General features: G+C 39.2%; 1 pseudogene; it reads left to right on the top strand.

Annotated features, from left to right (window-relative positions):
* The first annotated feature begins 4866 nt into the window (after window positions 1-4866).
* Window positions 4867-15239, top strand: LOC147462780 (uncharacterized; annotated as a pseudogene).
* Window positions 15240-60948: the final 45709 nt, after the last annotated feature.

Genomic DNA, 60948 nt, shown 5'->3' with positions numbered 1-60948 from the left:
ACCTATCATCCTCTCACGCCCTATGAAATTGAGATGACCAGAGAAAGGCAGGATCAACTTGAGCAGGAGGCCATTTATAGACTTATCCGGAAGGACAATGCTGGCACTGGGACTTCTGAGACACCAACACGAACGAAGGGCAATCTAGGAAGTGGGTTCAATGGAAGGACACTAGGTAGTTCCATCTCAGAATCAGACGATGGATTTTTCTAGCCGATCTCAGAATCAGACGATGGATTTTTCCAATAAGGCGATGGAATTTCTTTGGCTGTGTACCCTCGGAATTAAAATTATAGGGTGCACCGAAGGCATGCCCCGACCGACCCCGAAAAGAAGTACGCGTTACACCGACACACGGGCAACACACCATTCGCCGGCATCACGCAATCACGATGCCATTTTTAGTAATTTGTAGTTTATGTTCATCATTTCTTCAGTTTTCACCTAAGCCTTGTAAAATTCCCAATTTGAAAATTCCCTCTCTCTAGGTGATGGTCACAAAGGCCCACGTAGAGATTCTCATTTCTTTAATATCCTCCCAAAACAAAGCAAGGGTCAACCACACCGGGACCACCACTTGCTTTGTCTCCCCGATTAGCTTACCCTAATCACACCAGGATTACCATAATCCAAGCAACCAACACCTATCAATTGGCACTGAGAGGTCACTATTGGGGGGGGGGGGGGGGGTGCAGTTCATGAGAGGTCAGCACTTGGTAGAGTGTAGTGGGAAGAGTTGACACTATTGGCATCACGGGAGGGGGCTTGTGTGTTTGTTTGCCTTGGGAATTGCACCATGCGAAGGGAGCCACGTCCACCACTCGACTCCAATGGTTGATGCACACACGTATACACGCTCTTGGTAGCAAGCTTCACAATCATTGAGTCGTCTTAGAGAACGCACCAAGTAGTTTTCACCATTCTTTCTCCCTACCTCTCTATCACCACAGTGTGCCGCCTCGCTGAAAGGGAGTTCATTGTAAATACTGCAGAAATTATTCACCCTCACACCCCCGAGGGTTTTCATCATTTGTCAATCTCTGTGTGTGTGTGTGTGTGTGTGTGTGTGTGTGTGTGTGTGTGTGTTCATATCATAGTGGTCTCCGTCCTAGCCGCTCAAAGATAGGTGGTGCCCCCTGTTCGCTTTACTGTGATAGGCTCGAGGCGTGCCATTCGGCCCCCGGCGTTTTTAGAGGCTGTCGGGGTTCTCTTTTCTCCCGTCAATGCCTTTGGTAAGGATATTGGAAGACGTAGTAATGACTAAATTTTTTGAATATACAATCTGCATGTTGTCCAATTTTCTTTTTATAGCGGTCGTACATATGATAACAAGTAGTATCATGATAGGGATGACATTACTCTCTTTCTCTCACACACATCACTTATAACTTGGTTTCCATATCGTCTAATATTTTTGTTATTCTTGGTTTTCTCACTTTGAGACTTGCAGGAAAAAGTCTACATAAATTGACATAGACTAGTTGGGATATGGTTTTTTGGAAATGATTGTCACTACCTGGGTTGCCTACAACCTCATGTACTAAGAGTCTCAGTAGTGACAATGGCATTGAATGGTTTTTTTTAAACATAATGAGCAGATACTAAGAAATGGTTGCCAAAATCTCTATACGTTGATTTGCATACATAGACTAGTGTATATATGGCTATTAACCATTTGATAAATGGATGAAAGCTGATATCTTGTATTTCAAGAAACAATGCCCATCATATATCACTTGAGAATAATGTAGCTTCATTTCAGGGCTACCATACCCAACTTTATTAGCTGGACACTACTTTATCTGGTGTTCATGGCTACCAGGATCGTATGCATAGCCGTAACATACTAACCTTGCGATACATACATAATGTATATCTCATACATTTGAGATGATTATTTAGTGTTTTTAAACTGTTAATTGTACACTTTGGCTGTATTGTAGTCTCAAATTGAGATTCAATGGTAGATAAAACTTCAACAATTTGGGACTTTAATAGTGATATATATGGGAATCAAGTTTGATAGATTTGATTTAATGTTAATTGCCCTATTGTTGACTAGAATTCCAATAACAATAACTTTACATAAACTTTGTCTAGAAACAAAGCTCTTATACTTCTATCTTTTTATGTAGGAACTCACTTTTGATGAAGGTAAGTATATAGTGGTGAATTCACAATTTAAAAGTGCTTTTTGATGCTATAATTTACTTTGAAAATTATCCAAAGATTGTTAAAAGAGCCTTAATCCTCAAGTGGGGGTCTCGAATGAGATGGCATTAGATTGGACTTTTGAGAATTGATCCAATTTACAAAGGAGGTGTTGTCCGATTGTTTCTGTAAATAAATGATAAAAACATTATCGTAAATAAATGGCTCATTTTCTAAACATAATATTTGATTTATGTTTTGTTAGTTTTTGTTGTAACTTTTGACACAGATAACAAGGGGAGGTAGTCATTGACACCTGTCTTCCCAAGTAATGCCTGTTCTTACGAGCTTGTGTTTCTTGGATGGTGATATGTAAGAGGTTTCCTCCTTGGGATTACGGCGACAACTGCAACAATTACAGATGATCACCCATTCTCTAGTTATTTGTATAATGTATTGATAGCCCTTGTATATGCTTCTTTGATAATTTAATATAGTGACAAATAACACTATATATGTCAAAGTCTAGTCTATGTGTCAATGGTAGTCTTATCTCTGTCAATTTTGAAGAATACTTCTTATCTAATGTAGACATAGTTCTTGACTATTATATACACTTTGTCTGGTTTTGAGTACCATCGTGTGGTTCAATAGTTTTTGAAATTAAACTATTGTTAGATAATCATTATTAAACACACACACACACACACACACACACACACACACACACACACACACACACACACACACACACACACACACACACACACACACACACACTTGTTTCTAGCGAGCCTTTGGTCGGGCTAGTGCCATACAATGGGCCTAGACTAGTCATATATTTGCTTACTTGACCCACGTAATTCAAGAGGATGGGTTGGGGCCACAGATCCTTATATGGTCAAGCACATATAGCATACATATCTTTTTTTAAAACTATACAGATCAACTATGCAGTTATCTGGAAGCTGTTTTTGTATCATTGATTATGTCACAAGATACTAAGATAATATGTAGGGTTGTTGAAGGATATTGGACGAGTTCCATATAGAAACACTAGAAACTATTGAACACAAATCAATTCAGTGATGATGAACAACAAGTAAGAGATTCTCTCTTACTCAATATTTGACAAAGTATACCTTATTACATGAATTTTTCTATAAGTGATTATGCTTATATATTGGCCCTTGTGGCACCACTTTATTAAATAGTAACCTTTCTACATATGATGAATACCTCTTTGAACACTTCATACTCTTTACTTAGAAATTTTTGTCACTTCAAAAGGTAGCAATCTGATGGCTCCTTTATACGGATTATACCAAAAATTCATAACTCCTAAACTTACATTGATTCATACAATCAAAAATCTAGTAGGGGATAGGTCCACTTGGTGGCCTATCCTCCACCAAGTGGACCTTTCCTCAGGGATGGGCGAGGGCCACACACACACACACACACACACACACACACACAAATATGTGCACACCTCTGCTCATACTTAGTATCATAAGCTCAATGATGGTTTGTTTTAATCTAGCAGAATTGCTCAATGATAATGCTTCCTTTAAAAGTTTAGCTATGTCCCCAATGGCTTGATCATTTCTACCTAAAAATCGACACACACATAGAGACATACTGGTAGCTGGTGACTTACAAAATGTGGTGTATCTCTAAATTGGATCTAGTCAGATATTTTGATGCCGAGTACATGACCTACCCACCCTACCTACACATGCTTTAAATGATGCCCCAATAGCCTGCTTCATACCTAACCATGTGTGGGTATGTTATGACTCATTAAATACCAGTTAGACATTTGAAAAAATAGAAAAATCCCATTTTCCCCAACATAAAAAATGCCACTATATTTTTTCTCTCTCTCGCTCGTATGAACTTTGGTTGTAGTCTGTAACTATTTGCAACACATCCTTGAAGATGGCATGAACTTGCCTCGACACGCACTTCTCAGGGTATGTATTGTCCCTCCTCCCTCCCTTCGGCTTCATGTACAAATAGATCTAGCTCTCTCTTACAGAAAACAGGCTTGCAAAACCCTAGAACCTCTAAAGAGAATACACTAAAGGTTTGCTTAACTGGAGATGGGGCAGGTAGTAGACTTGAATTATAAATCTTTGAATCAATGCACATAATGTGGATGCTCATAATGAAGTCTACAAAGGCATACATGTGCGCTTCAAGGACGACCCCTCTATTTTTAGAATCGGGGTTCTTTTATAGGAACTCACTGTAATTCTCTGCGTACCCACTAGCCCTTTCGGGTCCTGTTCTTTCCTGCAAGCAGACTTGCACGTGCACACGTGCACACACACACACACACACACACACACACACACACACACACACACACACACACACACACACACACACACACACACACACACACACACACACACACACACACACACACACACACACACACACACACACACACACACACACACACACACACACACACACACACACACACACAAAACACACACACCAGGGCATTGTGGAGGCTTGTAAAACCTCTCTCTGCACACACAGGGCTTGCACATGAGACCTCTCTCTACGCAGATAGGCATCTTTCGGATGCTCACTTGCACAACGAGCATTCTCTGTGCTCGGTACTTCCGCCCTCATGGCATGCTAAGTATGTTCACACACACACACACACACACACACACACACACACACACACACACACACACACACACACACACACACACACACACACACACACACACACACACACACACACACACACACACACACACACACACACACACACACACACACAAAAAACACACACACCAGGGCATTGTGGAGGCTTGTAAAACCTCTCTCTGCACACACAGGGCTTGCACATGAGACCTCTCTCTACGCAGATAGGCATCTTTCGGATGCTCACTTGCACAACGAGCATTCTCTGTGCTCGGTACTTCCGCCCTCATGGCATGCTAAGTATGTTCACACACACACACACACACACACACACACACACACACACACACACACACACACACACACACACACACACACACACACACACACACACACACACACACACACACACACACACACACACAGAGTCACACACAATGTCTATGCATTAGACATGATAATCAGTATTTATTGTCACTCTTCTCATTTGGAGGAATGGAGGTGGACTAAATAGACCTTGGTCGAAAGACGACATCATTTGTCATCTCATCGATGAGATCACTCACAAGCTCGGACTAGAAAGATCCTATAAGGTTGCTCTTCTTGCACACTTGGAATTACAGAAGCTTTGGATTCATCCGCCAACCCTCATCACAAACCTATGAAGCTTGTGTAACGGAAAACAATGCAATACAGGTAGGTACATCTGCACCTACTTAGTACTTTTTGGATTTTCATATGTAGTATATTTGATGTACTCTTTTGGAATTAAATATTGGTAAACTTAACAAATCCAATAAATTGAAAGGAATTTAAGAAAGCATACTCACCATATGCATGCAAACTTTTGAGAGATCATCATGACTGCACATATTGATACTTAGGACCCTATATCAGATGGTTGCTGTCGGACTTTGCAGTGTAGATGGCTATACAAATAATGATGTTTTCTAATTATTTTCTCTTATATGTTAAAGATTGAGCAGTATGGCTAATACATGTCAGGAGCATGGTGCTGGTCGATTATATAATAGCATATGAAATGCTAGCTTTTGCAAACATCAATAGACTGAGAAGCTACAAACGAAATACTGTTGAAATTTGAGCAATATGGATGATACATGTCAGGAGCCTGGTGTTGGTCGAAAATCTAATTGTTTGATGGCACCTAACTTTATTCTTTGACTTGCTGAACTTCTAGCTGCTGCCGTTTTGGCCTTACTAGCATTTCGCGATGAAAATACTCTGGATTGTAGGTATTCCTTGTGGATTTTTACTTTAGTATGAGAATAAACATCGTCTGGTTTTTGGGTTGAGCATAAACATATTTTTAGCTCTGGTATTCTCTTAACTGCTTACATGCTAACTGCAAAATGAGACTCAAACATCTACCTATCAACATGGCTCTCGTAGACTAGGTTTTGGGATCCTTTAAGCATACACATAGTAGACATATAGCTTCCATTGGGTGACCCCCATGGATTGCAGCTCGACACTCAAATTTGGATTACATAGAGTGGGTTAATTTTGATTTTTCACTTACTAGCTAGAGGTATTATTGATCTTTCGAGCTCAATATATTTAGTATAGATATACTTATGCCTTTGGTAAGGATCTTGGAAGAAGTGGTAATGATTGGATTTTTTGAAAATACAATTTGTATATAAATATCATGTTGGCCAACTTAAACATCCGCCTAGAAAAATGGTCCTATAGACATATACTTTTATCTTTGTATACAGAAACTCAGTTTTGATGAAGGTAAGTATATAGTGGTGAATTCACAATTGAAAAGTACCTTTTGATGCCATATTTTCTTAGTGGATAGATGCATAATTTTTGAAACAAATGTTTACTTTGAAATTAGTTCAATGAACGTTAAAAGAGCCTTAATCCTCAAGTGGGGATCTCGTATGAGATGGCAGTAGACTGAAATTTTGAGAATTGATCCAATTTACAAAGGAGATGTTGTCCGATTTTTTTTGGAATTTAATGATATAAACATTATCATAAATAAATTGCTCATTCTTTAAACTTAATATCTAATCTATGTCACTGATGTTAGTTTTTGTTGTAATTTTTGACACCAATAACAAGGGGAGGGAGTTGTTGACACGTGTCTTCTCAAGTAATGCCAGTTCTGACGTGCTTGTGTTTCTTGTATGGTGACAGGTAGGAAATTCGTTTTCCTTGGGATTAGAATGACAACTGCAGCAATAACAGAAGATCAACCACCATTTGGTTATTGTTATTAGTGATAGATAACCTTTGTATATGTTTTTTTTTATAATAACATGTAATACACTATAAAATATGTCGGCCACTCTCAGTAAAAGACCACTTAAAAATTTGTTCGATAGGTTGCTGGCCCACGTGCTCTCTGTTAACGATGACCACTTATAATTGCTAGTTGTACCTAATCTCTACCAAATATATACCACACCCACACCCACACCCACACCCACACTTGCTTATTTAATATAGAGCTATTATCCCTATTTGGCCCTTCTCCACTCACGACTGTTCTCTCACTCTTCGAGCTGATAGTGTGAGCGATTTTTCTAACTACACTATGCCTGCATATCGGACGTCCTTCGGTGAACCCTTTGCTTGTCTATACATCCTGAGGCTGACCACCCTTCCTGATGGATTGCAATACACCCACAAAGTCTATATGAGGTATGTAGATCAAACTACCATCTCCTTCTGTCGCCAACATCTACATACACACACTTGCATAATGTATCCCTTTTCTATACTGCCATTTTCTTTGACATGCACTGGCACATGCTGTTTCACCCTACTCAATTATCCACAACCCCTCTAGATCACCTACAAGTCATGGCTGCCATCAAACCCTGAGTAAACGGCTGAAACACACACACACACACACACACACACACACACACACACACACACACACACACACACACACACACACACACACACACACACACACACACACACACACACACACACACACACACACACACACACACACACACACACACACACACACACACACACACACACACACACACACACACACACACACAAGAGAGAGAGAGTTAATGTCAAAACAGAACACACACTTTAATTTCTACTTGTGCATGAATTTCCAACATTTTATACATACACACACACACACACACTGTGGTACTATAAATACTTTAGTTATTTTTTTCTAACCTTCTATATACCCCTACCCCCCCCCCCCCCCCCCCCCCCCCCCCCCCCCCCCATCCCCCTCTTAAGCACTCATAGGATACTGACTCATAACATGCCACTTATGGCCTATGGGACTATGCCCTTGCATAAGAATTCTCTCCTAGAATAATGGGCATGAGTGAAAACGCCGGGCTCTCATTACAAATGGTAGGCGGCCTGCGCATCCTGGCTATGGATCTCCCCTTGTAAGGCTTTCTGTGCATCACTTGATGACGCTACACAGCAGGGCGGCTTGTCTCTCTCATCGATCACGCTCAGGAATATGAAGTCCAACCTCTATAAATAAGGTGAGGGTGCACCTTGCCCCTCACTTAGCCTGTGTGTATTTTTTGTTGTTCTGACTAAAGGTGGTGTAAGGTTTGCTTCACTGTTCGAGCTATGGAGCTCACTGCTGAAAATACTTAGGTTTTTTTCTAGGCCTTTTTACCTCACGCCTGTGCTTGACAAAAAATTCTTTGAACTTTGGTTATCTGTTGCTTCTAGTAGTAAAACAGTTGGTTGGTACTGCTTGCAGTAGCTTTCATAGCATAGCGTTGAACTGTATAAACAATCATTTTCTTAGGGGGTTCTACTTTACTAGTTTGTTTTGGCAGTACTCTACGTAGACTGGTTTTTTTGACAGAAAATCGTTGTAGCCCTTAGATATTGTAGCAAGGCATTTTTTGATTGCTAAAAAGCACACCTAATTGGACTTATTAGAAGTATTGGGGGGGATTTACTATCGACTGGTCTTTTTGGAAAAAACTGTGCATCATGGGTTATCTTGGCTTGGCTCAAGCCGCTACAGGTCTTGACATTTACTAACCTAACCAAGGTTTTGTTCAAAAAAGAGAGGGCTTTGTTTAGCCGATATAGGCTTTCTTTGGGCTGTGTTTTATCCGACACAAGTATTTTTTTGCAGGCCTAATAGTAACCGGACATTACAATTTTTTGTATGATGAGTAATCACTTGGGATAAAAAAGGTAAGTATATAGCTAATGCATTTTTAGCTTTGGCCTGAAGCTAAGGCTGGTGATTTATAACCGCACTGGATGTGAATCGAACCTTGGGTTTTCTAAAAGCTTGTTTTTTTGGTGATGAATTTCTGTCAGACACCTGCACGGACACGTCTGGATTTTCTGTTTTATGAAATATGGCAACACTTGGACTTCTGCATAATACCTTCCCTCATGATTTCATATGAGGAAAAGGTGTTGGGGTTATCTTAACCCATGTAGCACCCATGACGGTGGAAACTTGAAAGTATCTTGGCTAAAATAGGGATGAACACTGTCGAACTGTTTGGGTTGCTAAGGACTTAATGAGAAACTTGAAGTCTTGAAGGTAAGTATATGGGGATTACTCTCATGAGGCTTTTGCGTAAAAAACTGGCCTTTTGTCTCATGACATAAAGTTCCACTTGAGAAAAATAAGTTTTTTTGATACTCTATTTTGATTGGTAAGTATATGGTTGCCACTGTTAGTTTAAGCATAGCCACCGAGCTATGGAGAAATCTTGGGAGGTTGAAGGTAAGTATATGGCTGGTACGCTCAAGCTTGGCATAAATACCGAGATATGGCTCGAGAAATGAGGTCCCACTTGGTAAAAATGGAGTTTTATGATACTCTATTGGTTAGTAAGTATATGGTTGCTACTATGAGCTCAAGCATAGCTACCAAGCTATGGCCTAACAAGTAAACCTCACTATTCTTTAAAATTTTCTAAAGAAAACTCTTGGTTCTTGGTGGACTTCACCACTCAGATTAGAAGGTAGATTGTACCACTGATTTTGGAAGGAATATGTAAAGACTACTTAAACATACAAAATCTAATAACCTAGCTTGTCTAAAGTAATTAAATTCTGTAAGATGGACATGGATAACAATTGATATGGTCCATTGATACCTGTAAAACACATCCAAGGATAACTGAATGGTTGTCTTGTTTATATGGATGCATGTAAGGACTCTATCTTATCTTGGAGGGTTTTCTTTTCTTTGTCAAGCAACATTACTGTGATGAAATACCCAATGAGGAACAGGGAAGTTCTTTTACTACCAACCTTACTGAAAGAGGATCTATTTCCTACAATCATTGTACCTAAATAATTTTGATACTGAGTTATTTTTGTACATATCAGTTCATTGTTCCTTGGCCAACTGTGTTTTGAATGTAAAAATTAAATTATGTCTTATTAGTTAAGATTTAAACAGCTACACACACATCGTATACTTAAGGTTTCTTCTCTTCAGGGAAATCGGGATGCTGGCCTAGGAAATTATTGTAGGAATGGAGCTCTAAATTGGACCCACAGTCTGTAAATCCTTCATTGGTAGACTGGTGCTAGGTGGCCCCTTTTAGACTCTTTTCTAGTTCCCTACTCACGGCTACCATAGTCTTAGACTTTGCCGGTTGAAGGTTTGCGGGACCAAAAAGACTTTACAATATAGACACTTTGCTAATTTTTATGTCACCTCTGTTTCAGGACTGCTCACATTATAGGATGACAGCTCTCATGAGTACTAATCACAACCCTGAGAATCATGCAAAGATTCTTGATCAGATTAAGCTCTACCTTAAAGACCATACACCAAAGGATGCCTTAGCTGCTAGAACTAGACCTTTCTTTGCTAGGAAAGACAAATTATGTATCACATACTATGGCAAGAAAAATTAAACCTGACCTCATTGTTTTTGCAGACTCTTGCTTTATCTCAAGGATTGGAACTTACCTCGGAGCCCCTCTCTATGGCCTCCTCTTTGGTCCTCAGATGTATTAGCAGTTTGGATGCTTCATAGCTTATTCATGATTCAGCTCTTGTTTCAGACAAAAAACTATTTGTCTTGCATATGTTGTCATTTAATGACTGGGTAAAAATTCTGGCTACATTGGACAAAGACCCCCTAGAAGGTGTTAATCTGCTATCCCAATATATTGCCCAACTTCCTGTCCTTGCTTCACAATACCAGCAAGAGCTTGCCTTGTTCTCCTCATCTGGAGCTGAGTTGTCAAACTTCGTTAGAAAACTCTGTGGTCTTAACCCCTCGTTTGTCTGCACCCCAAATACCCTCTCCATCCCTCCAACTGGTGGCATTTTCTGTCGAGATAGTGCAGCACTAGAAGCAGTAAAAGAGTTTCAAAATAATCTTTGCTCTCTCAATGATGTTAACCTCCTTGAGATGGTACCAAAAATCTCAAAAGTCTTTCCTGTCTTACCAATAAGACAAATAGAAATTGAATCTCTCGGAGTGGACCATCAACTATGGGTTCTACCAAACAAAGCCTTCCTGGCTCCTATTCTTAGTGAAACCTGGGTATACTCGGCCAACCTTCCCGCCTCAACAGTGGAAGATTGTAAACTCAAGATTCTTAAAGGTGGGCAATTCTTGGACAAGGGAGAACTGATTAAAGCCCCCTTTAACCTTCATCTTATCGACCACTCCAAATGCCCCTCAAATGCTGGATTGTACATACGTACTAAGGGTAGCATGGAATTTGCGAAAAGTAACGCAGATTTCTATACAGAGTCCATTTGGAATATCCACCCCTATGTGAAATGTGCCTGCAGGTTTCTTGACCCCAAAGCTACCTGTGAGTCAAGCATCACGTGGTTTGATCATGCAATATGGTATATCCTCAACCATTTGGATCTGTTATTCCCAGAGAAACCAGTCGACTTTCATCTATCCCTCATCTGCTCATGGCTGGGTGGACAGGCTAAGCAGATTGTGATTGCACAAATTGCCTTTAATATCTTTCGTGGTCTTATGCATGATATTCTGAAAGAACTTAAAGCTGACGAGCCCGGTCTATACCTCACCACTTATGCTAACTTCAAAGGGGTCAAATTCATCACTAATTTGCTTAAACCTTGTATTGAAGATGATGATTCTCCTGCTCTGGAAAGAGCTAACTCTTTGGCGTGTCCCAACTCTTTCACCTCGTTTTTTACACCTAGCTCCTCATCTAATCGAGGAAAATCTCGTAGCTTACAAGAGGGAGAGGTAGATTCCCTGCAATCAGAAACTTCCCTAAAATCTAACCCCTGAATATATTGCAATTCTCTACAAACCCATGTGGAAGAAAAGTTCTCACTAAAGATGATTCGAATTGTGGTGCTATCTACATACACTGTCTGTTTCACAACATATTTCTCGATTGGATCTTACCAAAAAGTCTTTTTTGTGAGTGCTTTGACTTATTTTTTGGGAATCATAAACTGCTTGACAATATTCTCATAGGATGGAAATACCATCATCCTATAAAAGGATTAGTTTTAAATAATGACTTTCTTAGACAAGAAACAATCCCTTACTGTACATGCATCCAATTTGGCTCATTCTGCAGGTATTTTGAAGGATTTGGTAACCATGTCTGTACTCAGGACCTCAACATTATCGATAATGTCACAATACGTAAGTTACTGGCCAAAGGACTCAATCACATACCCAACTATCCAAAAAACCCTTACCTTTCCCTATCAGCTTTACTTAGCTGCCTCACTGACCTTGTCAGTGCTCTCCGACTGGAGATGACAGTCCTACTGGACTAAAAGGAATTAGTGAAGGAATGCTTCCTTCACAAAATTTCTCTACTTCCTAGAAAGTGGCTTTCTTCTGATAATTCTTGGCTTACACCTCAACTAGCATTTGGTTTCAACTAATCTCAGATAAATGGCTTGTGGTTGGGCTTGATAAAAGCTCCAACTATCCTACTATTATGTGGAAATACCTTGCTTGGAAAGTAGCTCGGGATCGAGTATCAGGAAAAGAAATTTGTCATACCAACAAAACGCCGCAAGATATCTCTAACAAGATCTCTAAACATTTAGGACAGCTTGGTTACTCTATTAGTAACACCAGGTTACAAGTACTATTTCATACATATAAACTCCACAAACATAAATTCAGATGGATATCTGATGCCTGTAACTGTATCTTCACAGATATCACCAAAGATATTACTCTTTGCCTTGATATTATTCTCACAGAATTAGAACTCATTTATGTAGAGAAGCAGAAAATCTGCAAGGATTTCCTAAATATCAAATACAATCCCTTATGGCTGACAAAAAATGCTACAAAAGTCACACTCAAACTTCCTCAACATATCTTCCACATCTTTACAGCAGCTGATATTACACAATGCTACGAAAACATCCCACTTAGTGGGGATCTTGTCCTTAAGACTGTTTTAGCCAAGGTTATTAATTTTGCCTTTACCAATGCTAAAAAAAGAAAGCATCATTTTATCTCCCTAGCCAAGAAACCTAGATGGATTCAAGCATCTCACTCCATACACCCTCTACACTTCAATGAAACAAAACTTTGCTCCTATATTTTTTGGTTGTTGAATAACTGCACTATTATTGCAAGTGGTTGCTGCTTAAATCAATGCCTTGGCATCCCTATGGGCTCCTCTTGCTCACCACTTATGTGTAGCATTTACCTGGCTTTTTTTGAGTACAAATGGTGTCTTAAGAACATGGAAGCTAACCATAAAAAACTTCCACTATTCAATCATACTTTTAGATATATGGATGACCTGCTTAGTATTAACAACATAATGTTTTCTATTGAGATCGATCAAATATACCCCCACTGCCTAAGAATTGAGCCTACTTCCATCCCAAAAAATTCGACTCTTGGGAACTTTTGCAAATCAGCCCAATTTCTTAACCTTTCAATACCCCTTCACTCCCCATGTACAGGTGGATATGACCTTAGATTTATCTGGAGAAAGGATCTTCTTAAGCTGCCTCACATAGAATTCATCAAGAGAAATAGAAATAGGCCATACGAAGCCTCTATCTGCTCTTGTATTGGCCTTCTTTACTTAATCTGCTACTCTTCATCTACACCCTCCATGGCTTGGGAAGAAATTTCTGTACTAATTAAAAAATACAGCCATACGGATTTAATCACAAATCAGATCCATAACAACATCATTCAAGCTCTCATTCGGCATAATTGGCCTGGACTATTATTCCAAAAAGAGAGTCTTATCTCTCTCATAAGGTAGTAGGCCCATACACAATGGGCCTACTACCGACAAATTGTGTGTGGCGCCTGGGTTAGGGCGGGTACACACACACACACACACACACACACACACACACACACACACACACACACACACACACACACACACACACACACACACACACACACACACACACACACACACACACACACACACACAATGGTACTATAAATACTTTAGTTCTTTTTTTTCCAACCTTCTATATAAAATCCCCCCCCCCCCCCCCCCCCCCCCCCCCCCCCCCCCCTCCCCCCCCTTCTTAAGAACTCATAGGATACTGACTCATAACATGCCACTTATGGCCTATGGGACTATGCCCTTGCATAACAATTCTCTTCTAGAATAATGGGCGTGAGTGAAAACGCTGGGCTCTCATTACAAATGGTAGGCGGCCTGCACATCCTGGCTATGGATCTCCCCTTGTAAGGCTTTCTGTGCATCACTTGATGACGCTACACAGCAGGGCGGCTTGTCTCTCTCATCGATCACGCTCAGGAATATGAAGTCCAACCTCTATAAATAAGGTGAGGGTGCACCTTGCCCCTCACTTAGCCTGTGTGTATTTTTTGTTGTTCTGACTAAAGGTGGTGTAAGGTTTGCTTCACTGTTCGAGCTATGGAGCTCACTGCTGAAAATACTCAGGTTTTTTTCTAGGCCTTTTTACTTCACGCTTGTGCTTGAGAAAAAATTCTTTGAACTTTGGTTATCTGTTGCTTCTAGTAGTAAAACAATTGGTTGGTACTGATTGCAGTAGCTCTCACAGCATAGAGTTGAACTGTATAAACAATCATTTTCTTAGGGGGTTCTACTTTACTAGTTTGTTTTCTTACTAGACTGGTTTTTTTGACAGAAAATCGCTGTAGCCCTTAGATATTGCAGCAAGGCATTTTTTGATTGCTAAAAAGCACACCTAATTGGACTTATTAGAAGGATTGGGGGGATTTACTGTCGACCGGTATTTTTAGAAATAACTGTGCATCATGGGTTCCTTGGCTCAAGCCATTGCACGTCTTGACGTTTACCGACCTAACTAAGGTTTTGTTCAAAAAAGAGAGGGCTCTGTTTAGCTGATATAGGCTTTCTTTGGGCTCTGCTTTAGCCGACACTGGTCTTTTTTTGCAGGCCTAACAGTAACTGGACATTACAATTTTTTGTATGATGACTAATCACTTGGGATAAAAAAGGTAAGTATATAGCTAATGCATTTTTAGCTTTGTCTTGAAGCTAAGGATGGTGATTTATAACCGTACTGGATGTGAATGGAACCTTGGGTTTTCTAAAAGTTTTTGTTTTGGTGATGAATTTCTCTCCGCCCGACACTTTCATGGATACGTCTGGCTTTTCTGTTTTATGAAATATGGCAACACTTGGACTTCTGCATAATACCTTCCCTCATGATTTCATATGAGGAAAAGGTGTTGGGGTTATCTTAACCCATGTAGCACCCATGACGGTGGAAACTTGAAAGTATCTTGGCTAAAATAGGGCTGAACACTGCCGAACTGTATGGGTTGCTAAGGACTTAATGAGAAACTTAAAGTCTTGAAGGTAAGTATATGGGGATTACTCTCAGATTTTGCGTAAAAAGTTGGCCTTTTGGCTCATGACATAAAGTTCCACTTGTTCAAAAAAGAGAGGGCTCTGTTTAGCCGATATAGGCTTTCTTTGGGCTCTGCTTTAGCCGACACTGGTCTTTTTTTGCAGGCCTAACAGTAACCGGACATAACAATTTTTTGTATGATGACTAATCACTTGGGATAAAAAAGGTAAGTATATAGCTAATGCATTTTTAGCTTTGTCCTGAAGATAAGGATGGTGATTTATAACCGTACTGGATGTGAATGGAACCTTGGGTTTTCTAAAAGTTGTTTTTTTGGTGATGAATTTCTCTCTGCCCGACACTTTCACGGATACGTCTGGCTTTTCTGTTTTATGAAATATGGCAACACTTGGACTTCTGCATAATACCTTCCCTCATGATTTCATATGAGGAAAAGGTGTTGGGGTTATCTTAACCCATGTAGCACCCATGACGGTGGAAACTTGAAAGTATCTTGGCTAAAATAGGGCTGAACACAGCCGAACTGTATGGGTTGCTAAGGACTTAATGAGAAACTTAAAGTCTTGAAGGTAAGTATATGGGGATTACTCTCAGCTTTTGTGTAAAAAACTAGCCTTTTGGCTCATGACATAAAGTTCCACTTGTTCAAAAAAGAGAGGGCTTTGTTTAGCCGATACAGGCTTTCTTTGGGCTGTGTTTTATCTGACACAAGTCTTTTTTTGCAGGCCTAATAGTAACCGGATATTACAAGTTTTTGTATGATGACTAATCACTTGGGATAAAAAAGGTAAGTATATAGCTAATGCATTTTTAGCTTTGGCCTGAAGCTAAGGCTGGTGATTTATAACCGCACTGGATGTGAATGGAACCTTGGGTTTTCGAAAAGCTTGTTTTTTTGGTGATGAATTTCTGTCCGACACCTGCACGGACACGTCTGGCTTTTCTGTTTTATGAAATATGGCAACACTTGGACTTCTTCATAATACCTTCCCTCATGATTTCATATGAGGAAAAGGTGTTGGGGTTATCTTAACCCATGTAGCACCCATGACGGTGGAAACTTGAAAGTATCTTGGCTAAAATAGGGATGAACAATGCTGAACTGTATGGGTTGCTAAGGACTTAATGAGAAACTTGAAGTCTTGAAGGTAAGTATATGGGGATTACTCTCATGAGGCTTTTGCGTAAAAAACTGGCCTTTTGGCTCATGACATAAAGTTCCACTTGAGAAAAATAAGTTTTTTTGATACTCTATTTTGATTGGTAAGTATATGGTTGCTACTGTTAGTTTAAGCATAGCCACCGAGCTATGGAGAAATCTTGGGAGGTTGAAGGTAAGTATATGGCTGGTACACTCAAGCTTGGCATAAATACCGAGATATGGCTCGAGAAATGAGGTCCCACTTGGTAAAAATGGAGTTTTATGATACTCTATTGGTTAGTAAGTATATGGTTGCTACTATGAGCTCAAGCATAGCTACCAAGCTATGGCCTAACAAGTAAACCTCACTATTCTTTAAAATTTTCTAAAGAAAACTCTTGGTTCTTGGTGGACTTCACCACTCAGATTAGAAGGTAGATTGTACCACTGATTTTGGAAGGAATATGTAAAGACTGCTAAAACATACAAAATCTAATAACCTAGCTTGTCTAAAGTAATTAAATTCTGTAAGATGGACATGGATAACAATTGATATGGTCCATTGATACCTGTAAAACACATCCAAGGCTAACTGAATGGTTGTCTTGTTTATATGGATGCATGTAAGGACTCTATCTTATCTTGGAGGGTTTTCTTTTCTTTGTCAAGCAACATTACTGTGATGAAATACCCAATGAGGAACGGGGAAGTTCTTTTACTACCAACCTTACTGAAAGAGGATCTCTTTCCTACAATCATTGTACTTAAATAAATCTGATATTGAGTTATTTTTGTACATATCAGTTCATTGTTCCTTGGCCAACTGCCTTTTGAATGTAAAAATTCAATTATTTCTTATTAGTTAAGATTTAAACAGCTACACATACATACACAAGTAACATGGTCTGCTTAATCAATTATCACTTGCTATTTGAAGGCTGTGGTCGTCATCTGATCATCCAAGGAATACACAAAACCTCCAAGAAAGTATTTGCAACAACAGAAGACAATACCTTGTCACGAGATCAACTGTTGTCGGAGACTAATCAAAATTCTGAGTAGGTGCTTTTGCACCTACTCAGAATATTGTTTTGAATGTTTTGAGAGTGATCTTGATTATAATGCCTTTGCAATAAACTTGGATCTTATGAGTTCATTTTTTCATAAGCATTCCGATTGGTAAATCTGTTCAGTATGTACACATACATCCTAACCATTATATCACACCTGGCAATTTCTTTTGTACGCATGTAACATTGGGCTCTTAACTTGTTACATACATATAGCTTGCATTGGGATACCCCCATGTATTACAACTTGACACTTAGATCTAGTTTACATAGATTGGGTTAATTTTGTTCTTTCACTTACTAGCTTGAGGTATTATTGATCTTTTGAGCTCAATCAATTATATTGAGATGCTTATGCCTCTGGTAAGGATATTGGAAGACCTGATAGTGACTGATTTTTTTGAAAATACAATCTACGTACTGCCCAATTTTCTTTATTATAGCGGTCGTACATATGATAACAAGTAGTATCATAACAAGGATGGCATTACTCTCTTTCTCTCACACACATGACTTATAACCTGGTTTCCATATCGTCCAATATTTTTTTTATTCTTGGTTTTCTCACTTTGAGACTTGGAGGAAAATGTCTACATAAATTGACATAGTCTAGTTGGGATATGGTTTTTTGAAAATGATTGTCACTACTACCTGGGTTGCCTACAACCTCATGTAAGGGTCTCAACAGTGAGGGCATTGACTGGTTTCTTTTAACATAATGAGCAAATACTAAGAAATGGTTTCCAAAATCTCTATACATTAATTTTTGTACATAGACTGTGTATATATGGCTATTAACCATTTGATAAATGGATGAAAGCTGGTATCTTGTATTTCAACGAATAATGCCCATCATATTTGACTTGAGGATAATTAGCTTCATTTCAGGGCTACCATACCCAAATTTATTAGCTGGACACTACTTTATCTGGTGTTCATGGCTACCAGGATCATATGCATAGCCGTAACATACTAACCTTGTGATCTCATACTTTTGAGATGATTATTCAGTGTCTTTAAACTGTTAAATTGTACACAAATTCACAATTTAAAAGTGCTTTTTGATGCTATAATTTACTTTGAAAATTATCCAAAGATTGTTAAAAGAGCCTTAATCCTCAAGTGGGGGTCTCAAATGAGATGGCATTAGATTGGACTTTTGAGAATTGATCCAATTTACAAAGGAGGTGTTGTCCGATTGTTTCTGTAAATAAATGATAAAAACATTATCGTAAATAAATGGCTCATTTTCTAAACATAATATTTGATTTATGTTTTGTTAGTTTTTGTTGTAACTTTTGACACAGATAACAAGGGGAGGTAGTCGTTGACACCTGTCTTCCCAAGTAATGCCTGTTCTTACGAGCTTGTGTTTCTTGGATGGTGACATGTAAGAGGTTTCCTCCTTGGGATTACGGCGACAACTGCAACAATTACAGATGATCACCCATTCTCTAGTTATTTGTATAATGTATTGATAGCCCTTGTATATGCTTCTTTGATAATTTAATATAGTGACAAATAACACTATATATGTCAAAGTCTAGTCTATGTGTCAATGGTAGTCTTATCTCTGTCAATTCTGAAGAATACTTCTTATCTAATGTAGACATAGTTCTTGACTATTATATACACTTTGTCTGGTTTCTAGTCCCATTGTGTGGTTCAATAGTTTGTGAAAACAAACTATTGTTAGATAATCATTATTAAACACACACACACACTGTGTCACAACAGCTGACCATAACTACACACACACACACACACACACACACACACACACACACACACACACACACACACACACACACACACACACACACTTGGTCACGACTTCTGACCTGGATAGTATCTATGGGGCTCGGTTAATGTTCTAAATCGCCATTTCTGGCCACAATATGACCTCCAAACACTCGAATCTTTTTCTGAGTTGTGGCTGTAAGGGATTTTTACCTTATGTTTTACATGCTAAATTACTGCCTTGGGGCTGTGGTTGCTCTAGGATCTCATATGGAGGGGGTTTGTAGGATACACTCTGAATCACTGTCTGAGCTCAAGAGATTAAATTGAGCTGTTGCCTGATAAGGTAGCACCCTGTGCTGTACAAATGCTTGATTTGGATCACATTGGTTGATAGAGCTAGTTACCATAAAGCTAACACCTTCCCAACATCTTATTTTGGCTACCCTATGGGTACCATCCCCTAATCTACCTCCTACCAGTTTTAGTTTTTAGCTAAAAACCTACTCTTTGGCTTCTCAAAAACCGGGGTGGCTTTTAACATCACTATTTTTTACTTTAGGACGTCTTCATGCTGTCGCGACAGTCATATTGAGTCACTACCCCGCACAGATTATCTCGCATAACAAAAGATTGCCTGCCTTGGCTTCTCTACCGCCCACTCATGGATGGAATCCTACCGGATTACCTCTTACTTTCATCAAATGCTAGGTGGTCGCGGCACCACCACTAATGAGTATCTGTCGGAGTGCATCCCTGCCTCCTCCACTATAAAAGGTGAGGGTTTTTTCCCCTCACTTAGGCTTGGTCTTCCTTAGCTTCTTGGAAAATTGATTGGCATGGTGACTGCTCACAGGTTTCAATAATCTCATGCTCTGATAGCTGAATATAAAACAAGTTTTTTAACCTTTTTTGGTCTTTTGGGATTCTTTTGTCTTTTCACATTAGCAAAGGATCATTTTTTTGGATGCTTGACTGGTACTGACTGCATAAAAGATGACATCAAATCTAGTGATGGTGCTGGTTATGCATAAACTCTGGTGATGGTATTGGTTTGGGCTTCTTTTACTAACTGATCCTCTGCTAAAAACCTGGTGATGGTGTTGGTTATGTATAAACTCTGGTGGTGGTGCCAAGGATGACATGTTGTTTTACTTTGACATAGTGAAAGAATATGATTAATTTTTTGCTGGCTTCCTGTCCTGTTCACTGAATGAAGGAATCTGTAAAGATTCTTTTCCCACTAACTGGTAAACTTTACTGGCTGGTTATTGGCCACCAGCTGGTTTTTTGGTCTCAAATTTTTGGTATAAATCTGGTTTTTTCTAAACATAATCATACTCTCTTGGGAACGATTGGGAATAGCTAGATTTGGCTCTGGTGCTGACTTACAATTCTACTTAGATTTCTGGCTTAAAAATGGCCTCCTACAATACACAGAAGGATCTGTACAGATGGGGCTTTCTTTATGCATAGCATTGATTACTTACTCTAGGTCTTTGATTGCTTGGCATAAAAATGACATCAGTTTGGTAAGGGAATTACAAAATAGTACACTAGTTTTGGCTGGCATTTTCTAGGTACAATTATATTCACATCAGTATGGGATGATGTTTGGTGTTGATGAGGGAATATTAAGGCTGAAAGCTGGTAAGTTGCTCGTTATACATGCTTTTTTTGAGTAATAGAAAGAGGGTTATACTTCCATTCTGAGATAGCTGCAGTTGGTGATGTTACATTCAAAAAAAAGGGGGGGAGCTTTTAATTAGTCTAATCTAGCTGGCTATACACAGTCTCTACATTAATCTTTGGTATGATTGAATAATAGCAAGGTCTGGTTTTCTTCATTTAACAGAGCTTGGCTGATTCAACTGACCCTTACAAATGGGGTCTTCTTCTTGTTGCTTGATACCGACTTCATACATTAACTCTAAATTCTCTAGTGTGCTATAATATAGCATCTAACTTATCCTGGCTAAATACCTAGTGATGGTGCTGTTTTTTAATGCCATTTTCTGGTTCAGATTGGTTCACATCAGTAACTGGTCATACTTGCAAGTTACTCAGGCTTAATCTAAAGGAACACTGCATAGGGTACACTGGTTTTTTATATGTCATTTTCTGGTTCAGGTTGGTTCACATCAGTATATGAGGATTTTTTTCTTCTCTTTCTGATACTAACTGATCCTCTGCTAATGGGCTCAAATATAGCAGATACAAGTAGATTCCCGATACAAGGGTTTCTTGATATTTTAAAGTGTTGATAGTTACTCAAGCTTACTTTATGGTTGCTGGTTTGAGTATTGCATACTGGATCCTACTTGGATCTACTAATCTGTTTTTTGATTAGTTTCTGATTGGATCCTACTTTGATAACCTTCGTTAAATATGATGTTTAAAAGCTTGGTAGCACTATTGGTTCTGCTACCAAAATGGGACTCTAGCAAAATATATGAATAACTCTAGCAAAAAATAAAGGATGAAAAATCCTCGAGACTTTAAATGTGCAGGACTGTAGCTAGTAAAACTTTTTAAGTTCGACATGGATAACAACTGATAGATTCTTTGAAGCCTGCCATACGTAGCCAAGTCTAACATGTCTGTTGTCTTGACTATATGGATGCAGGTGATAATTCTATCTTGGCTTAAAGAGGTTTAGCTTGCTGCAGCCCGACTTTGGAAGCACTTGATGATGCAATTGGGATAATTTTTGATACCCTTGTACAAATTCCTTTGGAATGATACTTCATTCTTACTATATTGTACAGTTTTGATTCAAAGACTGAATTGTTTCTGTACATATTTTTGCGTTCACATCTTTAGCCAGTCGTCTTTTTGAACATCTTGTTCAATTGGTGTGTTATTTATTTAATTTAACAGCTACGCGCACACACACACACACACACACACACACACACACACACACACACACACACACACACACACACACACACACACACACACACACACACACACACACACACACACACACACACACACACACACACACACACACACACACACACACACACACAAGGAAAACTATACACTCAAAACTTTTAACACCAAGAATAATTTTCTAGCAATATTATGTTAAAATTATTATAAGGACATGAAGTTGAATTATAATTATATCAAAATTACATCTGTGTGTGTGTGCGTGCGTGTGCGTGTGTGTGTTTTTTTTTCCACACACTTGCACGATGTGAGTGATGAGCAGTATGTTGAAAATTAAACCTAAAACATTTGGATAAAGACAATGCCATGAGTCAAGCATTTGTGCAGAAGCACGGAGATGATCCAAGCCTATCTCTCCACAAGTAGCATATGTGCATTGCCTGTGGTTCTATTATACATATTAGGAGTATTATTAAAATCAATACAAAGAAGAACATTAGAGGTTCATGGATAGGAATAAATATCTTGCCATAGGGAAGCCCTTTGCCCAGAAGCTGTATATGCTCTCTCTCTCTCTCTCTCTCTCACACACACACACACACACACACACACACACACACACACACACACACACACACACACACACACACACACACACACACACACACACACACACACACACACACACACACACACACACACATGTGTACAATCTCTCACACTTTTTGATTGTTTATTTTTAGAGAATATCACCACGGATCAGACCTATTGGTCAAGGGTGTTGCTTCTTAGCTTGGTCCTTTCGGTTGAAAGAGTGGCTTTTTTCACAATAGTGTCATAAAGAATTGGTAAATATTTTCCATTTGATTTACACACCCCTTTCTAGAGATGGTGCAAACATACTAAGGGAAACCTTTGCATTTGGAAAAAACCATATTTATCTTTGGTTAGACCTAGTAGATGGACTAGGCATCATAACCTGCAAGACAACGTCCATTCGAGCTTGACATTCTTAAGAATAAATGGGGGATTGTGAATTTTTGTTAATCTTCCTTATTCTTTGCCATTTTGATATCATTCAATGAGTTGGAATCTTATAAGAACAACGTTTATACACTCATATGTGGTACAGACACATGCCCATCTGGTAATGCGTTGGCATGCATGGGTAGAGCATTAATTTTTTAAGCTAAACTACACATACTATTAATAGATGGTGTTTACTCTCCATCACATGTCAATCTAATTTAGGGATGCTTCACTTAAACATGAGAACACAACAGACGGGTAATTTCAAGATATTGCAAAATGCGGGCACGAGCTTAGGCACTTCTACACAAGGTATCTTTGGCTTTGTTGCATGCCGTCTCTCTCTCTCTCTCTCTCTCTCTCTCTCTCTCTCTCTCTCTCTCTCTCTCTCTCTCTCTCTCTCTCTCTCTCTCTCTCTCTCTCTCTCTCTCTCTCTCTCTCTCTGTTCTCTCTCTCTCTCTCTCTGTTGCTCTCTCTCTCTCTCTCTGTCTCGCTCTCTGTCTCTCTCTCACTCTCACTCTCTCACTCTCTCTCTCTCTCTCTCTCTCTCACACACACACACACACACACACACACACACACACACACACACACACACACACACACACACACACACACACACACACACACACACACACACACACACACACACACACACACACACACACACACACACACACACACACACACACACACACACATGCGCACTCACACTCACACACGCACATGCACACGCGCACGCGCGCGCACACACACACACACAGTTGGTCACAACAACTGACCATGATAACATCTAAAGGGGTTCTGATTGTGATTTAAATCACTTTATTTGACTAAAAACTGTGACATCCAACTATATAATTTAGACTCAAGTTGTTTCCATATTGGAGTTTACCTTATGCTTTACTATACACCTCCCATAATGACAACTCAGCAGATTATAGTGGCTGAGAGGAGCTAGCCACCATAAATAATTATTTTCTACCTTGCACTTTTTTCACCTTATGGCATCTGACCATGTTAGCTAATTCTAGCTACACTCACAAAATGAACTCAACCTACTAGAAGTGCTACTTGACCTTTTTATACAACTAATGCTTTACCTAACTTAAACACACATTTTTTGGCAGTTGCTAAGGCTAGGAGATTACTACTGCATGAATACTTGTGATTACAAGTGGCTTATTCTGAGCATAAGGGAGTCCACCTTAAGATTGAAGTCACCGCATAGGATAATTGTGTTTGGACCTTTGGTACTTGCTTACATTGCTGTCTTGATAAACTTGGTTAAGTACTTGCTTGCATTGCTATCTTGATAAACTTGGTTAAGTGATGGGTCACCTTCCCATTTTTTTCTCCCGATCCCCTTCCCCTTTTGATGATGATTGGCAGCCTGCGGCGAGGCTTGTAGCTCTGCCTTTTCATAAAATCTCCTCCTCCTTAGGGCCTGCTCACTATTTCGATGAGGATTGCATGTTGTGAATTTCTTGTAGGGTGTGGCCTTACTTGGCATGCTGTGACGAGGACTATTGTCATGCTTCTCTGACCCCTATAATAGTTGAGGGGCTCTTCCCTTCACTTAGACTTGGTCTTCCTTGGCTCTTTGGAGAAAATCTAGGGATTACTTATCCTCACAGGTCATATAATTTTGTACTCAAAATCTCAATGCTTAGATAATCCCTTGCTCTGTTGGGTGATTATAACAGTTTTTTCTACCTTAAGAATTTTGAAAGAATTGTACATTTGGAATTTTTTTCAGCTAAGGAATATGGTATGATAACCTAGGTACTGATATTTTCACATCAAGAAAGGGTTTTTTTGCTTCGTGCTTGGTACTGATTACATACATACTCACTCTAGTTTTTTTTCCTGGCATCAATTTTGACAGACATATGGTTACTGATGGGTTTTTTTTACTACCTAAATGTGTTATATTATGATGATATGGGGGAAATTGTTTTGACTGTGCTGAACACAGGTTGATATTCTGGAATGTTATATGATGGTTCATATTCCTTCAGTTAAATATTCTGGTAGGTTATGTGGTGGTTCATAAGCCAACAGTGAGTTACATTGGGATTTTGTTGAGAAAGGATTTCGGCTTACAAGTTTTTACAAAACCATAAGAATTGATTTACTGATGGAAGATGAGCTTAGAAATTGCAGGTTCTAAACTAGTTATGATACATACACTTTGCAGATTAAACCATGAGTATCTATAGTTGTCTGGCTTAATATCTCTAATGAGGAGGAGATGCTTGTTTGCTTTGACTTACTTACATCCTGTTGCTAATTACTGGTTAAGTTCTTTTTGGGTCGTGGATATCTCGCTTAGTCCAAAAAAATTGTTTTCTTCAACTACAGCTAGCTGCTGCTGCTGGTGGGGGGGGGGGGGGGGGGGGGGGGGGGGGGGGGGGGGTACTGCCATAAAATGTAAACTTATACATTCATGCATATTCTAGGTTTGATGCTTGGCTTAAAATCTATGGATACTGATCTAATTTTTGGTGCTCTACTACCAAATTATGTCTTGGTCTCTAGGTTAGATCTTAGTCTCATAAAGTGGCTTTATTTGGGTATGATTGGAGATGGCTGGGTCTGGCTCTGGCTTTGGCTAGTACATCTTTGGCTCTAGCTAATACTTCTCTGGGCTATTTTTTAGCAAGATTTGGTTTTTTAATACCCGAGTATGGTAGGATATTGTGATATAGGGGAAACTATTTGCTTTGACCAAACAAAAAATCTAACCTACATCTGGTTGCTTGGATGTCTAGCTTGCATATGGCCTTGACATGCTAACGGATATTTGATATCTCGTTTGGATAACTAGTTTAGATATAGTTTTATTAACCTTATTCATACATATAGTTAGTTCTTGGTGGTGAATACTGCCATAAAATAGATGTGTAAACTTATACATTTTTTGGCCTTGTTTTTAATCCGGTCAGTACTGATCTGGACTTTTGGTGCTTTACTACTTGAGTATGGTATGGTATTTGGATATGGGGGAGGCTATTTGCATTGACTAAGCAAAAAAATTGATCTTCAGCTTGGTACTTAGATTGCTGGCTTAGATCTAGTCCTGTTTCAAAAAAACCATATTCACTACATTTGGTTCTTTGAGGTGATGCTACCTTAAAATATATGTAAAACTGTATGTATACATACATATTCTAGTTTCTTTTATGCTTTTCTACCTAAAGATTTGGCATAACCTAGGATTCTAACCAACATATGGTTACTAATCAGGTTTTGATGCTTTTAATACCTGAACATATTATGATGTTAGAGATATGAGGGAGTCTAGTTATCTAATAATTTTGGCTATGGCTAATACTTCCCTAGGCAGTTAATCCAACTACTATTGATGAAGATTTTTTATGGTACTTAGTGTGTGCAGATGGGTAAACATGCCTATTGTAGATTAGGAAATTACTCATTAACCTCGGGTTCTTGATAGCTAGCCTAAATCGGGTTTTTTTTGGTAACCATATTCTCCATTGCTAGGGGTCTCAAGGGTCTTAAGGTATTATCATGCTCACTATGATTTGATTTATATATGTGCTTCAATAGAAGGTTTTCTCTGCTATTGACAAGAGATCTGGTCTACAACTCATTTGCTGGTCTTTTATTCCTAGTCTTTACATATGGATAATGATCTGGTTTTTGGTGCTTTACTACCTAAGTTTGTTATGGTATTATGATTTGGGGGAGATGGTTTTCTCCTATTGCTTGGATGTCTGGCTTAGATATGGTTTTTTTACATACATATCCCACTACATCTTGTGATAATGCTATCATAAAATATATGTAAACCTTATACATATTCTAGTCTTGATACTTTACTAAGAGACTGTTTGCTTTGACTTACAATAAATCTATCCTTCAGCTTGTTGCTTGGATGTCTGGCTTAGATCTTGCCTCCTTTTTTTCATATATACACTACATCGAGTTCTTGGTGGTGGTATTTCCATAAAAACCTTATATTTACACATACCTATTCTGGCTTCTTATGCTTTACTACTTATGATTTTTCATAAACTAAGATCCTGACCAAGATGGGTATAGTGTTGTAACAGGGGGAGGCCTGGTGGCCTTGACTTGCTAACTGTGACTGGGTATCCATACTTCATTAGCAGGTGTCTTCTGCTAGTTCTGGCAAGTTAAGTGATCTGGTCTACAACACATTTTTCGGGTTTTTCTTGGTCTCTAGATATGGCTAGTTATTTCTCTCGACTTGATCCTACTCTCATACAATGGCTATTTCTAGGAATGGTTTGAGGTGGCCTGCTCTATGACTGGCTAATTTGAAAGGGAATTATTTATGGAATATAGCGTAGTACTGATGAATGTGCATAACATGTTGCAGACTAAGGGATGACTCATCAACTTTTGGTTCTTAATATCTGGACTAGATTTTGGTTGAGTGATAATCCTAGTTGATTCTGGCTTTGAAGGGATCGACCTTGGAGCATATTTTGAAGATAAAATTACATAACTTAGCATTGCATGGTGCAAGCTTTTTAAGTTAAATAAGTACATACAATGATATGGATTAGTCAACATTACAGTAAATGGTTATTATAAAAAAGGAGTTAAAACATATAGAGTAACTCTAGCAAGAATATGATGGTAAAAAATCCTTGAGACTTTAATATGCATTACAATAGCTAGTCTAATAATTTTTAAGTTTGACATGGATAACAACTGATAGATTCTTTGAAGCCTGCCATACGTAGCCAAGTCTAACATATCTGTTGTCTTGACTATATGGATGCAGGTGAGAATTTTATCTTGGCCTAAAAAGGTTTAGCTTGCTACAATCCGACTTTGAAAACACTTGATGATTCAACTGGGAGAGTTCTGATACCTTTGTAAAAAATCATTTGGAATGATACTTCATTCTTATTATGCTGTATAGTTACGAATCAAAGGCTGAGTTGTTTTTGTACTAAACTTTGCCTAGACATCTTTAGCCAGTCGTCTTTTGAATGTGTTGTTCCTTGGTTTGTATTTATTATAAGTAAAATAGCTACACACACACATAGTATTACTTACCTATAAGATTCTATAACATAATTGACATCCTGGATTCTACTAAACACGCTTCCTAGTTTCACTATATAGGGTATCCACCATGGATATGGCCCAAATTGTAAGTAATACTAAAAACCTAAAAAACTAGTATACTGACTTTTGTAAACCTGGACGTGAAGGCGCTATGGTGTTTTTTTTGCTTTGGCATACTGCATCACATGCGGCCTTGCAGTCTTGGTTCCCCAGGAGGGGATTGCTCCACTCATTACTCTCTACACGCTGCACAGTGATGGCGGCCTTCCTCCTTCTTCTATTTGAGAGGTGAGGGCACAACTCTGCCCCTCACTTAGCTTTGTATGAGTTTTTGCTTGCATAAATTGTTAAGGACTGTGTATCTATTCTTTGATGCACCAAAACATGGAGCTTGCAACACAACAACACAGGTTCGCTACTTTGCTTCTTATCATGAGTTTCACTGCAAACCTATTTTTTAGGGCAATATAAATATTATGGTGTTTCTCTATCATTCTGATGGTATGGCACATTGTGTGGTTTTGACTCAGCGTAGCAAAACTTGTTTAAAGATTGTTGGTTGATATGTAAATGGCATATGGTTGATGGTTTTTTTTTTGGAAAAGCTTTGACCCCACTACTGGGTTTCGGTTTTCACTAAGCTCTACGTAATACAATTCCGTGGTTTTGATTATAGGTGATCTTTAGAATTTGGGGTATGGCATATTCCTTTCTTTCCGCTTAAACTCGGTAAAAAGTTGATTCTTGGTAGCTTTACATTAGCTGTTCATTGGTTTTTTGAAAAAAATTGGGGTTGCTGCCGTTTGGCTTGGCAAGACATTTTTGGTATCTCCCTTCTCCTTCTCTCTCTATTCTCTCTCCCTTTGGTTTTCTTTCTCTCTCTCTCTCTAATGATATGATATGTATAAAGGGTTGTCCACATTGGGTCACAATGCATCTCCTACTTGCGGGTTATCATTGGTGACAGAGAGGCCCGATGCCTTGTGCAAGGTTATCTATCCAAACAACCATCATTTCTTACCCCAAGTTCATAGCAAGCACGAGGCTCCAACAAATGGGAAGACACCTCTAAAGCTCACGATGGCAAATTGGGCAACCATTTGGGAAGAGCACTACAACAACAATCTGGATCCTTGTCCTCCACCAAAAGGTATGTCAAGGTATTCCATATTGGAAGGACTTAAAAATACAACACCTCTTGGATCCCATGCACATATTCAAGAATGTAACCCAAACATTGTGGGACCACATTATTGGCAAGAAGGACTCATTGGGTGCGAGGGAGGATTTGAGGGACTTGAAACGTCTCCCCACCTCTACTACTCCACTTCGTGCCCCCAATGGAAATATTGTTCTTACTAAAGCACCATGGATGCTAGCCAAACAAGAATTCAACAAAGTGAAGGGTACCATTGCATCTAGTTTCACATCAGCAGGATACATGAGGTTGCTAAAGGGAGATTTCACAAAAGCGAAGAAGGGTGGAAGCATTTAATTTCATGGGTTGAAGTCCCATGATTGGCACATGATGTTTCAGGTAATATCCCTCTCCCTATTCTATCTATAGTTTGTGTGTATGACTTTCTATTGCTTTCCCTTCCCCTAATTTACATTGTAGTTCATTCTTCCAGTGAGTATGTGTATATGTAGGGACAAGAAAGTCAGGGATGCTATTTTCAAACATGGAGAGCTAGTAAGGTACACCACAAGACTCCACTCAGCTACACTTTTTCTATGTTACAATACACAATAATCTCAACTAGCACTTAGTGTATCCTTGTGTGTTTTCTTGAAGATTTGTGAGCTCTAAGGAAATTGAAATAGATGCTATCCCATCTTCCGAAAACACTTGCAGCAGAAACTGTGTGTGCCATTGAGGATGCATTTCCTCAATTGGTCCTTCTTAGTCAAATCCACCTCTTGGTTCACGTGGTGGAGGAGATCGCTATATGTGGAGCACGATGAATGTTCTTCTTAGAGAGGTTTTTAAAGACTCTCAAAGATTTTGTGTGGCTACGGTCTCAACGAGAGGCATGTATGGACAAAGGGTGGATTGTGCAAGAGACATTTGTTTACATCACAAAGTATTTGGCACAAGTTGATCCTTCAATGCCTTGCATGTGATCATACAAGGAAGATGAAAGGATGAATTCACACTTTCCAAGTGGAAAGGAAAAACTATCGAACATGAATATGAATCTATCCCAAGTGGTCATTAACTTTTGTATTCTCAATGCAAAGGTTATGACCAAGTGGGTGGACTTGTGGACAATGGAAAAGGCAAGGGGTTTGCAAGAGAGAGAAGCATGGAAGCAAGCACATGGATCGAGGAAGGAGGGCACCCCCAGTGCTTAGACACCTTGCATGTTTCCCAGATCTCATTAGTGTGGAGTGGATTCATGAGAGAATGACTGAAGAAAAAGCGTGCGGAGAAGACATCACGAACAAAGAAGTGGAGTATGCATGAGGCTGCATACCAAAGGTAGAGTACTCATATACCTAAACCATATTGTAAAGTTCTTTCTTGATTTTATCTTTTTATTTGATAAAAGATATTTTCCTATTTTGTAGTGTGTTTCCTTTAGCTCTATGTGTTCAAAGGGTCATCACTTTCATACGCGCCACATTGACGAGCGTAGAACAACCATGGATTGTGGTATCATGGGCAACTTTGACACAGATGGTGATGAAGCAAGGTACTGTGGAAGTATTGAAAGGATCCTAAAGGTTAATTTTAGAACCTTTCATACCTTCATATTTGAGTGCAAGTGGTTTGCAAATGTGTTTAGACAACATGAGAATGGCCTCTACATGGTGGACTCATCATAGAGGGAGGTATGAAAATTTAATTTTACCACGCAATTGTGAACATGTGAGTGACTACCTTTTTTATTCTTATTTGCTTGTAGCATTTATTATACCAATGTTACTCATTTTGAGCTTCTCTTCTATGGGTCATCTATATCCTAGCAATCCACCAACGAAAACTTTAGTTCGTAATTCCCATAACACCTTGGTGAGAACCATTTTTTCTATAGTGGAGACCATCTTCAACCCTCTTCCACCTCCTACTTTGGATGAGGGGGAGACAGAGGAGAGGGAGGTCGATGAATCAAGTCCGGTGGCAAAAAGTCTTAGCGAGGATGATTGTCATGACGATGAAGATGATGAGATGGAGGATGACGAATTCGTAGATGATGAAGCCGACACATCCACAAACGACATTTTCATTTCTCTCTTTATTGATATAGGAGTTATGGGCTTAGGATTGGATGATGCTTCTTGTAGGGAACTTTTGGAAGATAATTCATAATCATTTTTCATACTTTAAGTTATGAAATTTTTTGGTCATGTAATCCATTCATCTCTCTCCCCCCTCTTCCTCTCTCTAATTTTGTGAACATGCTCAATTATGTTAGTCAAGTGATAGTGATTAGTTTAAATGTAACCAAGTTAATCCTAGATAGCTAACTATTGTTTCATGTTTTCATATATCTTTTTGAATATGAAAATTTCATATAATATTCTTTAATTCTTATTGAGAGGAGGGAAACACCAAAATTTGGGGGGGGGGGGGCATGGGAATAAACACGGTTATAGTAGCAACAATAATTGAGGTAAATACCATGGTAATAATTGCAAAAATACTTGCAGTAATAATTTAAATACCAACCTCCCCTCCCCCCACCCTCCTCTCTCTTCCCTCTCCAGCTGATTTTGGACCTTCTCTCTACAAAATGCGGTAAAAGACTGCGGGGTAAACAGTTAGAGATTTTCATAGTGAATGGTTTCAGTCATTCACTATGAAAATCAAAGACCATTTTTCAAACTAGGCATCAAAAAACTGCCATAGTTTAGGATGTCACAAGCGATCTACCACATATATATTTTTTAAAATAAAAGACCTCAGCTACGGAGTTTCAAAGATAATTTCAAAAAGAATCTCAACTACAAAAGTATAGACCTCATGAATTTTCAATCAAAATATAAAGTCCAATATGGAAGGTGCTCTAAAGTTCTTTGCTAGGCAAAAGATGTAATCATCAAATAAAGCAATAATCCACAAACCCATCATACTGAGAGGTCCAACCATGGCAACCAACAAAAAAAAGTCACAACCCTAATTCAGTTTATAGCAAAAAATCATGACAGTGGTAAGACATGTGTACAAGATAAAACCTGTGAGGTGATGGGTTGCTCCACCGTACCATTAGAAGAAAAAAATCCCATTAAGTCATTTAAACTACATGCTCACAACATCCATTCCATTTTTGACAAAACTGTGAAGAGGTAGTGTAACCATCATTTCCTCGGTTTTAAGCAAAGAACCATTGCCACATCATAATATCTCTTGTATCCATTCACTTTCATTGCAAGATGAAAAGGTGCACAACAATTAAAGATATTCGATCACTTTAAATACTATTGCAAGGCTAAGTGAGGGGATAAAACCCTCACTCACCTGTAGCATAGATGCTATTAATAGGTTGAAAACCAATCCCAACTGGTCGCAAATCCCCAAGCTGGCACAGAGCTTGTTTAGTAGTGATGTCAAGGGAGATTAGTCAAGGGAGGGGGTCTGTGTTGGAATCAAGCTCAAGTACTCCAAGTAGAGGTGAGAAGGAGTAGAATCATTTCAATAGAGAGAGAGGAAGACCAAAGACAGCTCATTGATCGTGTTGTGAACTAGACCAAGAGATTGAGCGAGAGAGAGATATAATATGCACCTCAATATGGTATAGAGAAAAAAGTTAAGATATGCAGGTTCAGCATGCAACACATCATGGCTCGACAATGGTTCAACACATGGAGCGAGCACGTGGAGAGGAGAAGTGATTATGATTGTTGCAATAGAAAGGTATTTACATGGTACACCTTCATTAAAGAGGTAGGTGAGGGCTTCACACAAAATTGAAAAATATATATCACATCGTTTTTAAACCTGTAGGTTCCCATGGCATGTGGGTGATGAAAAACAAATGAACCAAGGCAAACACCCCATAGGTCAACCACAATAAACTTATTAGCTTCAATAGCCAGAATCACCCATTAGGACAATTTGGGTTAAATATTCAAGGTGTTCACTCAATAAGATAGTATAACCATCTACTTTATCTAGTAAGGACAAGCCAACAATAGTGGATGTAGAATGTAGAATAGCAAGCTAAAGTAGTTATTATGTGTAAGTATAGTGAGCAATACAGATAATTGACACAATGTAGTCAGGTGTAGAAATCAAAGTCAACTGAAGCAAACCTTTCCATCAACTCCGTTAGGCAAAATAGTTTGGATAATGTAATTCCAACCAGATTAAAGTGCCACTGTGTGTGTGTGTGTGTGTGTGTGTAGTTGTTTTATCATAATTAATGTAAAATGTAGAATAGCAAGCTAAAGTAGTTATTATGTGTAAGTATAGTGAGCAATACAGATAATTGACACAATGTAGTCAGGTGTAGCAATCAAAGTCAACTGAAGCAAACCTTTCCATCAACTCCGTTAGGCAAAATAGTTTGGATAATGTAATTCCAACCAGATTAAAGTGCCACTGTGTGTGTGTCTGTGTGTGTGTGTGTAGTTGTTTTATCATAATTAATAAGACATAATTGAACTTTTACATTCAAAAGACAGCTCGCTCCAGAATAAAGGAAATAATAAGTACAAAAATGAACTCAGTCTTATAAATATATTTGTACAATGTTTGTAAGAATGAATCCTCATTCCAATATACAAGTAACAGAAGTACTTCCCTTGCAGTAGGTGTATGTGTAATCCTATATTGGACCACTGCTAAAGGCCAAAAAAACTTTCAAAGATAAGATAGAGTCCTTACCTACATCCATCCAAACAAGACAACAGATATGTTAGCCTTGGATGTGTTTTATAGGTATCAATGGACTATATCAGTTGTTATCCATGTCCATCTCACAACTTTTTTAAAACTTTACAAGCTTAGTCCAAAGTATTTATATGTTCCATTTGGAAAAAATGTTTTGTTATCCTAAAGTTAATTTTTAGTTTAAATATAATATTACTTTGATTAGAAGGCCATAGACCCTTCTAATCCAAGTGTCTTATCCCCCCATCAAACAACTTTTTGAGTTTTTTTTGCCAGATTAATGAGGCTCCATCATATGAAGCCATAAAGAAGCCTAAAAAATTCCATAAATACTTCAAACTTGTTTTTGTTTATTCAGAATAGAAACAATTTATGTTTATACGGAATCCAATCTCTTAGAAAACTAAGTGGTATCCTACCAGTCCCAAATGTCAAAACCAAAAAACGACTAGCTGCTTATAAGGGTTTTTTTAAAAAAAAAACAAGAAACTACACCAGTCCATGTGAATGCAAATAATGTATTGCATTATCTCATCCAAACAACCAAGTAATGAACAAGTACAACATTGTTATGCAACCGGAGCAAACTCCCCTACAAACCCTAGCAAAAACATCCAACATTAGTGTGCAACAGGTCAAAAACCCCTTTATATTCACTTAGCCAACCCAAACAGTGGGCCTTACCAAGCTTTATGTGATAGTGATCAATATACCATGCTTAAGCGACAGTACAAGTCAATCCAAAGTTTTTAAGAAACTACACCCGCCCATGTGAATGCAAATAATGTATTGCATTATCTCATCCAAACAATCAAGTAATGAACAAGTAAAACATTGGTATGCAACCGAGGCAAACACCCCTACAAACCCTAGAAAAAACATCAAACATTAGTGTGCAGTAAGTCAAACAACCCCCCTTATATTCACTTAGCCAACCCAAATGGTGGGCCTCACCATGCTTTATGTGCTTTATGGGCCTCACTTAGACTATGTGATTTTGGAAAGAGAAAAGGGTGACACGCTTACATTTGCTTGGTCTTGAGGATTTCTTAGATTAATTGTCTTAAATTCTAAAAAAGTTCATGATGACATTCAGTTTGTAAAACCTAAAGGTGTGGAATACCGTATAGAAAGACTGGGATAAAGATACAAGATGATTTGGGTCTGAAATGGGGAATAAGCCACTTGGATCGGAAGGGGTGGTGGCATTCTGATTAGAATTATCTGTATATAAATACCTAAGGTATTAATAAATTGGGGTATATAATAACTTTGTATATATATATAAATCACTTGTATCCTGTGGGAGTGATGACCTTTTTGATTACAAGTTCTAAAATGAAACTAGAATAAACAAAAACACTACTTCCATGTGACGAAACTAGAACACATGATTCTTAAGGATGACGGTTTTAAGTTTTAGAGGTTGTAAGTTGGACTTGGATAACAAATGATATAGTCCATTGACACCTATAAAATGAATTGAAGGTCAATAGTGTTGTTGTTTTGTTTAAATGGATACAGGTGAGGACTCTATCCTTTCTTGGAACCTCTTTAGATTTTTTGTCGTCCATCCTTCATAGATCAAACTAATTCCACTTTTTGAAGTCGACAGTACAATTGTTCCTTTTTACTATGTTACTAGAATGAGACCTCATTCTTGTTGCAATGTACAAATATAATTCTAAGACTAAGTTGTTTTTGTGCTATCTTTGGTCACTTGTCTGAAGCTAGCTGTCGTTTGAACTTTATGGTTCTTTTGTACTTATGTATTTTAGTAAAACAACTACACACACATCCTACTCACAAGGATTTCCCAGCTTTTTGGGAAAGCCAAGACACTTGCTTTAGGGACTAATTTGGACTATAGAGCTAAGTTGGACCCACTATCACAATAAATCCTACTTTTAGGTTGGCTCGTGCTAGGAGGTGCCTCTTAGACTATAATTTGGGACTCTTGGTCACAGCTATCCTAGTCCCTCGACTCAGCCAGTTTAAAGGTTGCATGGATATCGAAATCTACTAATCTTGATGTATATAAAGTCTTTTAGGAACACTCACATTACAAGTTGACAACTCGTATGAGAGTTATCCCAGGACTCGGAGAATCATGGGAAAAATTTAGAGCAAATCAGACTGTACTTAAAGGACCACTCCCCAAATGAAACCCTTACCCATAGAAATATGTCTATTCTATAGGCAGAGAATGTAAAGGGGATGTGGGTCCTTACGAACAACCGCCTATGTAGGTGCGGTGCTGAACATATACAACAAAATATGAAAGACATAATGATCATGATGCAAGAATTGCAACTCGGTGTTCTTGGAGGTGGAGGTGGTCATGGTCATGGACGTGGTAGAGGAATGGCCCATGCATGTGAAGCTCAGCCTAATGCAAATGTAGGTTGTGGACAAGGTGTCTTTGATCCGCAGAGGAGGTTCATCCCTACCTATTATAATGGTGGTGAACTTGGTCATATCAGCACTTATTGTTCAAAGCCAACAAGGATGGGAGGTGATATGTTTCCACTTTCCCAAAATGTTCCTAATGGGGCTAATGATTATGCATTGGATATACGAGGAGATCAAGATATTGAACATGAAAATTAGGCCTCAACCTCTGGACAGAAGCAGATATGCTGCCCACTGAGGCAAAAGAGAGAGGGAAGGCTATGCCACTCCAGGTCCCACAAAAAGAAAGGGAAAGAGAAAGAGAAAGAGGGATAAGATGCAAGAGCCAAGAGGAAGAGAAGACCTTGTAGATGTTTTGGGAGGAAAGTAGATTGTACTTTTGGATAGTTGATGATTATGGTGCCCAAACTCAAGAGGCAATGGAAGTCATTAGTGAATCCAGAGAAAGAGCCGAAGCATGGACATGTCAAAGTGTTGGTTGTGTGGGAGTTACCGACATTTGTCCTGTGGTGAACGCTTGGCACAAATGTGTGAACGCTTGGCTGTGAGAGAACTTCAAAAAAACTATATGAAGGAGTTAAACCATAGATGCCATGAAGTCTAGGGTTTGGAAGGAAGTGCAATAAAAGAAGCCCCACTCTTTCTCTCTTGCACTCACACATGCAAAGGAAGAACACAAAAGAGAATATCAAAACAACACAAAGATGAAAACATCAAGGCTATGGTCATATCGTATCATGGGTAATATGAAAGGGTTAATAGATGAGTGAATGATGCTCAATCTTCGCCGACCAAACATGCTACACATTTTTCTTTGGAATTGTAGCTTTGTGCTTACCATAATATATATGTTTTGTCTAGTGATTGGGATTAATTGTGTATACAAATCCTCTTGGTTCATAGCAAGATAACTACACTTGCATCAAAAGAAAAGTTATAGTCTATAAGAGGTAGTGTGATGGGATCCGATGAAAGAAGTATTTCATTGAGCCTTTCTGGGCCAAAGAGAAACACTATACGTTGTTGAAAGTGTATCTTACGGCTAATCCATACGTTAATTCTAATGGATCACATAGAGTGGAAGCGATAGAAATTCTCATCATGTGGTTTATTCATCTAGGGTAACTCTATTATGTGCAAAATGTAGATATGAGAAAAGAGAAGAGAAGAGAATTTCCCTCCCAAGCCCTATTATTGCCCTAGGCAATAAGGATACTGCGGGTAGAATGTACCTGTAGCAAGGAGAACCTAGAATTTGTAGAGAAAATGAATTTCCAAGAGTGAGAGAGATATATTTGGTTAGAGAGGGAGATGAGATTAGAGATATATGTTGGATTAGAGGTGAAATAGAAAACAACTAGAAATCAACAAAATATCAAAGAAGAACACATCTTACTTGACAAACCCTTTGAGAGTTATTCACCATTTTTGATGGAGAGAGAAGAAGCGGGCAGACTTCAAGCCTTGATTGATGCACCAAGTTCAAGTTCTTCTTTGATTAGAGCTTATCTTCCAAGGATAGCTTACGAGAATGGCTAGTTTTCCTCTAGGAGTAAGTGTAGGCTTAGGCTTATGTTTATGGCTAAGTACAATTAGGCATTACTACTCTCACTCCCTAATGAATTCCTCTCATCAATGGGTTGAATGAATTTCAAAGAAGAAGAGGTCCCCTTTTATAGGTGAAGGGAACCCCCAAGGGTTTACACAAGAAGAGAAGAGCCAGTGTGAACAGAAACTCGAAAAGTTTGAAATGAGCTGTCTCTGCATGATGTGGGCAGATTGGGGTCCAGTATTTTGATCATATCTCCTCAACTATGGATTCAAATAAAAAAGTAAAAATATGGATAGAATATTCAGCTCATTAGCTACGACTCCCAGTTTATATACTTTTTTAAATTCGGATTGAAACCTTGTGTAAAAAAATCATAAAAATAAGATATAGTTTTGGCAGCAAAAGTCTTCTTGTGGTCCCCTTAGCTTAGATTTTTTTTTCCGATTCCAATGGACACCTCATGGCATATGAAATCATGACATTGCTCCTTGACAAGGTTTTGTAATCATGCTTGCAAAAAGCATTAAAATAGGTGTATCTTTGAATCATGCCATTGATAGCCGTTTTTCGGCTCTTTGTAATTGCCACAGTGAGTTACCTCACCCTACCAAAATCACCCAAACACTGTGGCTATCCCTACCATTTCACTGTACATAGGCGTGCGTGAGTCACGGGACTTTTCCCATATCTTCTTAAAAAACCCTCAATTAGCTAGTCATTGGGCTAGTTGAGCCAAAAAAAAAATAAAAAATAAAAAAAATATAAGTATATTATGGCCCATGCGTATGTAAATATTTCTTTGTATATAGGGCCTAAATAAAAGATTTTTTCATAATTATTATGGTATTTATTTAAATATTTCTACCTAGGTGTGTGTTATTTATGCTCTGTCACCATTACCACAATTTTTCCTTACCATTTTTCATACTCTTTATTCCATATAGAAATATTTTCATGTAAGCTTCTCTTATATTTGGTGTAACTCCACCCCAAAAAAAATCCAAAAAAACTAGTTTTATTTATGTGTATATTTTTTCACTATTGTGATTTTTCCCTTCCTACATCTATTTTGTTTTTTTTCTAAAAAATTAGAACACCAAAAATATTTATCTTTTTATGGTAGCCTCATAATGAGAGAGATTGCTTTTGACCCCTTTATATTTTTTTCCACTTATATTATTTATATTTGACATGTACATATTTTTTAGACCCCTCAATATTTGATTTTCTTAGTTGTACTATTCACTTATATCATAATCTCAGCAATATCTTCAATTATAGACCTACCAAATAAGGTCAAGAGTAGGTGGCATGCATACATGCACTATGGAGGGCTCACTCTTGGAGGTATTCAAAAGAATCATCCAAAGAAGGACCCCACAAGGACCTTGTGCAGTGGAAAAAAACGGTCGGTTTTGTTGAATTTTTAAAGTTCACTTGCTCTCTGAATTTGAAAAGGTGATACAAACAAAAGTTGTAGCTCCTAGGCTGAACTTCTGCCTCAAATTTTTTCATATTTTTTTGAGCTACGAGCTGTGAGCTATGATTTTATTAGTGGACCCCAGTTTTCCCATGCTATGCAGCCACACTCTCTCTTCCACTTTATCACTTTCCTCTTTCACACACACTTCTCTACTCATCATCCCCACCTCTCTCACCCCTCTTCTCTGCATCCTACTCACCTTCTCCTCAACCTTGAAGAATAAGAGAAACCATGGTGAACTCATACCTCCCACACACAATTCCATTCCAAAATTGACCACCTAGTCTCATTTTTCCTCCTCCAAGTTACCCATATCTTTCAAAAAACCTCAAAATTCATCCTCTTCTCTTAAAAGACAGCATCATGGTGGTTGATTACTCAGCTTCAATTACCTTGTCTCTCAAGGAAGGTCAAGAGTGGAGAAAAAATGTACCGTCAAAGCTAGTGGACCGTCAACAAGCGTCAAAATCGGCCCTACTCAAGACACTTGGAGCATCAACCTTGTAAGAAATCCACCTTTTCTTACCTCTTAAGAGTTTTTCTTCCTTATTTTGTATCCTACATGGATACTCCCATTGTAAATATCCAATTCCATTTGTAAATTAATACTAACTCTACTAACACTAACCCACTATGAAAAGTCCTATCACCTCCATTTCTCTCCTCTCTCTTTCCCCACCAACTTCTTAATAATTCCAAGCAAAAGAATTTAGATAAATGGCTGAAAATCTAACCCAACCATGGTTAGAGGAGTAACCCTAGCCTTCAAAATTGCTATAAAAGGAGGGTGTAGCTAGCACAAAAGGGGGAGCCATAAGCAAGAGCACTATGCTATAGCTTGAGAAGCCAAGCTCAACCTCTCTAGAAGGAGCTCTTGAGTGGAAGCTCCTTGTCTTATGCTTGTGCATGTGTTGTAATAGGGGATTAGCAAGGGAACTCTATGCCACTGTAAGAGAGAGAGAGTGATAATTCAATTGAGAGTAGGAAATCTATCATTTCTCCTACTAGTGTAAGCCCAACATTTGCTGAATCAAGGAGGGTGGATTTGGACTAAGCTTGGATACTTTGTCTCCCTTCCAACGTGAAGTAATGGACAACAATGATGCGTAAGTGTCTTGGTGTTTTTTGTTAAGTTCTTGATAGCTTGTCTCTGGTGTTGTCATCAATCTAGCCATAAATCCCACATACTGTAAGAGGGCGACAGGGTGGAGAGGACTCCCCTGGCCTTAAGACAGTGATTGGGGTGGCTTTTCTTGTGATGTGTTGTGGTGAAATTTACGCAAGCTGTGTTGAACAAATACTAATCTCACTTTGATTTGTCATGACAGATTTGTAAGAAGGTATTAATGCAACAAGCACCCCCTCCCCCTTTCTCTCTCTTTCTTAAATATGTATTTGTGTTTGCTTGATCATTAATGACACACTTCAAAGCAGCCCGAGCACCAACTCTCTCTCTCTCTCTCTCTCTCTCTCTCTCTCTCTCTCTCTCTCTCGTGTTTTAGTGTGTGAGAGTGTTCCATTGGTGTTAGGGTTAGTGTAAATCCCTTGCTTGTTCGTGGGTTGCTCTAACGATTCTCCTCTTTTGCGTCCTAGTTCGCTCTTAAACTAGTTGGTGCCCCTTGTGTAGTTGGGATTTGGCTGTGGGTTTGTTGTTTTGGTTTGTGTTGTGTTGTGCCCCAGCCCCATTGAGCAGCACGGGAGCCTTGAAGGGTGTCTAGAGGTTGCTCTTCTTGTTGCCCGCCCCGGACCGCCTCACCATCTAGTGTCCCACTAGGATTTGATTCCTTCCTATTAGCTACAATTAGGTACTCTTTCCCATTTTTCAAGGCTGTAACCATACCCCATAACTCTCTCTTTATTTGTGGATAGTTTCTTTGGCGACAACTTAGTACCTTTGCTCCAAATCTCACCACATACCTGTGTCCTTCTTCATCATCTTGCCATATTGCCTATCCAATTCTTGTAGGACTGGTGTCTACTATCACAATTACTGACCTTTGAAACTCATAGTGTACCTTTCTCAAAGCTGGTGCTGATTGGAGAAACTCCTTTAGCTTTTTCATGGATTTTACACGTGCTTCTGTCTATTTAAACTTTTGATTCTTTCTAAGAAATTGATAAAGAGGATCAGCTACATGTGCATAATGTGGAATCCAAATAACATAAAAGCCACATGCTCCCAAAAACCTTCTAACCTCAATGATGTTAGTGCATGTTTCTTTCATTCTTTGGATGGCATCTACCTTTGTTGGACACGGTTTCCTAGCATATGGCCGGCACATGTGCCCCACAATGAGCACTTCATTGACAACAAACATAGACTTTTTCCCTGACAAAATAAGATTCACTTCTTCCAACCTAGAAATAATTTTATCACAAGCATTTATGTGATTTACCACAAACTTGCAACATCCCTTGAGATCCAAAGCTTCCTCTTTGTCACTTTCTGCACATCCTTTGATAAGCAAATCATCAATGAAATGCATTGTGATTTGAGGAATAAATTCACGTAAGACCTTATTCATCCCATTCATCATGTGTGCAACCGAGTTGGTTGCTCCCTGTGGCAAGGTACATATCCTCACCAAACCCAAAGTTGTCCTCATGGTTGTCAAGTCTCTGCTTTCGATTGCAAGTTGAAGTTGATCATACCCTAAGTAGAGGTCCCCCATTGAGTAGATTTCCCTCCATGCAAACGCCTCTGCAACTCATCCACGATCGGTCCTGTATCTACATTTCTAATTGTCACCTTGTTCACTGGTTGCATATCTTGGATGAAGCGCAGAGCACCATTCTTCTTTGGAGCTGTGAACCACTTGTTTGAGTATGGAGCACAAGAAGGCTCCAAGACTCCCATTTTGATTTTCTCATTTAGTAGCTGTACTAACTTTGGCAAATGAGCCTTTGGAACCGGAATAGGCCGCAAATTCCAAGGCACATGCGATATTGTGAAAATTACCATAGGAGATACAATAGAAGGATCAACACATCCTATCTCATGTGGCTCAAATGAAAAAGCCTTACCATGCTTTGAAATCATTTCTTTAAAGCAATTTTTCTCCTCCTGTTATAGAAACTCCTCATCACAACCAATCGGCAACTCTTGAAAAGACTCCTTTGTGAAGGTATGCCCAATCTTTTTAGGATTTCTTAAACTTGGTTTCAAAGAAGCTTTCTCAATCTTTTCCTTGTTGTTGGGTGGTAAGGGTGAAGCTATTGGTTTCACCTTCTTCGCTACACTCTTGTTGTAGTTTCAACATGGACTTCTGGGCCAACTGTTTGGTTTCCTTTAAAGGCTTCTACTACTTGATACATTTCCATAGAGCAAACTTCCACAATTTTATTTTCAAGATGCAAACTAGACTCCATTATAGAATCAAGCTCACCAATAGTATCTACAAAAGAAACTTGTTCACAAAAACCCAAAACATTTTCAATAGGCTCTAGCAACCCACTCTTTTTCATGCCTATTTGTACATTATGTACATATTGCCTCTCACATCTCTTCAAATCTTCAAGTTTTGTAAAACATACTGATCCATTCCTTGTTACCAAGGAGCCCATTGAGAAAGTTTCACTTATTTTTGGATCAGGCGAGACCCTTTTTCTTTCTGTACCACTGCAATCTCGCTTGACAATGGTACTTGGCCAAAACCCTATGATCATAAAACTCTTTGCTCACCTTTGGTAGAGGATTTTCTCTGAGGTTGTCATGATTTCTTTCATGGTTTACACAAACTATGAAAAACTGGATAACTTGTTTGCCATCTTTGCTGCATATCCTAGCATATGCTGAACCATCATCCATTACCTTTGTTTCCATTCGAACTCCCAGAATGTAGGGCTGTCCAAGGATGAGATGATATGAAGATGTATCCTGTACAAAGAAGTTTTGGTCAATCTTTAGATCACCTATTGTCACCTTCACACCTAGACATGCTGCATACAATTCATCGGATGAAGTGTTTTCCACTTTTACCATCCAACCATGATCTATGTCCATCGGCCATTTACACTTGTTCTAGGGACTCTTTGACATTATGTTTATTTTTGAACCATGGTCAATCAAGGTAACAAATGCCTGTTCAAGATCACCTACCTTGACCAAAGTTTCTGTAGTAGCCCTTGCCCAATGACTTCGTGAATAGTAACTCCTAGGAATATCTTCAACTTCTTCATCATCATTTGAGAAATGTACTTGCTTCACTCTCCCACTAGATTGGTAGCATCCTACCACAGCTCCATCACCCTCCTTATTTTGCAACTGTATCCCTTGTGTCTTCGAGGTTTCCCCTTCAAGCTGTGGACGAGAAAATTCAGCAAGGGTTTGCCTCTTCCTCTTGATGATGTCAATCATCTCCTCGTGGAATTCACGCTTTGCAATGCCAAGAACTTCTCCCAGAGTAAACTCAATCTTGATATTCAAGATCCTTTCCTCAAAGACTTTGTTTAAATCTGTAGCAACCTCAATATCAGATTCTAGTTTATAATTTGGGACTTTTGTCTTACCTTTTGTTGGATCTTTCTTCTTTCCTGTTGTAGACTCTCCATGAGTACTTCAGGTGGAGATGCTCCTTGTGTCGGGGGTGTTTGGGAAGGCATTGAGTTGCTTCTTCCCCCACTTCTAGAAGCTCTTTTTGATGGTCCTTTATCAACATTCTCACATCTACGCTTCTCTTCTAGAATAGCCTCATTTTTTTGGCATTTTGTAATGTAGGCATGCACTGACAATGAGTCCACTGGATCATTCCATCCTATTTCTAGACGTAAGTAGACTTCCCTACTTTAACTCTATCAATAGCTGCCATAACTTTTCTGAGGCTGTGCCTCCACCAAACCTCTTCACAAAGGTAGCACATATCAAGTCCATGCATCCTTGGTAGCTTGGGGAAAAGCATTGTACCAAGACTTGGCCTCTACTTTCATCGGTGGAGGAAAGATTCATAGCCGTGAGGCATCGTCATCCTTGTTGGAAACCACACAAGCGATATCAAAGTTATCCAAAAAATCAGTGGTGATGTCTTCTCCCTTCTTGCCACTAAATGTGGAAAAGAGACACTTGCCATGGTAATAAATCAATGAGCAAACAATTACAAACTCTTTTTGTTTTTTTTCTTAAACACCAATACTAATCGGCTTATTGCAGCTTTCTTACAAGGCTGGGTGGATACATCAAAACAGGATGAAAATGGAAACATTGAAGGAGTGATGGTGACCCAACACGAGAAGGATAGTGGGGTTTGGGGAGCTAAGGATCTCTCCTAGCACCGCACCACCAAACAGATGCACAATCTTTTGTTGATAGAATATTTTCCTATCTGCATATATATTTACGTGCATGTGTTGCAAAAACATTAATGGAAAAGCAGTTGGTTTGTTATCCATGATGCACAGAGTGTAGAGTACTAACTTATACTCTTACCATGCTAGTGTTGACAAGTTGCCACATCCACGGGAGGTCATCACCCTTCATAGGCTCCACCTTTGCTTCATTTCTCAGCACCACGTATGGAGTGATGGCGACGCGTTTGACCACTCCTAGCCTTTTAGCTAGCATCATTTGAAAATACTTACCGTAATCGGCTCATTGCATGAATTCCACACCATTTAATTGTAGCTCATCTCCGGTCCACTACACTTCACCCGTGGTAGACAGTTTGTTCAGGATGAGTTGTATAGGGAGAGAAGGAAGGCCCTCTATCCGCCCTCCAAAACAACGAGGATAATAGCCAAACCACTCCTCTCTACGGCATGTGAACCTCCTTATCACCTCTGATTCGGGGTTGTCGAAGTGAACTGGCAGCACTCGCATGCACCACAAAAATCAATAGGTGATCTTCATCCGCTTTGCTTCGGATGACCTTCTTTTTGGTAGCCTATGCACTATTCTACTTTCCGAACTCGAAGCACTTGCGTGGCCAGGTGTTTCTTCTTCCTTGGGGGTCATGTGATTTAGGATTGGCCTAGCCCTCCTTTTCCTTTGGTACGAGGAGCCCCTTTGGGCCACTGAGGAGCAGAGGCTATACCTTTACTTTAGATTCCTTGGGGAAGAGAGGCTTTATCAACCTCTTTCCTTCCTTAATATGGATAATCTCTTCGTGGTGGACGTCGATGTAGAGGATTTTCGCTTCTCCTTTACCTCCATTGGCGGTGAGGCGGTCCGGGGCGGGCAACAAGAAGAGTGGCCTCTAAGCACTTTTCTAGGCTCCCGTGCTGCTCAATTGGGTTGGGGTTGGAAAAAATAGCAAACACACACACAAACCCGCAACCTAACCCTACACAAATTTGGGGCACCACCTAGTTTTGGATGCGAACTAGGACGCGTAAAGAGAGAGAGAGAGAGAGAGAGAGAGAGAGAGAGAGAGAGAGAGAGAGAGAGAGAGAGAGAGAGAGAGAGAGAGAGAGAGAGAGAGAGAGAGAGAGAGAGAGAGATAGTGCTCGGGATGCTTTGAAATTTTCAACAGTGATAAAGAAAACACAATTATATATGTAAAAAAAAGAGGGGAGGGGGAGGGGGTGATTGTTGCACTAATACCTTCTTACAAATCTGTCATGACCAATGAAAGTGAGATTAGTATTTATTCAACATAGCTTGAGTAAATTACACCACAACACATCACAAGAAAAGCCACCCCAATCACTGTCTTGAACCCAGGGGAGTCCTCTCCACCCTGTCGCCCTCTTACAGTATGTGGGATTTATGGCTAAATTGATGACAACACCGAGAGACAAGCTATCCAGAACTTTAAAAAAAAAACACCAAGACACTTACACATCATTGTTGTCCATTACTTCACGTTGGAAGAGAGACAAAGTATCCAAGCTTACTCCAAATCCACCCTCCTTGATTCAGCAAATGTTGGGCTTACACTAGTAGGAGAAATGATAGATTTCCTACTCTCAATTGAATGATCAGTCTCTCTTACAATGGCATAGAGTTCCCTTGCTAATCACCCCTAAAACAACAAATGCATATGCATAAGACAATGAGCTTCCACTCAAGAGCTCCTTCTAGAGAGGTTGAGCTTGGATTCTCAAGCTATAGCCTAGTGCTCTTGCTTATGGCTCCCCCCATTTGTGCTAGCTACACCCTCCTTTTATAGCAATTTTGAAGGCTAGGGTTACTCCTCTAACCATGGTTGGGTTAGATTTTCAGCACTTATCTAATTTATTTTGCTTGGAATTATCAAGACGTTTGTGTGGATAGATGAAGAAGAGAGAGAGGAGAGAAGTGGAGGTGATAGGACTTTTCATAGTAGGTTAGTGTTAGTAAATTAGTAGAGTTAGTATTTTTATTGATTTACAAATGGAATTGGATTTTTACAATGGGAGTATCCATGTAGGATACAAATAAGGAAGAAAAAACTCTTAAAAAGATAAGAAAACATGGATTTCTTACAATGTTGATGCTCCAAGTGTCTTGAGTAGAGTCAATTTTGACGCTTGTTGACGGTCCACTAGCTTTGACGGTACGTTTTTTCTCCACTCTTGACCTTCCTTGAGAGCCAAGGTAAGTGAACATGAGTAATCAATCACCATGATGCTGTCTTTCAAGAGAAGAGGCTGAATTTTGTGGTTTTTTTGATAGATATGGGTAATATGGATGAGGAAAAATGAGACTAGGTGGTCAATTTTGGAATGGAAGTGTGTGTAGGAGACATGAGTTCACCATGGTTTCTCTTATTCTTCAAGGTTGAGAAGAAGGTGAGTAGGGTGCAGAGAGGAGTGGTGAGAGAGGTAGGGATGATGAGTGGAGAAGTGTGTGTGAAAGAGGAAAATGATAAAGTGGAAGAGGGAGTGTGGCTGCATAGCATGGGCAAACTGGGGTCTACCAATAAAATCATAGCTCACAGCTCGTAGCTCAAAAAAATATGAAAAAAGTTGAGGTAAAATTTCAGCGCACAAGCTACAACTTTTGTTTGTATCACCTTAATTTCAAATTTGGGGAGCATGTGATCTTTAAAGATTCAGCAAAACCGACTGTTTTTTCCACTACACAAAGTCCTTGTGAGGTCCTTCTTTGGATGATTCTTTTGAATACCTCCAAGAGTGAGCTCCCCATGGTGCATGCATGCATGCCACATACCCTTGACCTTATTTGGTAGGTCTATCATTGAAGATATTGTTGAGATCATGATATAAGTGATTAGTACAACTAAGAAAATCAAATATTGAGGGGTCTAAAAGAAATATGTACATGTCAAATATAAATAATATAGGTGGAAAAAATATAAATGGGTCAAAATAAATCTCTCTCATTATAAGTCTACCATAAAAAGATGAATATTTTTGGTGGTCTAATTTATGAGAGTAATAGAGAATAGATGTAGGAAGGAAAAAATGACAATAGTGAAAAAATATACACATAAATAGAACTAGTTTTTTTGGATTTTTGTTGGGATGGAGTTACACCAAAAATAAGAGAAGCTTGGATGAAATTATTTTTATATGGAATAAAGATATGCAAAATGGTAAGAAAAAATATGGTAATGTTGAGTCAATGTATATAGCATAAATAACACACCATAGGTAGAAATATTTAAATAAATACCAAAATAATTATGAAAAATCCTTTTATTTAGGCCCTATATAAAATGAAATAATTATACACAAATGGACCATAATATACCTTTATTTTTTGGTTTTTTTATTTTTTTGGCTCAACTAGCCTAGTGACTAGCTAATTAAGGGTTTTTAAGAAGATATGGGAAAAGTCCCCTAACTCACACACACCTATATACAGTGAAATGGTAGGGATAGCCACAGTGTTTGGATGATTTTGGTAGGGTGGGTTAACTCACTATGGCAATTATGGAGAGCCGAAAAACGGCTATCATTAGCCTTCCCCAGGATGATGGTATATTCATGTACCATCATAGAGCATCTTTTCCAAAGAGATTGCTTCAGAGTCCTTGACGAGATCTTCATTGTTTAGCCCCTCAGAATTTTGGCTAGAGTTACACTCATGCTTCATGTAACAATACTTACATGAGAAAACTGTCCTTTGACAGATCTTTGGTAGATCCTTTGGTAGAAGGTGACTCAAATAGGGCTTTAAGCGATAACCATTTACCTTCCTAGAGTGCTCTTTCCCATTCAAGTCCATAAGTTGATAGTAACTTGAATTGAAAGCCTTCTTAACTATGTATGGCCCCTGCCATCTAGTTTCAAATTTGGCATCAAAACGATTATCGAGTCGATTGTCATACCTTAGCACAAGATCTCCTTCATTGATACCTTTGTCCTTTAGTTTCTTGTCAAGCTTCTCCTTCGCCTGCGTAGCTTTCCTCTTGTAGCACTCGTATGCTGCTTCTCTTTTCCACTCAAGCTCAGCTAAGGTAAGAAGTCGATCCATCCATGCTTCTTGATCATCTTATGCTGCTTTGCCATGAAGTCGCATTGTTGGAATGTTAAGCTCAATTGGTTGTAAAGCCTCTTGACCATAGACCAAGTGAAATGGTGTGAACTCCGTGGCTTTCCTATATGTGGTTCGATACGCCCACAAGGCACCATCCAAGAAGTCATCCCACAACTTTGTCTTGTTTCTCACCATCTTTCTAATGATGTCTGCAATGACACCATTAGCTTTTTCTACCAGACCATTGGATTGGGGATAGTAGGGTGTACTATGACAATGTATAATGTGAAGTTCTTCACAGACTTCTGTGAGCAAGCCCTTTCTAAACCCTGGACCATTATCAGAAACAATCTCGAAAGGTGTGCCAAATCTACAACAAATGTGAGTGTAGACAAATTTGCTCACTGTCCTCTCATTTACCTTTGTCACACTTTGTGCTTCCACCCACCTAGTCATATAGTCTACAGCCACTAGAATGTAGAGTTTACCATTTTTTGTCCTAGGGAGAGGACCCATAGCATCAATGCCCCACTTTTCAAAGGGTCCATTTGCAAGCACGATTTGCCTTGGACCATAAACCAATCTTCTATTCCCATTTACCTGACAATTGTGACAACTTTTACACCAATGTTGGACATCCATATGCAGACTTGGCCAAACATACCCCGCAAGCAAAATCTTCTTCACAGTTAACTCTTGGGCAAAATGACCACCACATGCCTCTTCATGCAAAACTTTTAGAATGGCTGGAATTTCCTTGATAGTTGGTACTCTTCTGCACACTTGATCCTTCCCTCTCTGATAGAGGGATCCTTCTAGAAAGAGATACACGCTTGCCTTTTTCATGAGTCTCCTCTTATGAGCCTTCGTGAATTCTTGTGGAAACTCACCCTCCAAAATGTAGCTAATAATGGGAGTCAATGACTCCAATCCCTTGGTATCTCGGTTGCTTGACAGTTGCTGCCACCATGATGACCTGCACTTCTTTCTCAACACATGTAATTGCTTGTTGTGTAAGTAAATCAGCATCTTCATTTTGTTTCCTAGGAATATGATATAGTTGCACTTCTTCAAACTGATTAAACATCCTACGAATGGCATGAACTTTTGTCCTTAAGCTTTCATTCTTGCATGCCCAAATGCCTAAAATTTGCTTCACAATGAGAAGTGCATCCCCTTTTAGCATGAGACGTTGTATACCTTGGCCAATGCATATCTTTAAACCATGAAGTAGTGTGTCGTATTCTGCTTCATTGTTGCTAGTTGAACCTGGTAGATTGAACTTCTCTTTCATGACCACCTCTCCACTTGGGTTGAGCAATACTAGCCCCCCCCCCCCCTGCTTTTCCTGTGACTCCTCGAAAAGCTCCATCAAAGAACAAGGTAAACGCATTAGGAATACTTTTAGGTGGTGGCAATGGTAGGGTCTTTACTTCAGGCACCTTAATCTCCTTCTCATGTACCCTATAAGTAAGGATCCCTGCCAATTGTGCACGCACACTATCTTCCACCTTGAAAGAGTATTGGAACTCTTGCAATTCCATAATCCACTTTGAGATCCTGGTGCTAAGATTCATTTGAGATGATACCCAAGGAAATAAATTTTTTGCAGTGAGAATTACAAAAGGTTTTGGTAGCAAGTAGGATCTAAACTTTCTCACCGCAAACATGAGAGACAGCATCATGAGTTCTGCCTCCGTGTAGCCTCTTTCCAAAGCATTCATGACCCTACTAGCAAAGTAGATGGGTCGTATCCTGGTACTGTGGGGATCTTGTTGTAATAAAACTGCACCAATTGTTTCCTTCCCAACACTAGAGCTAACAAAGAATGAGTACTCCCAACAAGGAGGCATGAGTGTTGGTAGCTCTGACAAAATGACTTTAATGTTACAAAAGTACTCTCCAAGCTCATCAGACCATGCAAATTCTACTTGTTGTGTCAATTTTTGCAAAGGGTGAAGCAACTCCGAAGCTAAGTGAATGAAGCGTGACATATACTTCACCTTTTGAATCAATGAGATGACCTCTTTGAGATTCTTGGGTGATGGGAGCTCAATAAGAACCTTTGCCTTTGAAGGATCCACCTCAATGCCTTTATAGGAAACCTGTGACCAAGCAAGATCACTTCATCCTCACCTCTGTGGCACTTGTCCGGGTTGAGTTGACCTCCCATGTCATAAAGCTTCTTCAATCCTTCTTCTACCCTTTGTAGATGCAATGATTTTGAGCTATAAATGCAGAAATCATCAATGAACACCCTAATTGACTTTCCAAAGAATGCTTGAAACACCATATTCATGAAACGTTGGAAAGTTGCAAGAGCATTTGTCAGGCCAAATGGCATAACTCTAAAAGCATAACAACCCCAAGGAGTGATGAAGGTTGTTTTCAATTGGCCCTCCAATGCAATCCCTATTTGAAAGTAACCTGAGTAGCCATCACACACAGTGTACTTCTCATGACCAGCTACCTCATTTAGTATCTCATCCTGAAATGGGAGGGGAAAGTGATCTCTTTTTGTTGCCTCATTGAGCGGACGGTAATCCACACACACCCTCCACTTCCCGTTTTTCTTGGGAGTGATAACAACGGGAGAGACCCACTCTGAATTCTCCACTGGATAAATGAAACTTGATTCTAGAAGCTTTCTTACCTCCTTGAGTAGAGCATGCTCCTTGATGACTCCTAGCCTTCGTAGCTTTTGAGCTTTAGGTTTGGCCTCTGGCTTTAGCTCAATTTTGTGTTGAATAGCATCTACTCCACGCACGTCGGTGTAGTCTTTAGCAAAAAGCCTAGGAAATTTCCTTAGCACACATTTGAACTCCTCTCTTTCATACCTTCTAATATTCCTTCATCTTGCACATTTTGGTTCTCTTGGGAACCTACCTCTTCCAAACCTGGGCAAGAGGTCTCTTGGTTGTTTGGCTTAAACCTTACCCCCATGACTTCGATGGAAAACTCCTCTTCAGTAATGCTGTCGCTACTCTCTCCTTCTGAAGTTCTATCGGTCCAGCGTTCCTCCGTCTCACTTTGAGATGATTCTTCATGGAGCTCCTCTTGGCATTGCTCCTTCATGTCAAAGACAACCTTCTTATGATTGTCATTCCTGCAAATTAGCTTTCCACTCTCCCAATCCTGCAAAGCTCGCATTTTCATTAGCCATGGTCTCTCTAGGATAAATGGATAACTATTTCCTTTCATAGACATAACATAAAAATCCACTGCCTTCTTAATGCCAAAGGCCTCTACAAAAACATTTTTACAAATGCCTACACACCTAGCTTTGCTATTGTTTGCCATCTTGACTTTAATTTCAGGTGTCTCATGGATGTGCATGCCTAGTTTTTGCATGAGTCCCTTTGTCATGATGCAAATTTGTGCACCCCCATCCACTAGAACTTTTCTAACCAATCTTCCTTTGATGTAACAATCTAGCACATGTGTAATATCCTCATTCATTTCAGCATCTGCAATTTTTACAACAGGAACACTCTCTTTTACCTTTCTCCTAGTGCTAACTGCCTTTGTTAAATCCCTCCTAACTTGTGGGCATAATGCAAGAAACTGAGGCCATGAGATATCAGGACCCTTACCTCTCATGTCTTCCAATAGGTTGTATGGAGCCATACCATGTCCAAGAGGGAAGTCTTGGAGATTGATACGACGTCGAGTCCTCTTAGTTTCCTTGGTCTGCTTTGCCTTCTTTTCTCGTCCATGATCACTTTGTGACGTGACTCCTTCTTTTTCCTTCCCTTTTCCTCGGCGACGCTTAATGCCATTTGCTTCCATGTCAACCTCATTTGAGTTTGTCACCTCTACCACATGCACATTTGGATCTGGCAAAGGTGGAACTCCTTCTACCCCTTGTGGAGGTGGTCTTGGTCCATTTGGTCTTTGTAGAAGCCTTGGTTGTTGACAAGTTCCTTCACCTGCATTCATCACTGGGTAATTCAAGTTAGGTCTCCTTGGCTCCCCACAAGGCCAAGGACAATTATACATCCCATGTCCAGACTCTCCGCAATTCCAACATTGCAAGACTCTCCTAGGTCGTGGATCTCGCTCTTCAGACTTCTTTGCTTGTCCCTTTGGACCTACAACTTGTGCAAGGTGAATTGACAAGCTGCTTAAAGATTCATTTAACTTCTCAATCACTTCCACTGTTACCTCAGGAAGCTCCCTAGATGTCGATGCTTGTGACTTACCTTTGGGTCTAAGACCTTCTATTGGAACCTCTCCCCTTAGGCACTTGAGTTTTCTATATTTCTCAGCAGCCCTAGTTTCAGCTGCATCAAAGGTAGGAGGTGCACCCGCCTCAACTTTTTTCTTAAGGTCAGGAAAGAGTCCGGCTATGAACCTCTCCTTCTTTAGGAACTCTACACCATCACCAGGGTTAGCAACATTTCTCATCTATACAGGCCAAAGACGTAGAAACTCTTGCTTGTACAAGTAGTAGTCATCTAGGTCTTTTTGCTTATGAGAAACAATGTCTTGCCATAGTTTTTGAGTGTTTTGGGGATCAAAGAAGTATCTCTTGAAATGATTCACAATTTCTGTGTAATTCCCTTTAACTTCCTCAGGCAATAGCATCTTTTCTAAGGACTACCTCAAACATTTCTACACGTTCCTGATCAATTACTATCCTCTTGATACGGCAAGACATCTTGAAATTCGCCAAAAATAATTCTGCATCCTCTCCAGGCTCTCCAAAGAAAAGAGGATATCCAGACATTTGGCGTTGGGCCTCCATTGAATCAGTTTTAAGGTAACAACACGTTTTTGTTTGTTTGTTTGTTTTATTTTTTAGATTTACACAGTAATATTTTCTAAATTGCAATATATTCTACAACAAAATAAAAATATTCACATCAAATGACCTATGATAATCAATAAGAGGCAGGATGATAGGGTTTGGTGATGCCAAAATTTCTCCTACTCTTTGGGCACCAAACATGAACACCATACATTGTTGAAAGTAGATCTTCTTACTAACTGCAACGTTTATTCTAATGTGTGGAGTGAAATAGAAGGGGAAAACCTCTATTCTTGGGCCATTATCCATGGTCTATGCATGACCTAATGCTTAAAACAAAACAAAAATATAGACGTCCAAACTAAGGTCGTACCTAATGAGAGGCAAAATAAAGGGATTTACTGATGCGTTTATCTCTGCCAACCTAAGGGGACCTAAAATTCTACGAATTACACGTTGAAATTACAACTTACTACTAACAATTATGTGTACCTTTTGCCTTGCAATCGGAATGAAAGGATCATACAAATTCTCGTGATTCATGCAAACTACTTGACTATTCTAAAGATTGATCCTACACAAAAACATACACAAGTTGGTTCCTCTGTGGGGACACCAATTTGAGGTGGTCCGGGGCGGCGAGAAACAAAAAGAGTGGCCTTTAAGCACTTTTCTAGGCTCCCGTGCTGCTCAATTGGGTTGGGGTTGGAAAAAATAGCAAACACACACACAAACCCGCAACCTAATCCTACAAAAATTTGAGGCACCACCTAGTTTTGGATGCGAACTAGGACGCGTAGAGAGAGAGAGAGAGAGAGAGAGAGAGAGAGAGAGAGAGAGAGAGAGAGAGAGAGAGAGAGAGAGAGCTCGGGCTGCTTTGAAATGTTCAACAGTGATCAAGCAAACACAATTATATATGTAAGTAAAAGAGGGAAGGGGGACGGGGTGATTGTTGCACTAATACCTTCTTACAAATCTATCATGACCAATGAAAGTAAGATTAGTGTTTGTTCAACATAGCTTGAGTAAGTTACACCACAACCATTCACAAGAAAGGCCACCCCAACCACTGTCTTAAAGCCAGGGGAGTCCTCTCCACCCTGTCGCCCTCTTACAGTATGTGGGATTTATGGCTAAATTGATGACAACACCCAGAGACATGCTATCCAGAACTTTAAAAAAAAAACACCAAGACACTTACACATCATTGTTGTCCATTACTTCACGTTGGAAGAGAGACAAAGTATCCAAGCTTACTCCAAATCCACCCTCCTTGATTCAACAAATGTTGGGCTTACAATAGTAGGAGAAATGATAGATTTCCTACTCTCAATTGAATGATCACTCTCTCTTACATTGGCATACAACACATGCATACGCATAAGACAATGAGCTTCCACTCAAGAGCTCCTTCTAGAGAGATTGAGCTTGGATTCTCAAGCTATAGCATAGTGCTCTTGCTTATGGCTCCCCTCATTTGTGCTAGCTACACCCTCCTTTTATAGCAATTTTGAAGGCTTTGGTTACTCTTCTAACCATGGTTGGGCTAGATTTTCAGCACTTATCTAATTTCTTTTGCTTGGAATTATCAAGAAGTTGGTGTGGATAGATGAAGAAGAGAGAGAGGAGAGAAGTGGAGGTGATAGGACTTTTCATAGTAGGTTAGTGTTAGTAAATTAGTAGAGTTAGTACTTTTATTGATTTACAAATGGAATTGGATATTTACAATGGGAGTATTCATGTAAGATACAAATAAGGAAGAAAAAACTCTTAATAGGTAAGAAATCATGGATTTCTTACAATGTTGATGCTCCAAGTGTCTTGAGTAGAGTCAATTTTGGCGCTTGTTGATGGTCCACTAGCTTTGACGGTACTTTTTTTCTCCACTCTTGACCTTCCTTGAGAGCCAAGGTAAGTGAACATGAGTAATCAATCACCATGATGCTGTCTTTCAAGAGAAGAGACTGAATTTTGTGGTTTTTTTTATAGATATGGGTAATATGGATGAGGAAAAATGAGACTAGGTGGTCAATTTTGGAATGGAAGTGTGTGTAGGAGACATGAGTTCACCATGGTTTCTCTTATTCTTCAAGGTTGAAAAGAAGGTGAGTAGGGTGTAGAGAGGAGTGGTGAGAGAGGTAGGGATGATGAGTGGAGAAGTGTGTGTGAAAGAGAAAAATGATAAAGTGGAAGAGGGAGTGTGGCTGCATAGCATGGGCAAACTGGGGTCCACCAATAAAATCATAGCTCATAGCTCGTAGCTCAAAAAAATATGAAAAAAGTTGAGGTAAAATTTCAGCGCTCAAGCTACAACTTTTGTTTGTATCACCTTTTCAAATTTGGGGAGCATGTGATCTTTAAAGATTCAGCAAAACTGACTGTTTTTTCCACTACACAAAGTCCTTGTGAGGTCCTTCTTTGGATGATTCTTTTGAATACCTCCAAGAGTGAGCTCCCCATGGTGCATGCATGCATGCAGCATACCCTTTACCTTATTTGGTAGGTCTATCATTGAAGATATTGTTGAGATCATGATATAAGTGAATAGTACAACTAAGAAAATCAAATATTGAGGGGTCTAAAAGAAATATGTACATGTCAAATATAAATAATATAGGTGGAAAAAATATAAAGGGCTCAAAATAAATCTCTCTCATTATAAGTCTACCATAAAAAGATGAATATTTTTGGTGGTTTAATTTCTGAGAGTAATAGAGAATAGATGTAGGAAGGAAAAAATGACAATAGTGAAAAAATATACACATAAATAGAACTAGTTTTTTTGGATTTTTGTTGGGATGGAGTTACACAAAAAATAAGAGAAGCTTGCATGAAATTATTTTTATATGGAATAAAGATATGCAAAATGGTAAGAAAAAATATGGTAATGTTGAGTCAATGTATATAGCATAAATAACACACCATAGGTAGAAATATTTAAATAAATACCAAAATAATTATGAAAAATCCTTTTATTTAGGCCCTATATACAATGAAATATTTACACACAAATGGGCCATAATATACTTATATTTTTTGTTTTTTTATTTATTTTTGGCTTAACTAGCCGAGTGACTAGCTAATTAAGGGTTTTTAAGAAGATATGGGAAAAGTCTCCTAACTCACACACACCTATATACAATGAAATGGTAGGGATAGCCACAGTGTTTGCATGATTTTGGTAGGGTGGGTTAACTCACTATGGCAATTACGGAGAGCCGCAAGTAGAGAGCAAACTAGCTCAAAACACGTCCCACAAGAGAAAATGCCTATAAAAATCTGCAAACACATGTGAAACTTGTGACTAGCCTGTATTGTAGCCACACAAGCATACACAAATCCTCACTCCTGCGAGAGTGGGTACAAGAACACCAAACCGTGTCCAAATTGACAAAACCTGTCAAAAGTGAGAGTAGATACTCGATCACTGTCAAATTGGAATATATCGACCACTATACAAGATGGCATAACACTGCAAACTTTAATGGCAAGAAGACGGGAAAAAAAAAACAGAATTCCTTTGCAGAATGAGTCAAATCTCAATGCAAACCGCAAGCCAAGATATTGCAGATAATTGCCAGAGTGGGAGTCAACTCGACCACTAAAACGCATAAACCATGGAGAGAATCTGGGAAGACTCCGACAGAGTTCCTTGAAAATTGAGCGAAAACTCAAAAAATCTCACATAATATGCATGACAATAGACACTCTCTTAGTAGGCAAAATTCCAAAAATGGTCTACATGCAATGCTAAAAGCCTAGCAAACTGGCTCACTCCTAACCGAGGAGCTCTATGGACGTATAATTGTCCAAAAAACATTGAAAACTTGCTACCTGCGAGCTATGCTAGCTCAAACTGTATCCGCATAATGTATATATAGCATGAAACTGCAACAAACCGTGCTAAAATAGCCTCTAAAATGCCCCACATAGTTAAACAATGTGCAAGGAACCGAATTCAAATGTGTAACAATCGAAAAGGCACATCCCAAAGTATCACTTGCATACACAAAAACAAGGTAAATTCTCTCTCAAATAGCACTATATTGTGCAATACATAGCCAAAGATGCAAACCGCATCACTCTCTATATTGTAGGAATCAAACTGCAAAACCCCTATGTCGAGATTGGTGATGACAGGCTGCTGCAAAAAATTTAGCGCTCAAAATTTCAAAATTCTGATATAACGAGTGTACCCGAAACATGCCAAAACTTCAAGGTAGACTTTTGGATCACATGTATCCGAGTCCGGGTGTGAGAGATATGCCAAAAACCTTCGTTTTGGTCAAAAAATGCAATATAAACTTGTTGTTGTTGCACTTGCTATAATTTAGAGCAGAATTTCAAAAAATGGACATCACAATCACGTCTAGAATGTGCCAAAACCCCGACTTAGACTCCTGACCATATCCATCCGACTCCGTGTGACGGAGATATGCAAAAAACACTGTTTCGAGAGCTGAAAACAAGAGAAACGAGTTGCAACACTTCTTGTTCTTGCTCTTTTTCTAGAAAATTCAGCAATAGCTTGCTACATTGCCTAAGTTGAGATCTGACACCATCAAGCTGTATCTACCTCCGCCGAGCTCAAGGCGCCATAGCCGAGCTCTGTTGCTTCCGTCTCACCGGAAAGCCGTCGCACGCGCGTTGCCAAAGCTCTAATACCAATTGTGACTGCGCGAATGTGGTGCGTGTGCGGAGAATGAGAAGGGGGGAGAGAGAGAGAGAGTACACAGGATGTCAGTGGAGCTCCCAAACTTCACTGTATGAGCACAATGTGAGAATGAGTGAGAGCTCCTTATTCTTTGTATGTGTAAAGAATAAGGAGATAAATGTGGGCGATCGGACACTGACTAGAAGACACGGGCAAGCATTATGAGGCACACCGCCTTTACCAAACCAGGGGGTACAAACCACACCCTCTACCCTTAGATATCAATTATTTCATTTCTTAGCCTTTTGAGTTTTTTAATGAAGTTTTTTAAAATTTTTATGAGTACTTTTAGATATTTTTAATTTGCATTTTTCAAGTCTACTTAAAAAAAAATAAAAATTGTAGCACTCATTGCACTTTATTCTCTTTGAATTTAAATTCACTTTTTTTAAATTGAAATTTAGAACTTTTGCTAATTAATTATATATTTTTAGGGCACATATGGTTAAATAAAAAATTTATCGCATATACAAGACATGGATTGGGATGACCGTGGCCCCCCTGGAGGCCTTGAGTGGCGATCGGTGGCTTAAGGAAGAACTCCCTTGTCCTTGCGCCAAGTGAAAAAGGGCAATCCCTCGCTTGAGGCACATTGCACTGGAGCTTTGGTATCCTTGAAAAAGCGCTCGAAGAGATGAGAGCGCCACTCATCCATCGCTTTAGGAGGTGCCCCATTGGTTTGTGTTCGGGGAGGTGCACCGCATGGTGATCCTCCCATCAACAATGTTTGACATGTGTGATGATTTAGTAGCTCATGAACACGACGTATGCGAGGAAGATTTCCAGCCCTACATTCAACGGGCAGGGGCAAAAACAAAGGATAGATTGATGGCGAGTGCCCCAACACCTCTTTACGATGGTGCACAATACTCGGTGCTCCGGGCATTATTGGAAGTCCTCAACTTGCAAGAGAAATTTAGTTGGAGCAATGCAAGTGTCGATGCACTCCTTGGGTAAGTTTGAAATATGGCTCCTTACCCTTCACTCGCTTTACGGTTGAAGTCCCATGATTGGCACAAGATGCTTCAGGTAATGTCCCTCTCCCTATTCTATATATAGTTTGTGTGTATAGCTCTCTAACTTTCCCTTTCCCTAATTTACATTGTAGTTCATTTTGCTGGTTAGTATGTGTATATGTCGGGACAAGAAAGTTAGGGATGCTATTTTCAAACTTGGAGAGCTAGTAAGGTACACCATAAGACTCCACTCAGCTACACCTTTTTTATGTACACAATAATATCAAATAGCATTTAGTGTATCCTTGTGTGCTTTCTTGCAGATTTGTGAGCTCCAAGGAAATTGAAATAGATGCTATCCCTGCTCCTCAAACACTTGCAACAAAAATTGTATGTGACATTGAGGATGCATTTCCTCGATCGGTCCTTCTTAGTCAAATGCACCTCTTGATTCACGTGGTGGAGGAGTTTGCTATATGTGGAGTAGTGTACGTATGATGGATGTCCTTCTTAGAGAGTATTTTAAAGACTCTCAAAGATTTTGTGTGGCTATGGTCTCAAGCAAAGGCATGTATGCCAAAGGGTGGATTGTGAAAGAGGCATTTGTTTACATCTCAGAGTATTTGGCACAAGTTGATCCTTCAATGCCTCGAACGTGGTATCGCACGTGGTCAGACGAGGAAGATGCAAGGATGCCTTCACACTTGGAAAGTGAAAAGCGAAAACTAATTAACATGGATATGAATCTATCTTGTGTAACTTTTTTATTCTCAATGCAAAGATTCGGACCAAGTGGGTGGACTTGTGGACAATGGAAAAGGCAAGGCATTTTCAAGAGAGAGAATCATGAAAATAAGCACATGGAGGAAGGAGTGCACCCCCAGTGCCTAGACACCTTGCATGTTTCCCAGATCTCATTAGTGCAGAGTGGATTCATGATAGAATGATCAAAGAAAAAGCGCGCTGAGAAGACATCATCAACAAAGAATGGGAGTATGCACGAGGTTGCGTACCAAAGGTAGAGTACTCATATACCTCAATCATATTGTAAATTTTTTTTGGATTTTATCTTCGTATTTGATAAAAGATATTTTCCTATTTTGTAGTGCTTTTCCTTTAACTCTATGTGGTCAAAGGGTCGTCACTTTTGTACGTGTCACATTGACGAGTGTAGAACCACCGTGGATTGTGGCATCATGGGCAACTTTCACACAAACAGTGATGAAGCCAGGTACTGTGGAACTAGTGAAAGGATACTAAAGGTTAATTTTAGAACCTTCATCTTCTAGTGCAAGTGGTTTGAAA

The sequence above is a fragment of the Adiantum capillus-veneris genome, chromosome 2 (genome assembly GCF_014529385.1).
Source record: "Adiantum capillus-veneris isolate H3 chromosome 2, ASM1452938v2, whole genome shotgun sequence".
Classification (NCBI taxonomy): Eukaryota; Viridiplantae; Streptophyta; class Polypodiopsida; order Polypodiales; family Pteridaceae; genus Adiantum; species Adiantum capillus-veneris.
This window is presented reverse-complemented; position numbering and strand designations above follow the sequence as displayed.